This window comes from Castanea sativa, chromosome 11, assembly GCF_040712315.1.
Source record: "Castanea sativa cultivar Marrone di Chiusa Pesio chromosome 11, ASM4071231v1".
In the NCBI taxonomy this organism is placed as follows: Eukaryota; Viridiplantae; Streptophyta; class Magnoliopsida; order Fagales; family Fagaceae; genus Castanea; species Castanea sativa.
In genome coordinates, this window is record NC_134023.1 from 31,463,208 (window position 1) to 31,535,296 (window position 72,089).

Genomic DNA, 72,089 nt, shown 5'->3' on the forward strand with positions numbered 1-72,089 from the left:
GCAGGCTTGAAGGCCTTATACCTATCGAGCGAACTTGCTACTAGCTGGTGGGTGAGGATGCGCCTTAGGCTCCTATGGATCCTCCTGAGTTCATGCTTGCCCCACTCTCAATGATTGACGCTAAGTACCAAATGTGGAAGGACGGCATTGCCTATGCTAAGCGGCTTTTAGGTGATCTCGACTATGATGACTTCAATAAGGGTCGCCTCATGTCTCCTTTTCCCATTGGGGTATGTGTCTTCTCTTTTCTTTCTTCTCTTTCTCCTTATCTTACATATCCTATATACGGTGATATTTAAATGTGGTAATCATTTCAGGGTGCGGCTAGTCCAACCGCTGGTGGCCCTACTGATCTTCCTTGCTTGCCTTGGTCGGTCTACATCTATGGTCCTGACGGGTTTGCTCGGGAGCGCCCGTGGCGTAACTCAGGTTTCATGGGTTATCCTTTTCCTCAAGGCACATGAGCTATGAGTTCTCTTTATCCTTATCCTTAGGCTTGTAATAACATTATCTATTTTCAAATTCAGCCCACTATAGTGGAGCATGAGGAGTTGGTTTGGCTTGCTGGGAACCTCAAGTTGGAGGTGCTGAGTATTCTAGGCAGATCTATGGGCCTAATGGGTATGCTCAGCTTGATGATGATGATGATGATGATGATGATGATGATGATGACCTAGAGGCGACCCCGAGTTCTTGGCCGAGGAAGAGGCATTACTGGTGGTGATCCCTACAGTAGACAGACAGACATAGACATATAGCTAGTTTCTTTTCTTTTTCTTTTTCTTGTTTAGCATATCTTCTGCACTTTTATTTAAGACATTGTGTTGTATTTAAGAATATCTTTATTTTTCTACTTTTATTTTAGGACATGTACTTATTTACAACTCATGGGATATGTATGCATTTTATATTCCTTTTGTCTTGCTTTTCTTCTTTTGATGGATGAAATTCTAAGTTCAAATCTGTCTTAAGCAATCCCTAAGGCTATAGGAATCATGAGAGAAGCCTTGGTGTAGAAATCACAATCCAAATAGGAACGGGAATCTAAAACCCTAATGAGCATGCGGACGCATACACGAGTATGTGTGTGTGGGCTTTGACCGTGCGTACATGTAGATACCATATTTTGTTCGACCTCAAATTTGGTTGGGAACCCAAGTTTTAAATTAAGGATCTTGGGGGTTTATTTTGACGTGACACTAAGCATATTGGAATTCTCTTCATTTTAATATCCAAACGCAAAATCAAGCTTGAGTTGATTGAATTGTTGTGGAAATGAGAAATTCACCAATTAATGGTTTGCCATTAAAATGTGCTTTATATAAAGTTGTGATTTATAACTATGTTTTATGTTGACCTTTATCCTATGTCAATTTTGATTGTATTTTGTTCAATTATTTCCCTATATGTTTGTGGGATTTAATGTAAGGGTTAAGTGTGTGAGTTTGGTGAAGAATTGTGAAGACAATGAAGTTCGCGACTGGCTTGCAAGTGGACAACCCGCGAAAGGCCACGTGAGAAGCACATGCAAGAATCTGAATAGTCTTTTGCTAGGCTGTATTTTACGAGTCACTTCGCGACTCAGGCCAAGTCATGAGTGACTCGTGAAACTCTCTGCCTAAAACTTTTAAAAGTGTGCTTTTCTCATTTCTTTACAAACACTATATAAGCCCACATTACCCACAAAATTGTAAGGAGACTTTTAGAGAGAAAACCCTAGCAATACACTTGAAAGTTAGAGTTTGTAAACCCACAATCATCTACACACTATTTCTTAATTTTCCTCTACCCCTACCTCTCCAATTTCAAATTCTTGAGAGGTTCTTAGCCCAAACACTTATTGTCACCCAATCTGAGTGTTAAGTTACCTAATTAACTAAATTAATTTTTAAGGGTTTATTAATTAAGGTAAACCAAAAGTCAAGAACCAAAAATCTTGGATTCGGAATTTTGATTACATGTGGGAAAGGTGTGAAGTACCTGTAAGAGACCGTGAAACTTGAGTGCTCTCAAAAAAGAGATTTGAGTGCTTTTAAGGGCACCACTCTTTTTTGATAAGTGATGTAGAGTCGCCACTTATTTTTTATACAAAAAAATAAGAAAAAATAAATACAAAATACATATTCAGAATACTTTGAATGTCATTGATTGAATAGAGAAAAAAATACAATTTTGGTAAATTAAACCTTACAAGGCTTTGGGTCCTAGTTATAATCTACCAAAAAAAAAAAAAGACACTAATCTACCTATCCAAAAATCCTAAGCTCGGGAGCTAAATTACGGAATGGGAAGTAATTAGGCACCCATTCCGCCCAGAAAAAGTCTGGTCTTCTAGACTCTAATGACCAATATACCATTTTTTGCATGATGTTAAATGATACGTTGAATTCACATGACTGACACTTGACAAGAATTAATCTAAATTAAATTTGCCTCATTAATATGTCCTCTTTTTTAAAAAGAAAAATTCAGATCTGTTTTAAGGGTAAAAGAAATAAGACTTGGTTTGTAAAAAAAAAGATCTATTTTCGTAAAAGATAAAAAGAAATATTTTATTAAAAAAAATCAAATATATTTTTGTAAAGTAAAAAAAAAAAAAAGATTTTTGAAAGAGGATTCACATTCATGAGATAAATTCATTATGCATGCATCACACATTTTAAAAAAAAAATCAACCTAACTTTCAATCATTTCTTTTAAATTTCAAAATCTGAAATTTTGTAACAAAAAAAACCTTTTTCTAAAAAAAATCAAATATGTATTTAATGAAAATACAGATCAGTTTTGTGTCTTAAAAAAATCAGATTTGAAAATTTCAGATCAATTTTTGAATTTTTTTTTTTTAAATCTTTGGTATTCATTGGCAAATTTTGAAACTTTCAAAAAAAATAATCACAATAAACAATCATCTAAGAACATGTTAAAGAAAAGTCTAACAAAGCATAATAATGACATTAGGAACAAAACATAATAAATCATGTCAAAACACAATCATGCATCAAACAATAAAAACTAATGGAGAAAAGAAAGAAAGAAGAAAAATAATATAATACCTCTTACATGAGCGTGCTCTTGTAGTGAAAGAATATTATAGAATTCAAAGAAATTTGTTCACCTCTTTGAAGCCTAAAATACTTTACTTACAAAAAAAAATTCTTAAAGCAAAAGCTTCCAAAACGTCTTTAACGTAAGGGGAATTGAAAAGTCAGAAGAGAAGAGCCCGAAAGAGGGGGGGGGGGGGTCAGAAAAGTGTCTTGAATTTTGAGAGGCATCCCCTATTTATAGAGGTTGGAATGCTTCGAAAAATTAGCTAAATGATTAGATACGAATTGAGACGCGTCCTTATCTCTACAAAATCGAAAAAGATAGGCCTTATCTCAATCGAGGAGTCCTCGAGCGGAGCCTCGAGTTTGTGCCAATCGACACTTGAGAAGTGCTGACCAGCACTCCAAGGTGTCGAATGGCCCTCTTAGATGCCGAACCCACGTTTGAATTTGATCCAATTTGGACTCCTTTTTTGAGGTTTTTTGAGCTGGGAATTGCACTTAGACTCGTTTTTAATCTGTATTCTAAAAATCAATCCCATTTTCTAGATATTCAGGTAGTGATAATTATCTTGTACATAAACATTCCAAAAAGTCTTGATTATCCACAACTTATTTGTTATCTGATTATCCACTTTATTCCCATGCAAGCAAGTCTATTTTTGACACTAATTAACAACTAATCACAAAATTATTTAATTAATTTTAATTGTCTAACCAATTAAATTAATCATGTATGGTCGGATCCATCCAAACACAATGCATGCAGATCGTGCAAACTTGATCATGTGATATCTTTCAATCCGATGGTCCAATTTGGAAATCGGACATACCGTCGTGACTGCCAAAACCTCAAAATCAATTTTATAATATGCAATGAATGAATTGACGCAGGTAATGCAATTTTAAATTTTGGGTATATGAATGGTCATTCTAGTCATCTTCCAAGATTAAATTATGGGTGCAAAATCGAGTGTCTACAATACCCCACAATGTCTATTCAAAAGATAGTACGGCATTTTTATTTATTTCTAACATTATCCTTTTAGTGAAAAAATAAGATAGTTCGAATTTTGATTTTTTTAAAGCTTTGTGCAAACAATATACATATATAGCCTATCGAAAGAATAGTACCTCATTTTAATTTATTTCTAACATTATCTTTATATTGAAAAAATAAGATACTTGGAATTTTGATTTTTTTTAAAAGCTTTGTGCAAACAATTTATACATATACATATACATATACATACATACACACACACACACACACACACACACACACACACATGTGAGTATTTATTTATCTATAAATACCATGTGAATGTTTAAGTCAAAGAATATTTACAATCAAGAGAAAATTACAACTTACCCACCTATGGTTTAGCTGAAATTTAAATTGACTATCTGTGATTTAAAGTTTAACACTTTACTCACCTGAAGTTTGACCAAAATTTAAGTTACCTACCTATAGTTTGAAAGCCCATTATGCAAGTGTTATGCTGGATTCTTTTTTATCATACTTAATCTTGTATTTGTATGTTTTTTGTGTTTTTGGAGAAGAGAGACATAAAAGTAGAGCAAAATTATATATTTAGCATGTTTTTAATAAAGTTGGGTTAAAAAAATCTAACTGAGCTAACCTCGGATAGGTAAAGTGTTAAATTTCAAACTACGGGTAGACAACTTAAATTTTGGTCAAATCACAGATGGGTAAATGTCAAATTTCAAACTACAGGTAGACAACTTGAATTTTGGTCAAATCACAGGTGGGTAAGTTGTAATTTTCCCTACAATCAAAGTATATGAGATATTTACATAAATAACATGTGAAGGATATTTACTACGTAACTAGTATGTGAATATTAAATATTATACAAGAATAAATTACAGCGTAAAAATAAAAGAAGATGGTTGGAAGGAAAGCACCAACTCGTCATCCACCCTATTTCCTCATTTTTACCATGCAAAAAAAGATGACAATGGAAATATATTAGTTCCAACAAAGAAAAAAAAGGAAAAGTTTTAAATAACAATGCATGGGCAAGTTTTAAAATGTTAAATTTATTTTATTTTTGATAGGAAAGTTTTGGAAAAAAAACACATTATTTTTTGAAGAAGAATTTCATCATTTTCAAAAGAAAAAGAATTCTTTTGAACAGGAAAAGTTTGTAATGAGAAATAATTTTTCATTTTCTTTGAAAAGAAAATATTTTTAGAAAATGTCATATATATATTTATATAGGGGAACCTGAAAATTTAGAGGGGGGACTTGTAGTTTTAAAAAAAAAAAATCACTTTAGCAAAAACATTAGTATGAAAAAGTTTTGAAGAAAAGATGCATGGGTCCATTTTTTTAGCAAAAGAGGTTTGGATTTTTAAAAAGTCCCATGATTTTATTTGAGAAAACCATTTGAAGAAAAGAGCTTCATTTTGAAAAACACATTTTTTTATATGAAATAGTAGATAAGTCCTTAAAAGGAAGAAAAGCTTTTTTTTTTTTGAAAAGTTTCATGGGTTTTTCTTTTGAAAAGATTTGTACCAAAAAATAATTCCATGATTTCTGTAAAATACTTATGTTGAAAATATTTTTGGTAAGAAAAAGGATTTTGAAAGAAAAAGTTCATGGGTTTTATATATTTTAAAGTTTGGGTTCCAAAAATCCTATGTTTTTTAAGAAAATAAATATTCCTTTTGAAACTTTTCTCATTGAAAAGATTTCTTTTATTTTATTTTTTAAAAGAAAATCCAATGTGGTAAAAGAAAAAAAAATTTTAGAAAATACTTCATTTTTTGGATTTCTTAAAAAAAGAGAAAAAATATATTTTTTTTTTAAGAAAGAACATTTTGAAAGAAAAAGAAAGGATTTTTTTGAAAGAACACACATTTTTTTAGGGTAAAAGCGGAGGGTTCTTAAAGAAAAGGGTTTATTTTTTAAAAACAACTTTTGAAAAGGGGAATAAAACATTCTTCTTGAAAACCATTTCCTTGGAAAAACATACTAAGGAATTGTTTACCCAAGCAATCAATTTATGGAAACATTATTAATGAGAAAAATAAAGAGTAACAATAGTATATGAGTGCTATGAATTTAAAGACAAGTAATTAAGTACAAGAAATAAAGCAAGTAAATAAAATTGCTAGAAAACTAGATGACAAGAAACGTAAAGTGTTGAAATTTAAATGACAACAAAAGTAAAGGGTTTGAATTTAAATGACAATAAAAGTAAAGATTCATTAAAAAGGTTTTTTTAGAGATCCCTCGTAACTAAGCTTTAATATATTTCAAGCCTTATAGGTGCTTTGTCAAAAAGAAATGGGAGTTCTAAGCCATCAACCATTTTTAAGACAACATTATCATATTCTTAAGTGAGTAGATAATAATATAATATATATATATATATATATATATGTGTGTGTGTGTGTGTGTGTGTGTGTGTGTGTGTGTAACAAGATAAATAAAAAGTGCCATAAATAAAGGGGAGTGGGGATTAGCAAAAATTAAATGGGATGACATTTTTTTAATATATAAGATAGAATTTTTATTCTAGCATAATCTAAGTGTATATGTGTGTGAAGCTCCCTTATGGAGACTTGAACCCCGGCCCTTACCCCCCATACCCCACAAGCACTTATACTTATAGAGTGACCACCACACCAAGTATAACATTAAAGTAAAGGAGATGGGGGAATAACATTAAAATAAAATGGATATCATTAAAGTAAATAGGATGGAGGAATAACATTAAAATAAATAGGTGACAATATAGTAAAGAGGATGGGGGAATAGCATTAAAATAAATGGGTAACAAAATATGCGCAAGAATTTTAAAAAAAGAAAAAAAAAAGAGGGGGTTCCTAAATGCCTAAAAGAAATGGGATTTCTTCCCCCCTAAGGGTACTTCCCATATTTGGTCTAGGAGTGGTTCAATACCCATCTAGGAACATAGCCACAATATCACAATCAACAACAAATGATATGAGCATAAAGGAAAAGAGAGATAGATACACAATCACAAAAATAGTGCTAGGAAAGCAAAGAAACAAAGTAAATAAATAGAACTTCAAATATATATATATATATATATATATATATATATATATATATATATATATATATATAAATGGATGATGTTTACAAGAGATGAAGTAGAGAGAAATGGGATGGGTATAGTTATTAGGAAAACTATCCCTTCCCTACATCTTGCCCACAAAGATTACAAATAAAATGAGAGAGGCTGAATTTTTGTGGTGGGTTTCCTAAAGAGAGGAGAGAGGAAAAAATTTTCAGAATTTTTTAAGATTTTTTTCTAGTATTTTTTCTCTCCAATTTTCCTATCTTTTTCTCCCAATAACTTCATATTTTACAAAAAAAAAAAAAAAAAAAAAAAAAAAAAAAAAAAAAACGGGGGTTATTTATAGAGAAGCCAAAAAAGTGGGAGGCTATGTGATGGTGTACCAAACCACCATCACATAGCAACCCAACTCTAGTCCAATCTTTATGCGACTGTTTGGAGGCCTTTTCAAGATTCGTTTTCTTCAATATTTATATCCCTGGAAAGCTCTAGATGTCTAGTTTCCATAGATTCTGACTTTGTGAGATTTGGAACTACAGTTGTCAAGATATTGGGTCCATAAGGGAGGTAACGTAGTGTATGAAATTCTGTGACGTGTTTCCTTAAAAAATTTATTCCTTCCAATCTATGGCAGATATCATCGAGCCCTTTTCCTAGGGGTGGTTGAGACCTCATACTTCAAGCTAGTTTAGCTGGATCACTCCAATTATTGCCCAATCGGTATAGTTTTTTGCATTAAGCTGGTCAAAAAACGGCCTGTTTAAAATTTTTTTTATTTATTTAAAAAAGTGAAGTTTTTAATTAAGGTTTTGGTGTTTTATTGATATCTCATCCATTCTAACTTCGATTTTGGCTCGTGAACTATCATTTTGAAAGGAAAAATATGACATACGAGACAGTCTAAAATTCAACTCGATCGAATGGTCGGATCAAAAAATCAATTTTTTGATCATACCCAATTAGGGTTTTGATCTTAATTGCTTTCAAAGGGGCTTTTGGAATGTTGCAACCCTTTGATCCACTATCCGATCATGTTGCATTTATTTGTTGCCTTTTTTTGGCTTTAAGACTTGTAATTTGCACCTTTTTTGTATTTTTTCAGATTTTGGCATTTGTTTTGACGTTTGAATCAAGGTCAAACAAAATACAGTATCGACATCCATCATCTTCGTTAAGATCATTTTTCACATTTTTCTTAGTTGCCTCGACTGCACCATTCATCTAAGGATGTTAAGGAACTGAGTTTTAGTGCTCAATCTCGAATTGCTAGCAAATTTGGTTAATCATCTTCCCATTTAGATTCTTCGCATTATTGGTAACAAGTTCTCTTGGCAAGCCATAGCTGTAAATGATATTCTATTTCACAAACCGAGCTACTATAGCCTAGGTAACGCTCTTGTAGGAAGCGGCTTCCACCCATTTGGTAAAGTAGTCGATAGCCACTAAGATGTATTCATACTTGTTCGAACCTTTCGAAACTATAGGGTCAATGACGTCCATACCCCATGCAAAGAAAGGAAAAGGTTCCACTAGAGAGTGCAGAGGTTGAGGAAGATCATTCTTCCTGCCTTGATAAAAATTTAATACATATTTAGTTATACTTATTTGTAAATGTTTCTCAAGCATGTACATGGGATTACAAATATGCATTTATTTATACTTATTTATAAATGTATCATACGCATAGAGTTACAAGCTAATTTTTTATTAGGTTGGAGAACCACTGGACATTGATGACATAGTCCTCCAAGCACTCACTAATTTCTCAAAGAGAAGAAAGAGAGGGAATTTAATTTTGATGGTGCAATAAATAAAATAGTTTAACCATAGAATTAATGAAAAAAAATCATTCTATAAAGCTATGAGCACAACAAAAATTCACAATAATTTTACCACGCCCAATTTATATATCATCTCACACACGAACCAATAAAATAAAATAAATTGCAATAGTGGTGGGCATAGGAATGAGGTGATAGACAAATTAAGTAGTGCTATGAAATTATTATGAACTAGCATGAAACTCCTGCAAACGCATGGATATATTTAAAATTAAACACAATTTTTATCATAAAAATATAAATAATTAGTCAAATTATTTTTTATTAAAAGTAAACATAATTAGTCACATATTAAAACTATTATGTAAATTTAATACAACGTATGATCATTTTTTTTCTAATTTTTAATAAGATGGAATGTGTTGTGAGTTTTATTGTGTGGTGATTTTAATCGAGTATATGTGATTGTTTTTTTTTTTTTTAATTATAATTCATTAATATTAGATTCTTCGTATTTTGCTCTCATTAACTCACTTGACACAAAAATTAAAAAATTAAAGTGGATAATTATGGTGTGGTCCCCACATAAATTTAGACACATGGTGCAAAATTGGATTATAATTTCAAATTCTAATTGAAATTTCTCTAAACTTTATCTATAAATATATACTAGCATATAACTCCATGCAAACGCATGGATGTATTTAAAATTAAACAAAATTTTTATTATAAAAATATAAATAATTAGTCAAATTAATTTTTTTAAAAGCATGTAACACATGCATTTATGCATACATACAGATACATTTAAAATTAAACACAATTTCTATCATAAAATATAGATAATTAGTCAAATTATTATTTTTAAAGTAAACGTAATTAGTTACATATTAAAATTCTTACCTAAATTTAATACTATTTATGATAATTTCTTTTCTAATTTTTAATAAGATAGAACATGCAGTGATCATTGTTATGTGGTGATTTTTATTTTATTTATTTTTTGAGAAACATGTGGTGATTTTTATTGAGTATATGTGATTGTTTTTTTTAAAATTTTTATAGTTCATTAATATTAGATTCTTAGTTTTTTGTACTCATTAGACACAAAGATTAAAAACGCAAGTAGACACATGGCACAAGTTTAAGTGGATAATTATGGTGTAGTTCCCACATAAATTTAGATACATGGCGCAAAATTGAATTATAATTTCAAATTATAAATCAATTTTCTCTAAACTTTACCTATTAATATATATATATATATATATATATATATATATATATATATATAGATGACTTATAAATTTGATTTTTTTTTAGTTATATGATTATGTTTTTATGGTTTATTATATTGAACTCCTCATTTTCTACACTAAATTAACTAATTTAGCACAAAAAATTATAATTAAAATTAGATGGGACACGTAGCGCAAAATTAAACTCTAATTGAAATTCAATTTTTATACTAAATTAACCCACTTGGCACAAAATTTTAAAATTTAGATTTGATATGATACATAGCATAAAATTATACTTTAATTGAACTCCAATTTGAAATTTAATTGGATTTTTTCTCTCCTTTACCTATTACTAAAATACTATAGAAAATAACAACAAAATATGGAATAGAACATAGAACAAGATACAACAAACTGAAGGATATTATTAGATTGAACAAGTTTTTTACAGGACTGGAAGACATAAACTGGAAAATATTACACAAGTGGTTAACTCTCTATTTCTCTCTAATTTTCTAACTCTCGAATTTTTTCAAGTCTCTTAAGTCTGCCGAACTATGGAAACAAGAGGCCTATTTATAGGCAATATTTTACAAAAGACAAAAATATTTTACAGTCAGGAGATAAACTTGAAGATGTAAGTGCCGACTTTTTCTTGACAGTTGTCCAAAATGTGTGAGACTCCTGGAACCGGAGTGACATTTGTCTTCTGGATGTAAGGATTGTAGTGCAGAAAATATTCGCTTCCAGATTCATTGCTGACAAAAGATATAATGAAACTGAGAAAAAGAACGAAGCCATCATGCAATGCAATGCAATAGTTGGTAGCTTAAAAAAAGTGTGACGGCAATAGAGAAAGGAAAAAACAAAAGAGGAGCTTTGAAAAGTCAAAAGTGGCTCCTAGCAACTTTTTTTTTTGCATATATCTTTTATACATATCTATCTTTTAGTCATCCCATCTGTCTCTACCTTAAAACCATTCTTCATCAATATCTGCTTCTGGGTCATGGTTATGGTAGTAAGGATCATCAAAGCCAAATAAGGGATTAGACATTTCCCAATGGTCTTCATGTGGCCATTGCTGTCTGCAAACATCTAGGTCGGCTAGTACTATGTCTGGGAAGATTCCCTGATTGAGAGATTCTGTCATTGTGAGTGAATAGTGACAAGATATCCAAGACACGTCCATGTGTGTGTGAAAAGTACCATTAGCATTAGTTACCTAATGTATATCTGGAGGGTGAAAAATTCCTTCTGCGTGAACATTATTTTTGGAGTTTAGCTTAGCTACTATACATGCAGAAGTAATTTTGCGACCAAAACGGGGGTGATCTATTCTGAGATACTTAAACTATTGACCATCATCAGCATCATTTTTCAAAATTTCACGCCAGAATTTGTAAAAATACTTATTCTCTCGAGGAAAAATGTGCGAGTAGAATTCTGGTTCAAAATGGAGGCACAAGTAGTACTCATTGAGTAAGTACCACATGTAAAGGTAATGTACAACAGTCCAGTTTGATATCCAAAATGCAAATGGAGTTTTCCATGGTTGCTTAATTTCTGGGTAAAGGGCAAGGAAATGGCGTTGGTGTTGTTTAAGGTAATCATGGAGGACTCGAATGATTCTTTTGGATCTGGCTTGAAGGGTTAGGGTCTTTATTTGGTCTTTTATTTCTGGGAGAAGTGTTTCTATCATGTTCATGATATCATTAGGGGCTGAAGTAGAAGGGCCAAAGGATGAGGATGGATCTGTTATTGGGTATACACATAAGGGTGGAGGAATTATGCAGTATGAAGGACTAGAGGCTTTCTAGAAAGGTAATCAGTGATAAGGTTATATGTACCTTTGATGTGTCTAACTTGGAAGGACCATTGTGAAAACCAATTTGACCATTTGAGTAACTGAGGATGGGGGAGCATTTTTCTTTTGAATTGGAGCATTTTTGGAAAAGAAGACATGTCCATTTCGACAAGAAAATTGTGACCAAGGAGGTGAAATTGGAACTATTCAATGCCATGTTTGACTGCTAGGATTTCTTTGAAAGTAGAATGGTAATGGAGTTCTGAAGGCTTGAATGCACCACTTTTATATCCACAAATGTTTCTTTTGCTATCAATTTCTTCAAAGAGAGCTGCTGCTGCCCAATACTTATCACTTGCATCTGTCTGTAGAATTCTTTTGCCAGTTCCCGAAATCTGCAAGGGGGGAAGTTTTGCTGCTAATTTTTTCAATTGTTGAACTGCTTCTATATGAACTGAATTCCATTTTGGGGGAGATTTTTTCAACAATTTAGACAAACAATCCCTGTGTTTGGAGATTTTTGGGATGAAATCTGACATGTAGTTAACAATTCCAAGAAACTGTTGGATCTGTTTGGTGCTGGTGAGCGTATCTAGAAATTCACTAAGAGAGACTGCTATGTGAGGCTGCAGAGTATACTTTCCATCTGAAATGTTTACGCCCAAGAAGTTAATAGAAGATAATCCTATGACCATTTTCTTTTCTGAAAGTATTATCCCTTGAGCTTTTACTAAATTGTAGAATTCAGTAAGCAATTGTTCATGGGATTCTGCATCTTTTGAGAATAGGAGGATGTCATCTACATAAATCAATGCATTTGACAACAGTAGTTGGAACAGCATTACCATTGCCTTTTGGAATTGAGATGAAGCATTTTTTAGGCCAAAAGGCATTACAGTCCATTGATAATGGTGGTCTGGGATGCAAAATGCTGTCTTGTATCTTTCTTCTGGATGGATTCCTAATTGCCAGAATCTTGCTTTGAGATCAAACTTTGAAAATACTTTGGCATTGGAGAGATGTTGGAAAATGGCACTTTTATTTGGCAAAGGGAACTTGTCATCAGCAATGAAATGATTAAGATCTTGGTAATTGATTACCAATCTAAGCTTTCCTCGGACTTGTTCTGCATGCTTGTTAACATAGAAAGCTTCACACGCCCATGGAGAAGTTGTGGGTTCAATAAGGTTCTGGGTTAGCTAGGGACAAGTGTTTTGGGTTCATACCTCTATGACTAGCTTTTATGGGATTAACATCTTCATTCTTTTTTAAGGAAAGGGTTATGAAAAAGGCTGGGTTTTTCCACAAAGGATTTGGATTTTTAAGGAGGAATTCAGAGTGAGTGGTTGCACAACATTCATTGATGATCTGGAATCTCAAGGAGTCAAAAGGTTTTATTGAGAACAAATGTGGTACCTGGGTCCAGGTGAGAATGTGTTGTTTATGCAAAAGTCCTTTTGAGGACCATCTGAGGCTAGGTATCTGGTGAAGGAGGTCAAATTCTATGAGAAGGTCTCTGCCTGTGAGGGGGGATCCAAGGACTTGGTGTCTAATGGTAAGGGTTGGAAAGATTCGAATGTGAATGGGCTTACTTTTCTGGGTAATTAGAAATATTTCTCCATTGGCTGCTTTGAACATCTGATGATAAGGTAGCCAAAAGTATTCTGGTAAAATCTTAGGATGGAGGATTGTTGCTGCTGCTCTTGTGTCAAACAAGGCTATTACCGGGATGGGTCTGGAATAAGTATCAAGGACGATGTGAACTTGAGCTATTGGTATGGGGCCAGTTATTGGGGCTATAAGAGACTGAGATGTGTATATGGTTTGGATTTCTGGGTCTGAATCATCAGTATTGTTTGAATCTGACTCATCTTCTGAGGTTGAATAAGCCATGACTGCCAAGGCTTAGGGAGAATAATCGTCGTCCAAGGAAAAGAGTGATTCAACATCTGAAAATGGGGTGTCATCTGCTTGAATTTGGGCTTGTTCCAAAAGCTTTACTGCTTTTTCTCTTTTTGGACAATTTTTTGCAAAATGACCGGGCTTTCTGCATACAAAACAAACTTTTGAAGTTTTGCTTTTGAACTGCTTTCTTCTGAGAAACTTCCATTTCTTTTTTCTGAAAAACTTCTTCTTTGGATGAGAATGTTTCTTCTTCCAAGAGTACTTTTTGTAATGATCTCTTCTCTTGGTTGGACAAGCACAAGTTTTGTCATAACACTTAATCTGCAAATCTTTCCTTTTACAATTGTCTTTAAGCTTGCTGTGGAGCTTGTCAATCTCTGAAAGAAACTTTCTTTGATTGCAGAGTTTTTCCAAGGCAATGAGGACATGCTGATAAATCTCTCCTAAAGAGGCATGCTGCAGTGTGATTTTTTGAAGATTCATCATGCGAAGAGTCTCATCACCTAGTGGTTCGGGGAATGAATTCAGGAAAGTGTGCTTGGAATTGACATCATCCATTCCATTAAAGGCGTAGTACCTGCTTGACATTCAGTCAAAATGTTTTTCCAAATCTTTTCTTTTAAAAGAGCAACATTTCATCAGTAAGAATTCATCTTTCGCTACTTCAGTGTAATGGGCTAATGAACGAAGGAATTCATTTTGGAGGATTGTGAAAAAATCCTCTAGAGTGTTACACTGGGCTGCCTGTCTTTGCCTGTATTCTCCAAGGTTAATCCACTATTGTCGCAATCTTCCTGTAAGTCTTGCGACAAACTTTGCAATAATCTGGGCAACTGTATTGTTTGGGGCTTGAAGTTTAGCTGTACACCATGAATACATATTGAAAATCTCCTCATGCCATTTTGAAGGAGGACTGTTATCAATGGTAAACAAGTACTTTGAATCTGTGGTTGATGAGTAGGTTAATCTTGTGTGGTGATCAAGGATGAAAGGTGGTGTAGGAAATAATGGTAATGGTGGTGGTGGTGGAGGTTGTTTAGGGCGAAGGACTTCATCTTCCTCTTCTACTTTTAGATCTGTCATGAATACTTCATCTAAGTCAAGGCCAGACAAGTCTAGATCTGTGTGATCAATGACTGGGAAAACAAAAGGTTATGTTGGTTCTTGAAGAGTTAAAGTTCTCAGAAATGATGAAATCGGGTTTGGAGGATCAGAATTTATGGCCAACATGTTCAAATCTGGGGGTCTGGAAGAAGCACCAATAATTGGATCTTGTGGTTGGTATAATGGTTCTTTGTCTTTTTTGATGAAAGGAGGGTCATTTTGTGGTTTAGTTTGAGGGTCTGGCCTGGGTTGAGATTCTAGTTAGAATGGTGGTGTTGGGTTTGTTATGCTAGGAAAAATTCCACTTGGTTTAAAAGGATTTTGAGCAGGATGTGTCATGTTTAGTGGTTGGAGGTTCTGGTAAGGGGAAACTGGGGAGAATGGTGAGGGTACAGGTATGGACAGATCTTTATACAATGATTGACGAGGTTGATAAGGTATGTAGACTTGCATAGGAAAAGCTTGGGTAGCTGCCTTTTGTGAGTTCTCTATAGACTGGAGTTGCATTAATAACTGCTTTCTTTCTTTTTCTTTTTGCCCAATGAGGGGAAAGGAAACAGACAAATCTTTTACTGTGGAGGCAATCGTTTCTAATTCTTGTTCAACTGACTGTATTTTTTTCTTCAAATCTTCAATGAGAGAATTTGAAGATGAGAAGGTATGAGTTACTACTTCAGTTATTTTTTGTTGATTGTCAAGAATCTTTGAAAGGACCTGGTTTTGTGCAATAGCATTTTCTGCCTGCCAATTGAGAGCTGCTTCAATTGAGGAGACTTGTTTTTTGGTTCCATCTGGATTGGTTCCAACAGGGTTTTTAATTTTCCAAACATGTTTAACATTGGCTTGGGGATGGTCAAAACTTTCAAGAAGAGGAAAATTTTGTGAATAGGAGGGTGATGCATGGTCAAACATATAACAAGGTAAAGTCTTTTGTGTGTGGGTTTGACGAGGAGGCTTAGGTTGACATTTTTGTACTTGGGGAAGGACATTCTGGTAATATGGAATTAGTGGTGGTTTCTGGTTTTGTTGGTTTTGATCATGACTTTCTTTGCATGGGGAAAGGGATGGAGGTTTTTGCTTTCTGGATCTGGGATAGAGGACATATTAGTCAAACTTTCCAGAAGGTTCTCCAAGGAAGTCAACTTCTGGATCTCCTGCTTTATATCTTTCTTTAAGAAGCTACTGTGAAGACTTTTTCTTTCGTCTTTTCTGCTTCTCTTCAACAAATTCTTCTTCTTGGCAATCTGTACAGTCACAAACGTCCCACCATATATGGCCAGTGGATGATTTTCCTTCATAGCAAGGTTTTCCATCTTCTCAAAATGCTTTGATCTGAAGACCTTCAAGACCTTCATATGAGACTGGTTGGATCATAGCCATAGGAAAGACTGTCACTTCTTCCTTTTCTAGTGTGGCTGCCATAAATCTAACTTCAACGTCACTATTTTGGTTTCTGATGAAGAAAGGAGTGTTGGATTGGATTGGCTGGGCTGCCTGATGAAGAGTCTCATATTTTGTGATCCATGATTCTGGAAAGAATTTTGTCATCTGCTCTTTGTTCAACTGTCTTGGAACAAATGTGCACATAGGCGTCATGCCCGGGTCAACTTGAATTAAAAGAGCATCATTAGACTAGGTTATTTCTGGTATAGCTATATCAAAAGCATGATTTTGGAGTCTGTAGGCAAGCTGATAATGAAGTGTGGCTGCAAAAGTATCATGTACTTGAGAAGCTCCTGTGATCTGAACTTGGACTTTAAGAGCATCACAAAGGTGAGGGTCTTTGAGAGACATGTTGAAATTGGGGAAAAGGGTGACAAAGACTGTTCCCGCATTGAGGGTGGTTTGGACAGTTCCTATAACTACATTATGGTATTCCAAAAATCTGGAATCAAGAAGAGAAATTCTAGAAGTTATAGGGAGTCCTTTTCTGCCATGAAAAGTGAGTGCGAGTCTTACTGCACCAAATTGGAGGTGAGTGTAACCTCGTTTTTTCCATGGAATTACAAACTCTCTAGGAAGGGCAAGAGTGATAAAACTTTCTTTTTCACTAGCTGGAATATTGAACTGATCAAACTTAGAAGCTTGGACATATTCTTTGACACTAGAAGGATGAGAAGGATCTAAAAACTTTTTTATGGATTTTTTGAAGGTATTTTGAGGTTTATCAAAGACAGTATAAGGATTTACAATAGGAAAATCAGTAATAGAAATTTTACTATTTTCAAGGACATGGGATATTTCATACAAGTAGTCTAGTCTATTTGCAGTGGATTTAAGAAGGGAAAGATCACACGTAGTTGTAATTGGTATCAGAGCCTTGCAACTTGCTACACATAACTGCTAGTGCCTTGCAACCAGTTTCACTCTCCTTTGATTAGTATACTTTGATTATGGTCTTGATTAGTATGCTCTGTGATTTACAGTTGCCACAATAAGTGGATCCTCTGTATTTATCACATCAGAATACTGGATTTGATAATCAAGTAGAACACTAAGGGGTTGCTTTTAAAAGTGTCAAAGAACCTATTTTCCTAAGTCATCTTGTGGATATGAGCATAGGAGTGGTGTTTTAGTCCTGTCAGACCTTAGGAAAACAGTTCTTCATTTTAGAAACTATCATGGCTAGTTCATCATCCTCAGCAGTTACATCCTCAACAGTTACAGATACCATTACAGCTACGTGTGATCCTTCCCTTCATAAATCCACTGCAAATAGACTACACTACTTGTATGAAATATCCCATGTCCCTGAAGATAATAAAATTCCTATTACTGATTTTCCTATTGTAAATCCTTATACTATCTTTGATAAACCTCAAAATACCTTCAAAAAATCCATAAAAAAGTTTTTAGGTCCTTCTCATCCTTCTAGTGTCAAAGAATATGTCCAAGCTTCTAAGTTTGATCAGTTCAACATTCCAGCTAGTGAAAAAGAAAATTTTATCACTCTTACCCTTCCCAAAGAGTTTGTAATTCCATGACAAAAACAAGGTTACACTCACCTCCATTTTGGTGCAGTAAGACTCGCACTCACTTTTCATGGCAGAAAAGGACTCCCTATAACTTCTAGAATTACTCTTCTTGATTCCAGATTTTTGAAATACCATAATGCAGTTATAGGAATTGTCCAAACCACCCTCAATGTGGGAACAGTCTTTGTCACCCTTTTCCCCAATTTCAACATGTCTCTCAAAGACCTTCACCTTTGTGATGCTCTTAAAGTCCAAGTTCAGATCACAAGAGCTTCTTAAGTACATGATACTTTTGCAGCCACACTTCATTATCAGCTTGCCTACAGACTCCAAAACCATGCTTTTGACATAGCTATACCAGAAATAGCCCAGTTTAATGATGCTTTTTTAATTCAAGTCAACCTAGGCATGACGCCTATGTGCACATTTGTACCATGACAGTTGAACAAAGAGCAGATGACAAAACTCTTTCCAGAATCATAGATCACAAAATATGAGGCTCTTCATCAGGCAGCCTAGCCAATCCAGTCCAACACTCCTTTCTTCATCAGAAACCAAAATGGTGACGTTGAAGTTAGGTTTATGGCAGCCACACCAGAAAAGGAAGAAGTGACAGTCTTTCCTACAGCTATGATCCAACCAATCTCATATGAAGGTCTTAAAGGTCTTCAAATCAAAGCATTTCGAGAAGATAGAAAACCTTGCTATGAAGGAAAATCATCCACTGGCCATATATGGTGGGATGTTTGTGACTGTGCAGAATGCCAAGAAGAAGAAGTATTTGAAGAGAAGCAGAAAAGACGAAAGAAAAAGTCTTCACAGCAGCTTCTTAAAGAAAGATATGAAGCAGAAGATCCAGAAGTTAACCTCCTTGAATAACCCTCTGGAAAGTTTGACTACTATGTCCTCTATCCCAGATCCAGAAAGCAAAAACCTCCATCCCTTTCCCCATGCAAAGAAAGTCATGATCAAAACCAATAAAACCAGAAACCACCACTAATTCCATATTACCAGAAAGTCCTTCCCCAAGTACAAAAATGTCAACCCAAGCCTCCCAGTCAAACCCACACACAAAAGACCTTACCTTGTTATATGTTTGACCATGCATCACCCTCCTATTCACAAAATTTTCCTCCTCTTGAAAATTTTGACCATCCACAAGCCAACGTTAAACATGTTTGGAAAATCAAAAACCCTGTTAGAACCAATCCAGATGGAACCAAAAAACAAGTCTCCTCAGCTGAAGCAGCTCTCAGTTGGCAGGCAGAAAATGCTGTTGCACAAAACCAGGTCCTTTCAAAGATTCTTGACAATCAACAAAAAATGACTGAAGCAGTAACTCATACCTTGGCAACGAAAAAATCCTTTAGAGTGTTACACTGGGCTGCCTGTCTTTGCCTGTATTCTCCAAGGTTAATCCACCATTGTCGCAGTCTTCCTGTAAGTCTTGCGACAAACTTGGCAATAATCTAGGCAACTGTATTGTTTGGGGCTTGAAGTTCAGCTGTACACCATGAATACATATTGAAAATCTCTTCATGCCATTTTGAAGGAGGACTGTTATCAATGGTAAACAAGTGTTTTGAATCTGTGGTTGATGAGTAGGTTAATCTTGTGTGGTGATCAGGGATGAAAGGTGGTGTAGGAAATATTGGTGGTGGTGGTGGAGGTTGTTTAGGGTGGACATCATCTTCCTCTTCTACTTTTGGATCTGTCATGAATACTTCATCTAAGTCAAGGCCAGACAAGTTTAGATCTGTGTCATCAATGACTGGGAGAACAAAAGGTTCTGTTGGTTCTTGAAGAGTTAAAGTCCTCAAAAATGATGAAATCGGGTTTGGAGGATCAGAATTTATGGCCAACATGTTCATATCTGGGGGTCTGGAAGAAGCACCAATAATTGGATCTGGTGGTTGATATAATGGTTCTTTGTCTTTTTTGATGAGAGGAGGGTCATTTTGTGGTTTAGTTTGAGGGTCTAGTTTGGGTTGAGATTCTAGTTGGAGTGGTGGTGTTGGGTTTGTTATGTTAGGAAAAATTCCACTTGGTTTAAAAGGAGTTTGAGCAGGATATGTCATGTTTAGTGGTTGGAGGTTCTGGTAGGGGGAAACTAGGGAGAATGGTGAAGGTACAGGTATGGACAGATCTTTATACAATGATTGACGAGGTTGATAAGGCATGTAAACTTGCATAGGAAAAGCTTGGGTAGCTGCCTTTTGTGAGTTCTCCATAGACTGGAGTTGCATTAACAACTGCTTTCTTTCTTTTTCTTTTTGCCCAATGAGGGGAAAGGAGACAGACAAATCTTTTACTGTGGAGGCAATCGTTTCCAATTCTTGTTCAACTGACTGTATTTTTTTCTTCAAATCTTCAATGAGAGAATTTGAACATGAGAAGGTATGAGTTACTACTTCAATAATTTTTTGTTGATTGTCAAGAATCTTTGAAAGGACCTGGTTTTGTGCAACAGCATTTTCTGCCTGCCAATTGAGAGCTGCTTCAACTGAGGAGACTTGTTTTTTGGTTCCATCTAGATTGGTTCCAACACGGTTTTTGATTTTCCAAACATGTTTAACGTTGGCTTGTGGATGGTCAAAATTTTCAAGAGGAGGAAAATTTTGTGAATAGGAGGGTGAAGCATGGTCAAACATATAACAAGGTAAGGTCTTTTGTGTGTGGGTTTGACTGGGAAGCTTGGGTTGACATTTTTGTACTTGGGGAAGGACTTTCTGGTAATATGGAATTAGTGGTGGTTTCTGGTTTTGTTGGTTTTGATCATGACTTTCTTTGCATGGGGAAAGGGATGGAGTTTTTTGCTTTCTGGATCTGGGATAGAGGACATAGTAGTCAAACTTTTCAGAGGGTTTTCCAAGGAGGTTAACTTCTAGATCTCCTGCTTCATATCTTTCTTTAAGATGCTGCTGTGAAGACTTTTTCCTCGCGAGAATAAGTATTTTTACAAATTTTGGCGTGAAATTTTGAAAAATGATGCTTATGATGGTCAATGGTTCAAGTATCTCAGAATAGATCACCCCCGTTTTGGTCGCAAAATTACTTCTGCATGTATAGTAGCTAAGCTAAACTCCAAAAATAATGTTCACGCAGAAGGAATTTTTCACCCTTCAGATATACATTGGGTAACTAATACTGATGGTACTCTTCACACATACATGGACGTGTCTTGGATATCTTATCACTATTCACTCACAATGGCAGAATCTCTCAATTAGGGAATCTTCCCAGACATAGTACTAGCTGACCTAGATGTTTGCAGACAGCAATGGCTACATGAAGACCATTGGGAAATGCCTAATCCCTTATTTGGCTTTGATGATCCTTACTACCACAACCATGACTCAAATGCAGATATTGATGAAGAATGGTTTCAAGGTAGAGACAGATGGGATGACTAAAAGATAGATATGTATAAAAGATATATGCAAAAAAAAAAAAAAAAAAAGTTGCTAGGAGCCACTTTTGACTTTTCAAAGCTCCTCTTTTGTTTTTCCTTTCTCTATTGCCGTCATACTTTTTTTAAGCTACTAACTATTGCATTGCATGATGGCTTCGTCCTTTTCCTCAGTTTCATTATATCTATTGTCCACAATGAATCTGGAAGCGAATATTTTTCGCACTACAATCCTTACATCCAGAAGACAAATGTCACTCCGGTTCCAGGACTCTCACACATTTTGGACAACTGTCAAGAAAAAGTCGGCACTTATATCTTCAAGTTTATCTCCTGACTGTAAAATATTTTTGTCTTTTTGTAAAATATTGCCTATAAATAGGCCTCTTGTTTCCATAGTTCGGCAGACTTGAGAGACTTGAAAAAAATTCGAGAGTTAGAAAATTAGAGAGAAATAGAGAGTTAGCCACTTGTGTAATATTTCCCAGTTTATGTCTTTCAATCCTGTAAAAAACTTGTTCAATCTAATAATATCCCACAGTTTGTTGTATCTTATTCTATGTTCTATTCCATATTTTGCTGTTATTTTCTATAGTATTTTAGTAATATATGCCATTAATAAGCTTCCATGATCTTCTTACACTCCTATTGTCCAGACAATTTGTCCGTCTTTTAGTTATTACTAATAGTTTGCGTGTCTTCGTCCTTATTCTCTTTCATTTTCCCGTAGCTTCCTTCTTAGTCTTTTAGTTCTTGCTAGTCTTTTAGCTCCTTCTTTGTCCTTTAGTTTAGTTTGCTCTTCGTCCTTTAGTTTGTTCGTCACTTTCTCCCATATATATATATATATAGGAACTTGGGGTAGTTTTGGTTGTGTAGATGAGAGATAGTGGGAAGTTTTATAGAATAAGGGGTAGTTTTATAAACATGGATAGGTTTTAATTTTTAATTTTTGTCAATTCACGATTTTAACCTCATTTTTATGTTTAACGAAAAAAATAATTATATTAAAGGTATTTTTAGAAATAAAAAAATAATAATTAATTTTATGAATCTCTAACTTTTATAAAAATATATAGATATAATAATTAATTTTATAAATATATATATATAGATATATATATAAATTTTTGTAATGATCTCTAACTTTATTACTTTTAATATTTTAAATTTGAACTTCAAAGGGATTTGGTATTTTGTGTCGAATTTGCAATTACTTAGATTGTTCAACCACACAACTAATTTTAAATTGAAATCTCAAGTTTTCTCTTTGGATTTGGAAATTGTTAGGCACCAAAATCTGGCTCTTTAAATACTGAATTCCAACATGAGAAAGCTAGTAGCTCACTTGGCAATTTGAGTGCCACATGAACAAGTTGTGCCACGTAGAATTGAGCACTCTGAAAGAGATTCTTTTTCTTTGATATACTTATTAAGTTAACCATTTGGATTACTCAGTATATGGTTAAGTAATTATGTTAGTACCATAATTTTGTCATTATTTATTCAAGTGAAGAGTTGTGAATGACAGAATTATAAAACCATTATTATTAAGTACTCACTTATGAATAAGTTGTGACTTTAATTTTGATATTAGCACTTATTTTTTTGGATAGGGTATTAGCATTTTTGGTGGCGAAGACGTAGCAATTAGTTTAATCACCGAGTTGAACGTCACGCCCTTCTAAGCCAAGAAATAGCGCGTTCTCTTTGATTAATAATGAGCGTTTTTAAAACACTTGGCAAAATTCAATTTCACCCCTACGCTCTTCCTGTATTTACTGAACCTCACATTCCCCGAGTCCCGTAATTAAACCCGGAAACTAAACCATTTTAGTTAATCTCAAAACCCCGTAATGTAGTACCGTACCAAACAACAACGTTCCGTATTCCTAAATCTTAAGTAGTAAAACTCAACAACATAAAAACCTTAAGCTCCAAGAAACGTACATAGATACACACACTTTAGACTCAGAAAATAATGACTAGTGGTACACAAAGTGAGCCTCGCTTGACGTCGTCGTTTTTGGTAGATATGGTAGCTGACGCACTTCATTCTGGTCACCTCACTGACCCATCTGAACTCTCCGATCTTTGCTTCTCTCTGGCCAGGTTTCTTCGCCACCTTTTGTTTTTTTCACCTTCAAATCCCATAAATAAATTCTGGGTCTTGCCTATTTTTCATGTTTGAATATTATTCCTAGCTAAGCTAAGCTAAAGCTTATTTTATAGTTGATTAAGATTTTTTTTCTTTTTCTCTTTTTGGCCCAAACTAAATATATCAATAATTTATAATATCTTTATTCTTTAACCTATTTATTATAATACATATATATAATTTTAAAACAAATATTTTTTTTTGGATAAGTCATGTATCATGTATAATTATCCTTTGAATTATGTTATTTATTTTTCTTTAAACATGTTTTTTTAGATACAATTGTATTCCAAATGTAAATTGTTCTCTTCATGATAAGCGAAATATAATAATAACAATATTAAATTAAAGACTTTTTTTTTTTTTTAATGGACGACAAAGTAGTACATGTCCCAAACTTTTAGTCTTAAAAATTGTAGTATCTTTTCTTATACAGATGAGTTATGCCTATAATATTTTCAAAACAAATTATGAAATTATGAGAAATGATATGTCCATGAGATTTTCACAATATTTTTACAACAAATTTTAAGTTGCAGGTTGTTACTGGTTGTTATTGTTGAAGCAAAATAGTAATCTTAGTGTTAGATTCAAATTGAACCAATAACAATTAACTATTTATGATTTGTTGTGAAAATATTATAAAAATGTTGTAAACATTACACTTCTCACAAATTATAGGTGGATAGTTATTATTGGTTTTAATTTGAACCCACTATTGAAATTACTTTTTTGCCCTATTAATAATAACCTGTAATAACTTTTCACTTAGAATTTGTTGTAAAAGTGTTGCGAAGATATTGGGATATACCATTTCTCTTTCTTTTAAGGGAAAAACTATATCTATGCATTCATGTATCTTTATATCTCTAAATACAAAATGTAAAAGAGTTAATTTTTGGAAAATAAAAGGAGTTTTTATTAAAGAGATTTACTTATATATTTTTGGATATTATAATATTTGTCAATGATCATTCTCTAGAATCCTTCCCCCCCCCCCCCCCCCCCCAAAAAAAAGGACAAAAAATTGCCTACGTCAGTATATAGGGAAGCGTTTATATGTTTTGCATATCTTTTGATCAAGAATTTTACAATTAAATTGATAGTTGTCAAGTTTCATGCTGAAGTTGTATGTTATTGCCTGCGTCTGTGACCAAAATAAAAACTAAAAAAAGAAAAAAGAAAAAAAAAAGTAGTTTGCCATGCTAGGAACCTTGGCATCTTGACTTGAAGCAGAGTCAAGGGAATTATCAACTTGTTTTTGTAGTACATGCATATGAACTCTGGTTTTATTTTAATACACACTTTTGGTTACATTAATATTATGGAAATGTCAGATGACATTCTGGTTTTAGCTCTTTTATTCTAGTAACTGCTAATTGTCTCAATTTATGTTTATAAACATGGCTTTTGGTTAAGCTTTCTTGACTAATACAGAGGCATTGATCATGCAATTGCAAATAAGGAGGTTCTGCTAAAAGCAAAGGATTTGCCTGTGTTGGTTAAACAGGTAACTTGTTGCTTATGTGCATGTTTGTGCATGTGTCTGAGTTTGTGATGGCAACTCATTTCTATTCTTAATTGCATTGTATCATGTGAGATTATGACACATTTGCTTGAAAATGAGCTTTTGAGACTTGTTTTTAAGAGCTGACACACGTAATAACACCATATGATTCAGAAACATTCCCACAATCACATCAATGATGGTTTTAAATGTTTTCCTATGGTAAAGGGTTCACCACACAATTCAAAATCATAGCTCTATTAATTAATCGGATCAATCTGGCCCTAAATTATGGGTTTTTCTTCAATCACATGAACATTCCTGAAAATTGAACACAGTACTTTGAACCATTAATTTTATTTACAGTTAAACTGGTATTGGTTTCCTTTTCCATTCTATCCCATACCCTTATAATTTATCGCATGCAAATGCAGATCTTACAAGCATTTGCACATCATGTAATAATGATATTAATTCTTTTCGTTGACTGGTTCATCGTGATATATCAGATTCCTATATGTTAATGCACATAAATGCATATCTTCCCAATTTTCACACAGTTGCTTTTTTTTTTTTTTTTGTAACTTTTTCTTAATTCATCATGAGATATATTAAGTGAATATGAAAACCGTTTGCAAGTTTTGCTACTTAAATTATATTTTGAAAGGAGCTATATCCTTGAGTTCGTCTTATGCCATGTAGGTATATAAGTGCATTACTGATTGTTCACTTCAAGCAGCTGCAATGACGCTTATGATTTCGGTCAAGGTATACACAGTCACTTGTATTGTTTAACTGGATCTATTGTGGCTCTTAGCAATTATCATCTTAAATTAATTGCTAAAGATTGACTGTTGATAGTAACACAATAATTTCTTTCTTAGTATTGTCAAGAAAGCTAAACAAGTGCATTGCCAAGTGAAGTTATGAAAAATATATGTGCTCCTTCAGAGAAATGTTGAGTACCCCTTGAAATTTGTTAAGTTTGGTGCTTCGTGATGATCAATTAATCATGCATGCAACTTGTGTTGCTCCAAAAAAAACCTAATCATCAAAAGTGATAAGTACACTTACACAACTCACATCACAATAGTTGAATCCCCTTGTTTATCTTTTTTTCCCCTGGTTCTTCTGAAATAGGGGGTGGTGTAAACAATCGCATAGTGAACTTTTATCAACTCACCATGCGTGTCAGGCTCCTTTGGCCTTGTTTCAATATGAGCTTTCTACAAAGCCACATTTCACAAGAACAAGGGCCACCATCTTCCTGTTTCTGAACCAATATATTCAACAATCCTTATATACTTCAGTTACTTTACCATTCTATCCTGTTATGAGAGGATTTGAAACTATAGAGGGAACATGTGAGTTTTTATTGGTACCTGGTGGTTATAACAAAAATAATAGGTTATTCATAAAACATTGAGAAACCTCTTGGTGTATTCAAATACTCACTAGAGGTTCTGTCAAAAAAAAAAGGGTAATTTGTAGAAAGATTAATGCAAAAGGACAATTGACTCAGTGTTGGGTGTCTGATTGGTTGCTATAGCTTAGTCAAGAACCAAAGCGTGTAGTTAAGGACCTTGCCTTACCCACCTGTCAACTAGGATTGTCTCTTTGTTTTGTGAAAGCCCTAAGCTACTGCACAAACATATTTGAAGGACATGTTCTGAAACTGAGTTCAAGAATAGGTCAGAATGTTTGAGAGGAATCTGAAAATTATAACACTGTGGAGTTCTTATGATAATTTGGTTTTAAATAATCATCAATTATTCAAGGTAAAAAGTTATATATTGAGTTAGAATATTTGCGTTTAAGTCTATAATTCCTAGATGATATTTTTCCATTTTGCAAAGAATTTCCAACTAATGTTTGATTTGATATATTGATGTCTGAATTAGAATGCTTGTATGGTTGGATGGTTTCAAATTGAAGATATAGTTGATCTTCTTACTTTGGCTGAGGAGGTTAGTAAAATTTATCTTTATTATTTTTTTGGTCCTTTCTGGTTGATTTAATTGTTTTTCTTTTCCTTTTTTTTATCCATCTTCTTTTTGGCTTTAATTTTTTGGACCTATCACTTACACATGTTTTTGTGCATAATTAGATAGGTAAAAATTTCAGTAATACTGAGGATATTAACATTGAACCAAGCTATGCTCTCCCCAGTATTTCAAAAATCATTTCTAGGTATAAACTTCTCCATACTTTGCTCATCTGGCACAGTCTTCAGTGTTTAATTAATTCAGTTCTATGCAGGATCCAGAATGTTGATCTGCTTATAAGCTGCTATACATCTGTAGTTTTCGGGAAAGAAGTCAAATTCAATTCTACTCTAAATAGATACTATGTTTACATATGGATCCCTACGTCGTTACATTCCATTTAGGATTAGGAATAGGCGTAATCGGACCTGCTTTTTACATCTCTCTCGTTATTTGGGACCCTATTCATCTCTTTGGGCTTCTATTGAATCGATAAATAGGTTTGATTGTCTATCTTTTTGATATAAGGCATCCTCCGGATAATTCAAATCGAAGCAATTGGATGCCCAACTCGAGCCTATATGACTTATCTGAACTTGTTGACTTTTAGCCCAAGTAAATGACTTCCTCAGTCTGGCAGATTCCAAGTAATATATTATTTGAATATTTATGGACCTGTTTAAAATAGAATTCAGTTGTAATGAGCTGAAGCCTGGTTCACCATTGTTATCAGCCAACTTACACATGCCATGGTTATTGTCTAACTTGAAATTAAAGATTATTTAAGAATGAGGGTTCTTCACACCCCCCCCCCCCCCCCCCCACCCCCTCTCCCAACCAGAAGGACCTATAGAAGTTCAAGGTTTACTAAAATAAAAACAATGAGACTTTTTTCCCGAGAATAGGTAGTGAGATATGTGGCACTTATGAATTTCTTCTGGGAACTGAGATTTTATTCTTTCAGATCTTAGTAGTTTATTGATATATTCTTCTTTCTTCATGTATGTGTGTGCATATACAGATTCTATCCACGTATAAAGATGGGCCACATACTTGATTCACTTGAGGTTAAGGTAGGTTCTATATATCAAGTAACAAACATGCTCTTACTTATAAAAAAAAATAATAATAATAAAATAAAAAGTAACAACATGCTCTTAAGTCTAAAAAACTTTCTTTTTAAATCTCTGACTTTCTACTTTTCCAAAATCTTTTTGGTAGGCTGGGTACCGGACCATTTTCTCTGACTTCCATATCTTGAAGAGTATGGTGGTTCCTATGCAAAATCAGATAGTAAGCATGTCCTTAATTTATTGTATATAATATGTACTTTACTTACTGCCATAGCTCACCAGAAAAACATGGGATATTGCAATTTGAATCAAAATCTGTGCTTTTGTATTTTCTTGATGTACCAGTTGTCTGAATTAACTGGAATTTTATCGTTCATTCATTATTGAGATTGCATCTTGACCTCTATTTTGTAGCCATTTTTCATATCCATTTCAACACACTGCTCATGCTCTGCTCATTATGAGCTTCTTACCTTCTTCTGTGGCTTCCAGTATAATCCACTTTTACTTTAGCTTTACATTTAATTGTGGCATTTTCTTTTGTGTCATAGTCTATGTTCTGTATTACTTTCCATAGTTTTTTCATAATGGACAAATCTGTGTGACAATAGTTCCAGGTGGTTTGTACCAGGGTCAAATATAAATGCTTGCTTCTTTTAGGAGTTATGTATATTTATTTGGGAATATGCAATCAACCTCTGTTAAACATTCTGATCAATTTCTCTCTGCTTTTTATTTTTAATTATATATCCATGGAAGGTTCAACTACTGTTTTTTCAAATAAATATATTTCTTTCTTTACTTTCTTTAGGGTCTGTTTGTTGCTCAAATGGATAAGATGGACACGTCTTCTTGCATTATGACTCCACCTCAAGCAAAGTATGTGTGGTTTATCTTCTCCATTTTACTCCAAGGAATGAACTGATTAGGATATTTCTTGTCTTCTGTAGCTTTCTGTTAAATGGTCAAGGAGTACAAGGAAGAATTAACATTTCCATGGTTTGTTTAGTTATACTTAAACTTGCAGTGTTTTTTTTTTTTCTTTCAAATCTCATATTTAAAACGAAGATTGATGCTGTAAATTTTATTAATGGTGTAATGTCTTCCATGCCTGGATCAGGATACTGGACCACAGCTGCCAACAAATATTACTGCAATGGTCAAATATGGAATTAATCTTTTTCAAGCTGTTGGGCAGTTTAATGGTATGTCTGAATAAAAGATTCCATGTCCAAGCATACCTATTTGTTTGAAAATCTTCTGTTAACATAGTGATTATTTGAAATTTTATAGGTAATTATCTCATTGTTATAGCCTTCATGCATGTGATGTCATCAACTTCTGACATGCCAGTACTACAAGATTATGCTCAGCCTGTTCTTGCTTCACTTGATTCTGGTAAGACAAATGAAAGGGAAAAGGAGTATCCATATTGTTGGTTATCTTGTTTTGTGATGTTTGGAATTACTATATTTGTCTTTCTTTCTTGGATGTATGGACACAAACTAAGACGATATATTACTTATATTGAAAAATATTAGATTCTGAGATAATTGAGGGGCCATCGCGTGTTTCATTAAATTGCCCAATAAGGTACGACATTATACTGTTCTTGCCTTTTGTTATTATTAATAATCACACACTCACTCAATGAGTATTTAACTCATGACCTTACCCTCCACTTTGCTAGCTTTACTTAAGCATCACACCAAGGGTTTCCTCAATTTCAAAACTTGGGTAAAATTGCATGATTGCATCACACAAACGTTAATCGCATTTTGCTAAAAACTTCAATCAACTTGTTCTTCATTAAATTAATTTGATGAGTTACATCTTAGTTATTAAAATATAAAATCTAATAATGTGAAAATTGTATAATTTAATCTCTTGGTTTTTGGAACCCTTCCTTTTCCACCTTGTAAGCTTTTGAAAGATCACATTTTTCCACATTAACATTATAATATATATTTTTGAAATTTATTTATTATTTCAGAGTTAAAAAGAGTGCTAAATTTTTTATATTAATTTATATCAATTAGAACCCACCATTCTATTGGACTAACGCAACCCAACACTAACCAGTTCTGTTTAGTTTGGTTTTTAATTTTCATAATTATAAAGTGTTAAATTGTTATATCAGTGGAAACTAATTATATTCACTATTTTATTGGACTAAAGCAACCAAAGACTAAACAAATCTGATTGCCTTAAGTTTGATTTCTTTAAACAACTTCTGATTGAAATTCATTTGGTCCTTTGTAAAATTTCTCTGATTTGACTTTTTGTTTCTTGATACTTATTATTTATATATGTATCATGTATAAGTATTTCTCGTTGAATTTTTCAGTGCTTGACATAAGTTAATTAGTAGTATAATAGAAAAATGGAAGAGTGTGATTTTTCTTAGGACTTCCTCTTGTTCTCTCACATTATCTCCTATGCCCTAGCTGACTGCATCTAGCAGCTTGCTGCTCAATTTAAGGGGCCATCTGTTATTTGGATGAAAATGTCAATAATCACTTAGATAAGACTACTGCTTTTTTGCTCTGGATAAACTGGAACGTCCTTCTAATACTGCTATGTGAAATCAAGTCGAAGTTGCATTTTGTTGCATATGACATCCAGGGGATTGAGAAAGGGACTACTTGGTGGAGACACCATGTCCTGCTTGACATAAGGCACTCAATGTGCTGTTCCGTACTATTGATTGGGTCATAAATAAGTTATGTATCATCAACTGTTCCTTATTTCTGCTCTTCAATGTCTGTGACAATGAGCCTCAAGTCATTGAATTAGGATAAAAAAAAAATAAAAAAAATTGGACAATCATATAAATCATGTCAATTTTCATGGATCAAGTAGAAATTGGAGGCTTTTGAATACATGGTTTATTTTCTCATGACAAGCTTATTTATCAAATATATTTTCTGAACCCTGAAACCTCTTATATCCTTGGTAAACCTTAGAAAAATTAGCCTTAACATTGGCTTGTACAGACCCTGGCCTGATTGATTTCAGTTTTGTTTGGTTTGAACAGCCACAAGCGTATCAAGACTCCTGTGAAAGGACATCTCTGCAAGCATTATCAGGTGATGCTTCAATACATGAAATATTAGAAAAAATCTTGTTCTTGACATGTGCACTGGGACACAACCAGAAATAGGTTAGGTTTAAAACTTCTGGCTTAATTTTAATTTAAGATCAGGTTGAAGATGATACAACCTGAACCTGAATCTTCTTTTTATAAAGTCAACTAGATTGCTTTTTTCTTTTTTTCAGTGTGATAATCAAAATCTTCCTGAACCTGAATATTCTTTTTATAAAGTCAACTAGAACTGTTTTTTTCTTTTTTGCAGTGTGATAATCAAAACATCACCAGCAATAAGTTAAATAATTAATGAAATGATAATCAGTTGGATTTGGTTGATTAGGTGTAAATTCTAGCCCAAATTCAACCTGATCTGCTCAATGTGTTGACCAATAAAACTCCATGAGATTGCTTTGGCTGGAAAAAAGCCGGGAACTGGGGGGGGGGGGGTGGGGGAAGTGAGGAGTTAGAGAGAGAGAGCACAAGTTTGCTGGTCTGGTTCACAGTTTTGTAACTGAATCATCCTATACTTTTTTTTTCTTTGAGAATCAAATCATCCTATATTAGTTGTCACTTCAGTTCTCAATCCTGGAATTGGCAGATTGCAGATTTTTGTTGCAATCTTAGTATATAAAGCACAGGCTCTAGGCTCTCATCCACACTGTCACATCAAGACAATCATCCATGTCATATTAATAAAAGCAACAATTATCGCCATTTATTTTGAATGAGCTTTGGAGTTGTAGTACCTAACATACACTCTTTCAGCAAATTTCTCTTGTGCAACCCTAACATTCCATGCTCACCAATATAGCTAACTCGCATACATCATAATTTTGTGTCATCCGTGTTGGACTTTGCAGTAGTGGCAACTGCAATTCCACCTACAACTGTGTTTCCAACCAATCTATATAGCTTGTTTAATTTCTATCCCTTCATTACCGCCAAAGAACCTTCAGTAATCTTAATGATTCTACTGAATGGGAGGCTTTGCTGTATTTGTTGAACAGAATGGGCTTTGGGGCGAAGTGGTGTAAGTGGATCCGTACTTGTATATCCACAATTCAATTCTCTGTTTTGATTAATGGATCTCCACCTGATTTCTTTGGTAGCTCAAGGGGTTTAAGACAAGGAAATCCACTATCTCCTATGCTGTTTTTGATCATGATGGAGGTGTTTAGTAGGATGTTGAGAAGAGTGGAGGGAGCTGGTTTGATCCGTGGTTTTAAAGTTAAGGGTAGGAGTGGTGGTGGGGAATGTGTTTCACATCTATTGTTTGCAGATGATACTATCCTATTTTGTGATGCAGATGTGGAGCAAATTCTGCATATTCAATTGTTGTTACTTTGTTTTCAGGCGGTAACAGGTTTGAAGGTAAATGTGCATAAGAGTGAAATGGTTCCAATAGGGGAGGTTGTTGATGTGCATGTCCTGGCTAATATTTTGGGCTGCAGAGTTGGATCTTTGCCTATGTCTTATCTTGGCATACTGTTGGGGGCTTCACATTATTCCCCTTCTATTTGGAATCCAATTTTGGAAAAATTTGAGCAGAAATTAGCCGGGTGGAAGAAGTTGTACTTATCTAAGGGGAGTCGATTGATGTTACTCAAGAGTACGCTATCTAGTCTTCCTACTTATTTTCTATCGTTATTCACCATTCCTACTCATGTGGCCAATAAAATTGAAAAGTTGCAAAGGGACTTTCTATGGGGCAAGTCTCATCTGGTAGGGGATAAAGTTTGTGCGCCTATAGCCAATGGCGGCTTGGGGATAAGGAAACATACTACTTTCAATAAGACCTTACTGGGAAAATGGTTATGGCAGTTTGGAAAGAAGGAGGATCGGTTATGGAGGAGGTTGGTAGCTTCAAAATTTGGGGAAGATTGGGGGGGGGGGGGGGGGTTGGACCTCAAAGTTGGGTAAGGGAGTTCATGGGTGTGGTTTGTCGAGAGGTATTCGCATGGGATGGGAGGATTTCAGCAAATATTGTCAGTTTGATGTTGGATTGGGGAATAGAGTGAGGTTTTGGCAAGATGGGTGGTACGGGAATCAACCCTTTCAATTGGCCTTCCCAAGATTGTATGGTATTGCCATTGATAAGGAGAAATCTGTAGAAGCTTCTTTGTCTAGGCAGGGGGCGGAGGAGAGAATAATTTGGGATGTTCATTTTATTAGAGAATTTGAGGATTGGGAGATGGATGAAGGGCTGCATTTCCTTCGTTTATTGGGAGCTAATACTCCTTCGAGGGATGTTGGAGACCGGATGAGATGGAAGTTAAAGCCTAATGGGGAATTTGACATTCGGTCATTCTATAACAAATTAAGAGATTGTCCCTCAATTGTCTTTCCTTGGAAAGCTATATGGAGAGTAAAGGCCCCTAGACGAGTTTCTTTCTTTGTTTGGTGTGCTGCTTGGAATAAGATCCTAACGGGTGATAACTTGAGATTGAGGAGATTGGATTTTGTGGATTGGTGCATTATGTGCCGTCACTGTGGAAAGACGGTAGACCGCTTACTTCTTCATTGTGAGATGGCTTATCGGTTATGGAGTTTTGTCTTTAGAACTTTTGGCTTGTCTTGAATTATACCTAGATCGATCCCATATTTGCTTTTTGGCTGGTGGAATTGGTTGGGGAAGCTCTCAGATTTGGAATTTAGTTCCATTGGGCATCTTATGGTGTGTTTGGAAGGAGCGGAATTGGCGGACTTTTGAGGATTTGGATAGCACCAGTGATCAGTTGCTTGCTTCTTTTAGTGGGACTCTTTTTTATTGGTCTAGGGCTTGGGGACTCACGACTAGTGACTCTCTCCCTTCTTTTTTTAGCTACCTTTCTCTTTTGTAGTTTTTCTATTGTTTGGTTTTCTTTTTTATTTTTCTTCTGTTTTCTTCCTCTTGTTTTTTCTAGGTTTGCTCTATGTTCTTCATGCATAGAGTAGCCTTCGTGTATATATATATATATATATATATCACTCTTACTTATCAAAAAAAAAAAATTCTTAATGATTCTACCCTTTGATGCATTGGCTTAACCTAAATCATCTAGTTTTATCCAAAAAAAAAAAAACTAAGCTTTCCATTTTTTGATCAGTAAGAAAACAAAGCTCATTGTAAGATACAGAACATGTCTGATAACTCCAATAAATCTCACAACTCCATCAAACATCTTGATCTTCATAGTACTAATCCCAATGATTAGGCATGCAGTATCACTGCTCATAGGATCATACCTTCATTGCAAGGCCTATACATGTTAAACCATTCTTTTTTTTATCAGTAAAATATGGTAAGAGCATATAGAATCCAAAATCCATGACTCATATAGAATAACATTACCTTGTGAGACCGAAAGTAAATTTGCATCAACCTCATGGTTCTTTATTTTTTCTTCAGTGATATTAGCTAATTCTGAGGACTTATTTTCATACTTCCTCTCCTCTAGGTGCAGTTTCAACTCTTCGCACTAATATTTTTAGTATCCTTTCCTATTGGAGTCCTTCCTCTTAACTTGCTTGTATTGCGATTGTTCAACTTTGACTTTACAACAAGTCCATATGCCTGAGAATCATCACCATCTTTTTTCATCTTTACATGTGACAGCAAAGCACCAATCACCTCATTGAGTTCTAAAGTCCCCTTCCCCATATATCAACATAGTTACCAAAAGATGTAAGCAGCGATGATAATAGAAGTGTTAGTTTGTCTTCCTCTTCAAGATTTACCCTAAAATTTGGTTAGTTTAGTGTTCAACATGTTATACACGTTGAAATGCTCCAACAATTTTGTATCTTCCTTCATCAAAAAACAATAAAATTGCTTCTTCATATACAACTTGTTTATGTTTTTCTTTCTCATATGCAAACCTTATAATTTCTCTCACGGTTGTTTTTTTGTCTGTGTGTCTAGGATGTTGTGAATGACCTTATCACTTAAGTTAAGAGAAATTTCATTGACTGCGTTCTCATCCATGCCTTCCAGTCTTTGTCAACTTTTTTGTGTTTTTTTGCCTTCCCAAGTAAGGCCTTATGAACTCCATGTTGGATTAGGAGATCCTTCAATCCACATTTGCTGAAGACAAAATTTTCCCTTGCCACAAAACTTCTGTATCTCAGATTTAGTGCTTGTCATCTTTACTCTAACCAAGAGATTGAATCCTAAAATTGCTCTAATACCACATGTGCAATAGCACTCCCAAGATTCTAATCAATAATAGTAGAGACAAAGTAAATAAATAAGCACACACAAAGAAAAGGAGAATTCATGGGGTTTGACAATATGCCTACGTCATTAACAGGGAGAAGGTTCCAGTAAAAAAAAAAAAGAGATTACAATAGTGGCACAAGGATTCTCTCAAAAATCCAATTTCCAAATACGCCATAGGTTGTCTCTCACAAAGCAAATGCAGCTAGAGAACCCTTTTTTTCTTTTTTCCTTCTATGCATCTACACACATCTATCAAGACTAAAGCCAAGCATGAATATAAGTGACAATGTCAGTTAGGGTAAAACATAAATCTAGAAAAAAAGGTTTGATGGGGATTCCTTATTCTACACAAATTTGGTCAATATGACCAACCTTTATGTTGTGGCCATTCAAAACACACATCATATTAGCAGGAGATCTAGAGACCTCATGCATCTAAGGAAATGTTGATATTCTTTTCTAGCTCTCTTGCTTCATACTTGCTTACTTTGTACCCTAGGTTTGAAAGTTCCAAAAGCTCCTTGTGTATTCATATGGTTAGTGTGGGGAGACTGGTGCAATTGGTCAAAATGTTCAAAATTTGGAAAATGGCCTCCACTCTTTGCATCTGTAAATAGTCATTTGGGTTTCCATTTAATTGATGCAAATGCCTTAGTCCCTGATAAACTCGTAGTTAACTTTATTCCTTTTCTTTCTTTAAATTTGAGCCTTCCGGTTTTGTGCAAAATGCAGTGTTTCGATTATAATAATTTCATGGAGATGAACTCAAGAAGGCCGTCATGGCGTTGCCCTCATTGTAACCAGTCTGTATGTCACCCAGAGATACGCATATGCCAGGATATAGCTAAGGCAAGTTGTTTTTGTGTGTAATGTTTTCAATCAACAATATTATGACTTAAGTGAACCAATTGCTTCTCATTCAGATATTGCAAGAGGTTGCGGAGAATGTTGTTGATGTAATAATCTCGGCAGATGGATCCTGGATGGCTGTCTTGGAAAATGAGGACCATACTGAACAAACGGATCATGAGACACAGAGTTGTCAGCAAGAAAGACCTCAGCAGAGTGATTCTGATGGGATCTCATATGTTCCAGCTGAAGTTGCTGATCTTACCGTGGAAGGGCACAATGTTGGCAATGCCATGCATAAATCTGAAAGTATGAACAGGCAATATTTCGTGGATAATCCCCCATGTTCTTCTGTTTCTGGAAATATTGAGCACTCAGAAGTCAATGCTTCAGATAGAGTGAACCAAAATGGTTCTACTCAAATAGAGGAACATAGTTTCTGCTGCCCCATGTCCCACACTGTTCATGACAATTTGTCAAGAACAACAATCCCTGATTCACAATTATTGCCTCCTGGAAGCAATGAAGTTCTCACAGCTGCAAGTAATCAGCAAAATGATAGAAGGGGTATGATATTTAAAAAATATTTTCCTTTTAAAAAAATTTATTTCTTCTTATAACGCGTCACTCATAATTATTGTGTAACCTAGGCCAATCAAGAACAAGAGATGACGAACCGTTTGAAAGGAGTATTCGACGTAGACAATTTAACACTAATGATGAAAGTAGAAGTCCATTAGTGAATATCTTGGCAAAGACTACAGTCAATGAAGATGGTGCTGTTACCACCAATATAACTGAACAACACATGCCTCTACAAGAATGCAACCTTCCTTTGTCCAATCCTGCTGCCCCACATGTTTCAGTAGGTGGCACTTCACCTGTTGTAACAGACGTTGTATCTCCTCTTCTGAATCAACAATCTGTGCATGTACACAGTTTTCCTGTACCTCTCTCATCACCACAAAGCCAACTTTTAAGACCCAGTAACTTGCAGTCTGGGCAATTTGGCTTTGGAAGTCCAATTGTCAACAATGAATGTGGGAGGTTCCCATCTATGGCTATAAATGTAGGTGGAACTTCAACTTCAACTCAGGGCCTCACAGCCCAGGGTCAGGTGCCCACTTCATTTGAACAAAGAGCTTTAAATTCATTAACACCCAGTGGTACCATTTCTTCTAATTATCAGAGCACTCCTTTTATGGTACCTAATATGAGTGGATATTATGCATTTTGTGGGGGCAATGATAGAGGTCAGCAACTACTCAGGCCACTTGTGAATTCTATACCAGTCTCAGACATGGCTTCGTCTTCCATGCAAAATCATTCATTCACACAGGTTTATTTGATCTTACTTTGTTTTGTAGCTATAGCCTTTTTTTTTTCCTAGTAAGCTTGATGCATCCGTATCTAAATAGATATAATAATATTGTTTAACTTGATGCATAAGCTAGCTTAGATATGCTGCTCTAAGGTGTGTTCCTATTATATTGATTTTTGCGGATAGAAATATTTAATATGATTTTATCTATTATTTCAATTATAAGGATCATTTTTTGGGCTTATGATTTTCAATATGGGATTTAGATATTAAAGAAAAGAGGTTTTCATGTGCATAATTGAAACTGCTAAGGAGACCCTTTTCTTTCCCCTCATTCCATCTTGGAAATCAGTTGACCAAAGAGGAAGAGTGTATACGTCTATTTAATTATTTTTCTTCTGACATCATTTTTCGTCCTCTTCACTCTTTTTTTTTTTTTTAAATTACAGAACTGGAATGTTAATGGGAACCATTACATTTCTGGTCAAGCAGTCCAACAGGCTGGCAGCTTTCCTGCTCAAGGACTTGGTGCACATCACATTTCTTCCATATCCTCCTTTGGGCATCAAAATCCACCCCAATCAGGAGCTCCCTGCTTGAGGATGACTTCAGCTGTGACCCAGCCTCGAAATATTGTCCATCCATCTATTCAAGAACAAGCTGTTCAGTTTCAGCAAGGAGGTGTCAATAACACACAAACTCAGCTGAGGGCTGCTGCTCCACCAATGGCCCAGATGTCAAGAACAGCACTATTCATACCAGTTCAACTCCCGCCATCTAGAACAGGTTCATCATTGTCTCATTTTATGGCTTCTGGGCGGTTTAGGACAGCGAATGAGCAGAGAGGGAGAGTGGATGAGACAACACAGCCGGTCTTGTGTGGTGATGGCTCAACAACGGTGGCATCAGTAGATAACTGGCAGCCCTCAGGCAGAATGAGGGGAAGCCTCAGAGGTGATGCTTATGCTGCTGCTCTTAGACATTTCATGCTTAGTTCAACCCAGTGTGCTCAAGTTTCCCAAACCTCATCTGAGTTGATGACTACCCCTCATGGTCCATTGCCAATGCAAGACCTTGTCCCAAGTAGCTTCAATGCTCAAATTAACCCACCGGTACAAACTCACCTAAGGCCTGAAGGTGCAACTAGTTGGTCAAGCAGTTGATATGCTTTAAATAAAATCTCTAGGGATGCTAATCGTCATCATTTGAGTTGGGGTCACACTCTTCTCAATTTTTTTGGGATATGCATGATAACTTGCCGAGGTGCATCCTGTAACCATCTTGTGCAGTTACATGCTATTGTTTTGAGATGTTACAGAGAGTATATTTTGTGTAGTAGACTTACAGAATTCGAGGGTACTTTTAGTTGTATAGTGGTTATCCAATATGCATGAAGAGGGGAAAAAAATCATTGTTTTTTTTTCCTGGAATCATTGAACTAGATTTGAAAATTTTGAGGGGAAAAAAAAATCAAAGGTAAGAGTATTAAAAAGTTACTATAATGAAGCAACTATAATATGTCATGTTTGGATAGAATGGAATAGGGGGCTTGTTGAAAAGGTTTAGAAGAATGGTGGCATAAAACATGATTGTCTGGCATAAAGTTTACAAAAGGTATGTCCTAAAAAATATGGTCCTCTTACGAAATTTAATGAACAAAATTTTAATGGCTTTCCTAACTTAGCATTAATTGTATCTAAAAAATCAGTACCCCTATTTCATTAGAGTTTAAATAAAACTAGTATTATACACGTGCAATGCATGGTTTAAATAAAAATTATATATAAATAAATTGAAACTATACTAATAATTTGTGAGTCATTTTAAAATTAAAAAAATTATTTAATGTAAAATTAAATATCTTAATGAGCCACATGACTGAAAAAAAAAATTAAGAGGAGATATTAAGTTCCTTTCTTGAGTAACTTCGTTACCATCTCCACATATTTTAATTGGTAAAAACAAATAAATTTGAAATTTGAAATTTTAGTAAAAATGATTAAATCCACAAAATAATAACAACAACAACAATAATAATAGTTTAACCAAAATTATTTATATCACCCTGTTCTTGTTTAATATTTTCTTTTTCTTTTTTTGTTGAATTTGAATAAGATTTCTTACATGAGTTACATCTTTAGTTGATGTACTCAAAATTTTATCCTTTATCATCATACATAGAATTCCTCCATGTTTTTATATCATCCTCCTCACAAATCTTGCATAAGAGAAGGAATTTATTATTTTCCTTTGTGTGGGCATTTTTTGCAAATGTTGGGCTGGGCCACCTGATACTGCGCTAGGCCCAAAGTTTTCTAGATCAGGGAGTTGGGATCGGTCCAATAGCAACCCTCCTTAGTCCGGCTTGTGCGCAAACAATGCCCCTCTTAATCAGGCTTTGATCACATGCCCATGACAGACAAAGATGTTACATTAACTGCGGCACGCAGACATAATAAAGACAATAATGGAAATTCCTTTACGATTCAAACAAAAGTGAATAATGGGCTTTAATAAGGAATGCCAGTTTTATGAAACAGCAACAAAAAGGTAGGTATTGAATAAACAACAATAAGCTTATTAAAAGAAATAAATGTTAGTCTGCCGTATCAAGTTATGCTGCCAAGTCTAAGTCAAGAAGGGGAATCACCTCTTCAACGCGACTAATCTCTCTAAAGGAGAAATTAACTGTTTTGAAGGAGCGGGCCTAAATGACTTGTGTTTAGTGAGGTCATTCACTGTTACTAGAGAACATGGGTCGGAGAGGGAAAGGGAGATCGACCCATTCGATGCATGCCTACCACTCTGTTCTCTCTGTATTTTACTCTTCTCTCTATTTCTTCTTTCTTTCCTTTCTTTCTCTTTGTTTTTTTTTTATTTTTACTCTTCTTTCTATTCTCTCTAATTCTTTCTCTTTGTTCCCTTGGTTTTTTTACTTTTACACTCTTTTTAGTTCTAGCGACTATCCTGCCAGAGGTTCCTCCTTCTACCGTGCCCAGCAAAGGCTCCTTATATAATGCTAGTTGTGGCTGGTTTTTACCATTTTAGCTCTTAATCGTTTTTGTTTGGTGCGGGTGTCCTTGCCAACCATTACTAACTAGCCAATCACCCAGCTAACGCCACTTACCTGCACTGGCCGCGACACTCCACCTCACTAGACAAAGATGGCTCTTTTGTTTGTTTGCTTGCTTACTTGCCGTGGCATTCTTACCTGCCATGGTGTAAGTACTCTCCTTCTCTCCATCCCTCATAGCATGCACCTAGTGGTTCTAACTCAGTTTTTCCTCTTTTGAGTGGTATGTCATCCCAGCTGGACATTGCCTCCAAAAGAGGTTGAGCAAGAAACAAGAAAATGAGGTTTTCCCCTTCCCCACCGCCAGACCATGCCCTCTTACCTCTGACCCATAACCCACCACTTCCTGTATTGGCTGGGTATAGGCTGGTGGTGTTTGGGCCTTGCGCATGCCTTACTTCCATGCTCGTCCAAATTCTACTTGTTGCTCATGTGTTTGCCACAGTCTGAAGGTCCCTCTGCCTATGCTGCCATTCGTCTTTGACTTCTTATGGCGTGGACTGTTTTCCCTAACTTCTCATTTATGACTTGCTTCTTTAGGGGTTGGGTCTTGCCTAATCGTGGGCTTTTCGTGCTTTATTCTCAGCCTCGCTATTTGCTTCCTGCCACATCATTCTGTTATGCCTGTCGTGAAGTTTGCTTGATCTAGGGCTGCTAGGCCTCTTCGAGCTTTACTATTCATTCCTTCTACTCATTGGGCCCTTTACTACTTGCGGACTCCCTCATCTCGTCTACTTCCCTTTAAGCATCCTTGACTCGTTTACCTTCTTAGGGTATCCTTGGCCCTTTCCAATTCTATGCTTCCCATGGGCTTTTACTAACTCCTTAGGCTTCCTTGGCCCAAGTGCTTCATACTTCATCTTTGGGGCTCATGGATTCTCCATTACCCCTTACTTTTCTTACTTACGTTACTTCGGGCCTATTATGACAGCTGTGGCTCATTCTCGTTTTTCTACATCCATACTGCCCATGGGTTCACTATTTCTTTCTTCTGGGCCTTCTTAGGCCCATTTACTTCTTCAGGGTCCATTTTCTTACTTTACGGACCCATGACCCATTATTCCTGCCACTCGGGCTTGATGGTATTTCCATCCCACTCTCTTCTGCCCATGTCTTTGGGCTTTTCCTCCTGCTGGGTTTCTAAAAAATGAGCATCTACATCCACCAAATTAAAGTCACTCTATATGAGAATAACATAAAATTTTATAAATAGTGATATTACACTATTAAGAAAAAAAAATGTATAAATAGTGATGGTCACTTCTTTTTCTTTTTTTTTTTGGTAGAAAGGAATTTTCATTAAACAGCCAAACTAAGGGGGAAAGGGAGGATCAACAATGGTCCTGGAAACCAACAAACCACATATGTCCGAGCCTAACAGCTCTAAAAGATCCACAGGCAAATCTTGATACAAAATAAAAGGACTCTCTTGATCAGTCCCTATTCTAGCCAAACAATCAGCACACGAATTTGCTTCAAGATAACAATGCACGATCCGGACTTGGGCTATATGGGATAGCAGCTGCTTGCAGTCTTCAATAAGGGGCAAAACAAAGAGATTTGTACTAGCTGGGCTGGCGAGAAGCTGGACAACAGCTATGGCATCAAGTTGAACGATCAAAGCACTTAGGTTCATGTCTTTGCAGAGCATAAGACCATCTCTAAGGCCCCACAACTCCGTAAGAAAACTGTTTAAGTACCCAAGCCTCCTAGAGAATCCCCCGACCCACTCTTCTTGCTCATTCCTGATCAGTCCGCCACACCCAGCTCTGCCAAAGCTAGCTAATGCAAAACCATCAGTGTTGAGACAAAACCAACCGGCTTGAGGCTTCTCCCACCTAATATGCACCACCTTTCTACCACCTGCAACCTTCGGAGACAGCCCACAATGTTGGAACTCTAAGGCCTGAAACAATGCATCTTTATGGACAGAAGACTGAGCAAGTTGGTTATTAAAAACCACATTGTTCCTATGCTTCCATGCAAGCCAAATAACAAAAGGGAAAACAATACACCGGGGGGGTTGATTGCTCATTCTACTCCTATTATACTTGCAATTTTTCTCAAGCCAAGAACTCAAATTACCCTTATAGAAGTTGCTGGATTCATGGACTCCCAGCTGCCACCAAGTGAGTCCAACTGCCACCAAGTGAGTCTAGTTGCTTCACAGTCCCTCAATCTATGAAGAATGGATTCAGATTCCCTTTGACACAAAGGGCAGATAGTCGAGTCCCTCAAACACCTCCTAACAAGGCACTCACCCACTCCAATACTTGTGGGGTGTGGGTGGCAAGGGCCGGGGTTCAAGTCTCCAAGAGGGAGTTTCACACACGTATACACTTAGATTAGGCTAGAATAGAAATTCTATCTTGTATCAAAAAAAAATTGTAATTCCTTTCTCACTCAACTTTATTATCACCTCCACATATTATAATTGGCTAAAAAATAAATAAATTGAGATTTTAGTATGAATGATTAAGTCCACAAATTTATTATTTAAAGTTTAAACCACAAAATTAAAACAAATCCGTACAATGCATTTGCAATTGTTATTTAAATTTTCATTCACATACACCATAAAATAAAGATTGCCTATCGATATAACACAAAACAATTCAACTTGCCTTAATTAAAAATCCAAACTTTCGATATTTGATTTGAGTCTCAATCAATGAAATAGTTAGAAATTTAAAGGCTAAAATGCAAATCTAACCCTTTAACGTTAACTTTCTTTAGACTTTATTTCAGTTCTTTAACTTTTCTTTCGTTCATTTCAGTCCTCTAAGTTTCAAATTTATTCAATTAAGACATTTCCGTTAACTTTTGTTAAAGTTTTTTGAAAAAAAAATCTGAAAAATATTTTTCCGTCATTAATTGAATTTTATTAATTTTAAAAATCTAAAGAAAAATTTATAAAATTAAAAAATTAACCACAACATATAATAAAATTTTATGGAAAAGTCTTAATTGAATAAACTTGAAAGTTAGAGGGATGAAATAAACAAAAGCAAAGTTAAAGGTCTGAAATGAAATCTAAAGAAATTTAAAGGGTCAGTTTTGCATTTTACCCATCAATGAAAAAAGATTAGTTGTAGCTCCACACCTTCTTTCTTTACTCCTTTTAATTCATGCACTCTTCTCATAAAATTATAGGTCCTAAATCCATTGCACCGTTGGAAGTAATTTGAAAATGACATTTTGAATTTTTAGAATTACTACAACAAATGCAGCAACCAATTTATGTATTTTAGCATTTTTTATATAAAAAAAAATTGAAAGAAGCAAACTTTTTAGATGATAGCATTTTTTTTATAAATTAATATTTTGTGTCCATTTATTTTAAATTTGTCTAATCAGTTTTATTAACTATTCCTCTTTCAGAGAAAGAGGAATAGTTAATAAAACTGATTAGACAAATTTAAAATAAATGGTCACAAAATAATAATTTAAATAAATGCATTTATTTCGTACTACATGAGCTTTTCAACAAATTGAACGAAGCATTGTTATATGCTGATGGATGCTTTATGGAATCCAAACCAAATCATGTGGTTAAGTGGTTTGAGAGCAGTAAGGACTAAACATTATATATAGCAACTGAAATTATAAGGAAGAATCAAAGCCAGATTACCTCAAGTGATGCTCTACTTGGGGATTTGCGAGAATTACAAATTTGAGGAATGAAAAGTGCCAAGAAAGTGAAAGGGTTACGAAATTGGAGTCACCCAACCCAACAATGGAATAACGTGTGCTTTTTAGAGTTTGTGGGTATAACGGTTGGAAGCCTAAAAGCATTGCCAAAGCAAAATAGATATTGTAGGTGTAATTGTAATGGTGGGAATAATAAAAGGATAGTGGGAATGCTAATTAGGGTAGAGGAAATGCTGTATAGTATAATTAGATAATACACTGCTAAATGCTGGCCCTTTTTTTAATAGATATAAATATATAATAGGTAATAACTAAGCAATTGAATTGAAGGAAAGGCAAGCAGGATACTTTTTTATTTTATTTATTTTTTATATTTTATATGAAGGATCTTTAGTATAATAATAATAATAAATACAATATTTATGGGGGTTTCAAATGTAAGTGATTTTTTTTAAATAATTATTTTTTATTTTATGATTACGTTGTTCATTATCAAATGGTAATATATATATTAGTAAACAATATATACATGCACCATCACCTTTAAGAGCATAAAATACAAAAAATTTGTAACATACCATTAATTTAGGATTAATATATGCTGCCACATGTTAGATGCATGTGATGTGTTGTAGAGAAATTATTACTTACCATGTGACATCATGTGTCCACATCATTCTAAATAAATAGAAAATTACGTCACTTGTCATTATTGTGAGCATCCATCAATTATAGGATCCAACTTTTATATTATATTTTAAATAGGGTAATTTTAGAAACTTATAAATTTTTATTTAAAAGCCAGATGTTTTAAATAATATTGGCTTAAAAAGTTAGATTTTCTAAACATGGCGAAAATTGTAATTCAAACTGCACATCTTTAGTTTACATTTCCATCTTGGAAGAACATTTTTGCATTTAGAAAAACAAGTATTTTTAGTGTGGTTATGATGTTTTGGCACAATTAGAATTATCGAAAACGATAAAGATAAAGATGATGATTATAGAATACGCAAAGTAACATACCAATGCGATCTCGACGATGATATACAATGAGAATACGTACGGTTCATTTAAACAAATTAAGTCACAGATAAGATGCACTAGTATTTGGGGTTATGACCATGAAATAGCAAGAACGAAGACACTTGTGCTTGTTATGTTCTTGTACCATAGCACACAATGAGCTTAGAACCTAGATAGAAATTGCATTTGCTTCAAAAGAGGAGTCAAGGTTTCCATCAGTTTCTCACAGGGATGATTGTGAATGCCCTCATATGTTGTCACCACAATGCTCGTGTCTTTGGATAGCCTTTGGACTTGTTTCTTCACATTGCATGTGTGATGCGTGCACCGATAGTAGCTCCTTTGTCCAAGTTTAATAAAGAAAGTCAAAATTCATAGTTTCTTTTTTCAAATCAATTCAGTAAAATCAAAATTTCTGGATAACTATGATTTGATTACCACTATCACTAATCCATATGATTTCAGCGAATAAAACTATACATAATTATTAGGATATCCTACAATGATATTAATTTTACAAATCGTAATTATGAAAGTACTCTGGTAGCTCAACAAATTTAAGTGAGAATTAATTAAGGCCAAGGCTCTCTCTAATTCAGGAGTAATACTTAGATACTCTTGAAGCATAGAGAATAATGTTCATTCCTTTCACATTCATAATAGGGTCTACTTATTAAATTCAAGTAGACCCTACCATGAATTTAATGAGTAGACCTCATTATTTATCCATGTTTGAGAGGTGCTACGTCCACAATATTTTTACAACATTTTTACAACAAATCATAGGTGGTTAGTTGTTATTGGTTCAAATTTGAACCTAACACTAAGATTACTTTTTTGCCCCAACAATAACAACCAGTAACATCCTGCCACTTAGGATTTGTTGTAAAAATGTTGTAAAAATGTTGTGAACATATCATTTCTCATCCATGTTTCGAGAGTACTTAATAATTTTTCCTAATTAAGACAAAAAATAATAAATAATTGATGATATACAATTGATCTCCTAGTTTATAGTCTCATCTCCATAATTAAGAGTGAGCTAATATACTCAAGTTTTTTTTTATTTTTTTTTTATGTCTACTTTATTGTGATTGCTCTTTATCATCAGGTGAATATACTAATTATATTTTTTTAGCATAGGTAGGTTTATTTGAATCCATGCCCCTTGATGATAATAGACTTTAATTGTTAATCTAACTAAACTAAAATTCGTATACTCAATATTTCATTGGTATACTTTATTTAAAATTTAATAGTATTATTAATGTTAACATGGTGTGCTAAACATTAAACTTGATCACAATAATAACTCTAGCGTAATTTCTTTAATGATTGCATATGTATTTAGAAGTGAAGTCAGGATTTTATTTTTAGAAATTAAATAAGATTGAAATAAAAGGTTGAAAACAAAGTTAATTTAATTAAATATATAATGTATAATAAAATGCAAGTAAAATGTTAATTAAACATTGATTGACATTGAAAATTGGTTTAACAGGGAAAAGAAAACGATTGACAAAATTTAATGTAAATGTTACTTATAAATTATTTTTTCATGCTTAGCATGCATTTGGGATGCTTATTTCGTTGCTGCGTTTGCATTTTTTTTCCCCCTAGACCAGCGCCTCTTGCACTATTCATGGGACATGAACAGTACAAATAGAAAAATGAACAGTGATTTTATTAATGAGCAGTAACCAAAAAATCTTTTTTTTTTATTTATTGTTTTCAGTTTTCAATTTTCAGCAAAATAAGCAGATCCCAAACAAACCCTTAGTATTAGAGTTAAGAGTTAAGAGCTAAAATACTCATTGTTATTTTTAAGATAGGTGACTATAATTACATATTTCAAACAAATAAAATATATACATAAAAAGAATCAATATATTATTATAAATTAATTAATTAAAAAAATTAGCTATTAGTTATTCAAAAAATTCATTTAATTAATGAAAAGTAAAATAAAAAAATTAAGTTAGAATTATTACAAGTACGATAATATACTCAAGTTTTTAAAATGTTATATGTGTACCTTGATTTTAAAGAGATTGTACGCATTTTTTTATTAATTAAATTAAAATCATTAATGTTTAAAGAGATTGTATGACTTTGGTTTTTTTTTTTTTTTTTTTTTGAGATCACAATATTTATTCTTTCTATCTTAGCTTCCATGTCCAACTATCAACAGGTGGGTTTATTATTAAAAACAATTCTTAAAAATTATATATCAATATTGAAGAATTTAAAAAAAACAAATAATAGTAATAAAATTTTCGCACATTTATTAGGGGATGGAATGTCATTTTATAATAGTAAGATCTCATATAGATAGATTCTCAACAACAACAACAACAAAACAAAATAAAAGATCACATATGGACATATTTTCAATAATGAATTTTTGAATCCACATTACTATTAAAAAAATAAGGTCTAAAGTGACAACATTTTTCACAATTGTATGTTAAATAGATTGTGATGGATATACAATAAAAATGATATCATTGGAAATCTAAGTGAAAGTATCGTTACATAATCATAATTTGTTACATTAATAAGTTGCGAATTATATATTTTGTCCCTAAATTATTAAATTTTGGAATTTTTTTTTTAATTTTTAATTTTTAATGTAAGGCCCCCTTCCTCCTTGATCCCTGGTGCCGCTCATATTTGTACATCAGAGAAAGTAGGAACGGGCCATCCTTCAAGCATAAATCTATTAAATTCTAGTGCAAATTGATGAAATTGCTAAAACAACAAGGAGGAACGGGCCATCTTGAGTCTATTCAAGCATAAATCTATTAAATTCTAGTGCAAATTGATTTTGTTTTTACCTTAAAATAGCAAGTAGGAATAAGAAACATAGTTTGTTCAAGATTTAATTAACTATGTTTGGAATAGAAAGAAATGAGGTGAAAGGTGGCCAAAATATATTAATCTTACTATATTTTGATTGCCCTTCCCTTCTCCTCTCATCTTTATCTACCCAAACGCGCGATAAATGAATGAAGAAGAAGGAATGTGAACTATTATAAATAAATAACCCAAAAATAAAACAAATTACATTTTTTGTTAATATTCCTAATCCATTTTTTGGGCTCCAACCTTACTCCTCAAGCTATCTTGCCAGTCCACTGAACTTCTTGCACTTAAGACTTTTTGAATAGAGGGAGAACTAGACAAAGACTGGGATGAAATATGGGTACCCTTCTTCTATTTGGATGCCCTCGCAAGGTCCTAATCTCAATTTTCTCTCAAATTTAAAGATATTGAAAGGGAATCATACCAATTTAATGATTTTTTTTTTTTTTGTACTTCCCTTTTTTTATCATGGTCTATTATATTTACTAACATTCCAAGAAAACCCTAATCACTCATCACTCTATAATACTTCTTCTTTTTTTTTCTTCTTCTTCTTCTCCATTCTGCGGCCAAATTAATTAGGGAAGGGATACTTATATATTCCCCCTATCCTCTATCAAACATTCAAACATCCCAATAATAAATAAGGCACACTATTTGCTCCTCATATCTCTCTTCAAAAATCCAAACCTTGGAGGCCATTAAACTTAAAGGAGCAAAGTCATTGTGTAGTGAAAAATGGCAAGGATACAAATATATATATATATATATATATATTGCAACACCTTGCATTATTCTAACAATTATTTTTTTGGTTCATTGTTCAGATTAGTGACAGAATCTACCAATCTTGCTATATATATGTTAAATTTGTTCACTAGATTTTCTAGACGCGGACTAAAAGCAGATAGCTAGATTTGTGCTTCATTGAATGTGAAAATTAAAGTTTGAAGCTGGGATCAAGATTAACGACCTATAATTCTTAATTTGAGAAGATATATATGTTGGTTAAAAGTAGCTTAGTTAATAACAACCAAGAAACATGTAACAAAGCTTACATAGAACCACCGTGTATGTGTGTGTGTGTAAATAAAGCCATGCAACGTATACGTAAGAGATATGAGAAATTATAATATAATAAATGAGTAACCAGCACACCTGGGATAAACGCTGTTCTTCACAGCTTTCTGCCCATACTTTCTCCATCGATAGCCATCATCAAGTATATCATCCGCACTCCGAGTCTGAAATGCAAACCTAGGCCGTGTTGCTTTTTTGATCCTACCACCACTTTTCCTCTTATCCTTATTATTATTATTATTACCCTTTTCATGATCCAGCACAACCCCATTTGTGGAACCACTTAATTCCATGATAGGCTTAATATTATTCTCAGCTGATGGGAAGCCAGCTGGTTGAGCTGTAGAGAGAAGGCTGATCCAGTCAATTTCTGGGTCTAATGAGGGTGTGAAGAGGAAGGGAGGGGTCATGTTATTTGGTGGTAGTGATGATGTGGTTGGGGAGTTTTGGCCTTCCATTGATGTGTAATAATGGGCTAGCTCCGCTGAGAATATGTTGAGAGAGAAGATGAAAAGGTTGGAGAATGGAAGTATATAAAGAGAAAATTTTAAGATGGTGTGGAAGGTGAGAAGGGGTTGGACTGACATACGGAGAGAGATAAGTATAGATGCTTAATTATTAATTAGAAGCTTATTATAGGGGTTGAAATGAAAGGAGAGGTATATATGTCTTGCAACTAAGGTAAAGCCAACAACATTTCAACTACTTCTGTTCAACTGCCCCTGCAAGTAAAAGGAGACGTGCCCCAAGATCTATATCGTTATCATCTATGCATCATTACGCATATATATATATATATATATATATATATATATATTTGCATTAATGTCTTATCTTATATATATTCTCTCTCTCTCTCTCTCTCTCTCTCTCTCTCTCCACGTTTTATATTTACATCTAATGTACTATATGTTAATTGTGGAACTATAGAGGACACATGTTCCAAATGAAACAGATTTTAGCTTGATTTGCTAGATTCCGTTATCCAACAGATATCAGGACTATATAAAGGATATATAAATAGCCAGGTTATGACTTTATTTGATCATCTGCACGTACCACCTTTCTTTTTCTTTTTTTAATCTTTTTTTTTTTTTTTTTGTCTTCACAAACTTTCACATTTATTGAAAACATGCAAGAATCATATATATGCAAGGTGTTACATGTCATAGTAATTAATTTCACAGTTTTATTTTTTGTTCATCCAAGAAAAAAAAAAGGATTCCAACCCATCAAATTCGCATTTTTTAATAGAATAATTATTATTTTGCATTTTACATTATGTATTGTACATCTTTTGTAAAACATACATTTTGTGTGTTTACAATGAAAGTTTACTTTGTTAGTACAAAGTAAACCTATAAAAGTCATTTCTAATAATAATTCCAACTCCAACGTTAATAGCGTATTATTTTGCCCATTCGATCTTAAATATCTAATTAATGAGGTGATTGGATTTTTAAGAGGAGAAATTTGAACCTTTAAATTTAGGTCTAAACGTAAACGTTAGAAATAATATCATACGTACCAGCTGAGTATAATACTCTTAACCAATAGTATTCTATATTCTCTCAAAAAAAAAAAAATAGTATTCTATATTATGGACAATGATTTTGCGTTGGTACAGCTTCCCATTGCTCTCTAGAGATCTCCCCACCTCAACTCCAGTCTAGTTTCATCAAATTTTCGTGGCCTAATGTTCATTTCTTGGGACAGTATTATTCGGGCCGAAATAATTACTTTGCGTATCTCAAAAAAATAAAAAAGAAAAAAGAAATAATAGCTTGGTGAGTTCATTGAGACTAATACAGATGTTTCCTGTATAAAATAAACTAGACACGGTGAACTCCATAATACGGATGTTTAAACTAGACACACACACTTCATGTTTACTATATAAATCATTACAGTTAATCAAAAATTATATATATAAATCATTACGTGGGTTGTTGTTGTAAAGCTTTTTTGTCATCTAATAAAATACCTGAACTTCAATATTGTTATGAAAATGTTTTAAATGTAACATTACTCAATAAATAAATAAAAAATTATGATAGAGCAAGTTGAAAATTTAAGAGAATTTAAAAGAGCTACACTAGTTTGAACAAAATAACTATCCGGTGATGAAATTATGAAAAGGAATGAATGACACAGGGATCAATTTTCCAATATCTTAAAATGCTACTGACTGCGCGCAATAATCAAACTTTAAGTGACTTTATTATTATTATTTGGTCGGAGTGTAGGGAAGGCAAGCCTGTTTGGGCACCAGAATTGTATAATGAATGGCCGCAGTAGAACATAAATAAATATTCAAAGTCTCAGCATGTTTCAGCTATCAAAGGCTCCCAACCACTAGATGCTTGTGTGACTCTTGATTTGTGTTCTAAGAGGTAAAGAATTCTAAAAAAGTACTTCATCAGCAATAATTTTATATATATATATATATATATATATGTATAAGTATAATAAAAATAAAATAACAAAAATCCGAAACCTTTTTATCCCTCATCCGTCACAAAAAACTTTTGTGACGGAGAAGGGTCAGTCCTGATTAGTTCACCTACAGAGGACTTCCAGCTTACCCATCAAATTAGTTGACCCCAATATTCCACCCACACGCTGATGAAAATCCTACACAACTTGAGTTTTATTAAAACTTAATTTACCGATTGATATGCACATTACATTAGCAGTAGTGAAGGCTAAATTCCAAAAGAGATGAAAATTAAGGTTGAGCTAGGTTCCCCTAACAATCATCACCAGCTTTGTGTAATAGATACCACCCTTTTAGTGAAAGATGAGAGGACCATACATACAAAAAAAGTATATATAAATATCAGCAATCATCCCATAAAAAAAATAAATAAATAAACATCAGCAATCATAAATCCAACTTGAATCCACATCCTTATCTTATGTTTGAATGGAAGACAATGGAGCAACAAAGAGAATAAAATCTACTAAATTTTAGTGATCTACTCTTTTTCTTTTTCTTGCTTTTTTTTTTTTTTTCTTTTTGCCATTTATGATCTCCTAAAGAAATATTAAATGCCTATGGATTTTACCGTCATGAAAGAAAAAAAAAAAATTTAACCAGGGGAAAAAACTGCTGTACTTTCAACAAGTGCACGTGCGGCAAAGTGCAACAGCAAATTTTTAGGACCTGTTTGGTTTAGCATTTCAAACTCACATTTTTACATTTTAAACAACATCACACATTTTTTCACCCAAACGTATTTCAAAAAACTACAAAAATCTCATCTCAAACTACTCAACCAAACTCCCCTTAATTTACCTTCAAGTGTATCCCTATTACATGGTACAATGGTTTTCAATTTGATATCTTGAAGAGACAACGATCAAATTACACAAGCTTCATTTTTAAGCTCGAAGATTCTTAGACTGGCTCAAAGACATGATTCTTTCCAACAATTAAAACATGTTAATTTAATTTATTGAGGGAAATAAGGTTTTAAGCAAATTTAACTAGCACAAAAATAATCCTGTAGGAGTGAGAATGAAGATCAGAACAAAGGCTTCTTCCCATTTAACATTCCCATCAAGTGCTCAAAAACCTTCCCTCCTCCATCACGCAGACCAGAATGCATATACTCATTAGTGATCCACAGCCTAATCCCTGCAATCTGAGAAGCTGTTTCCATAGCTATCTTGAAGTTGACAAACAAATCATCATAATAAACAGCTGCTGCAACAGGCACCTGTCAGCATGGAAAGAAATAATTTGATAAAGCACCAGCCAAAGCCCAGTGAAATGCAAAAACCTATTCTCTCACTCATTAACAAAATTTCTATTACTACTACTGGTATTACTTATAAAAATAATATAATAATCAGATTTTGGACTGTTCGAAAGTTGAGATCTCCATTGGAAAATCTTACAGCCAATTACAATTCACAAAGATTGACAAATAACAACATCAAAGGTAACAAACCTTGTTATTATTCAGCATATTAGTGTCATATAGTGGAGGCCAATCCTGCTTCTCAGCCAATATATGAGCAGCATCTTTGAATTTCGTCAGTGCATGAATCTCATCAAACATCCATGGAAATATCATCTGCACAAGTAACAAATCAAGAATATATGAATTCAGTTCATAGTCAAACGCTACAAGCAACACATGGTAAAGACCGAGTCCAAGTGAACTGCAGAAATTGCACAGAAACTAACTTCAGCAATTTGGCTTCTACTCTTAGGCCATACTACTGACTGGAATCATTGAACACCTATACAATAGCGTGCCTCTTTGTAGCAACCATATTAAAAACCCACAATTTAGGTATTGAATGCAACAGAGTGTTAACATGATCAAAGCCTAAGTGCACAACAATGTCCATATTATGAATCAGGGAAAATTCCACAGATGCTCACAAGATAGACATGATTTAAATTTTAAAAAATAAAAAATCCCAGTGCCCTCGTGGTTCATAATATTAGAGGATGGGCCAAGCATCATACAAACAATTTTTCTTTGTGTACTCTGTACTTGAAGCATATTCTTTTCTTGTAAAAGAATTTTATACTAAGTATTGAATGAAATAAAAAGGGTAAAAGGCAGAAAGAAAGACGTCCGATATATTTGGTCATGGCCAGAACTACTACTAAACTACTGTCAGTCCACCCATAAACCAGTTATAGTCTCTACAGTTGCAAAAATATTGCATGCCTCAGGGCAATCCAATCTTAAATTGAAAAAAGTTTCAAAGCTAAAATATATTTTGCTGCTTCCAAGTTTAGGCTTGTTGGTTATTGTCAACATAGTTCTGCCCAACTCCATTAATCAAGTGCCATTGTCACATGAGCTGCATGTGACATAAAATAAACATTGTTTCAGTGTAAATTTCATAAACAATAAATAAATTTTGAGGAAAGAATAGATTTAAAGAAGAATAAGAAGAAGAAATGTTAAATTTGAATTCAAATTGTCCAAATTAAAATTTGAAAAATACAGAAGATTGACTGACTCCATTATAGGTACAATATACAATCAAGACAATTGCCTAATGCCACAAATTCAAGTCATTTGCACTTCGGCAGTCAAAAGTTCATCAAAGATTTGATTGGGTTTTATGCCCAGACCCTAAAAAGCAACCCTTTGAGCAAATTGAGCAACTGACGTATTTGGCAGAAGCAAAACAGCAAATGTTCGAAATCTACTAGCAATTTGGAGAGAAATTCAGGGCTATCACTTAAGAGGGTAACCCAATTCACTGGGGACTTACAGGGTTAGTCAAATCCCAAATCCCAACATGACCACTTTCAGATTCTCAGGCAGAACCTCAATTGCCTCCTCATTCAGTTGCAACATCATTGAGTCTGCCACCTTCCTCGCCCAATGGCACCTCATCAAAATCCTTATCTACTGACTCCTTCATTAGTCACCACACATCTTCAACTGTTGGCTCTTATTCTACATCAACCAAAAACCAGTATATAACTAAAACCATGACCATTCCAGTGACAAAACCAGTTTGTAGTTCATACTTCTCCTATCCGCACCCCCCCCCCCCTTCTGATTTTCGTTTTTTCCTTTACAGCAGTAACAGCACTTGGTCATCGGAGTTAGAGAAATGACCATCTTGAAATAATAAGAAACCTTTTTGAGATGAAATTGCTCAAATTGATACCTTTTTTTTTTTGATAGGTAATATGAGTACTATTATTGATGAAATAATAAAAAAAGAAACAAACAATGTGTTCATGAATATGAACAACAGCAAAGCACAAACAGAAAACAAATAGGAAAGCAATCAGGAGACTAAACTAAGAGGAGAAAAACTGTAGAAGAGAAGAACAATCTGTAAAACCCCAGCACCGATACCAATCAAAGAGGTGACACTGACACAAGCCTTTTAACTCAACCAAAGACTTCTCAGAATTGATACTATAGAGACCAAATTGACAAGTCTAACATGGAGGGACCAAAATTTATTTTAGTCAAGTCTTATATTAGGTTCTTTTAAAGAAACAGATTTATTATTGTTACATTCAAACTAACCTATCTTTTTTTTTCTTTTTCCTTTTTTTTAATCTTCCACAATACTGCAACATCCTTTTTAAGGGGTTTTTTTTTTTATTTTTTTAAATAGGATTCAATTCTGTAAGGAACCCCTATAGAAATTACTCTGCAACCTCTCCAATCTATTTGACACACGGGGTGAAATAAGTAAATAAAGAAAGGTAGCAAGTTGGAAGGTTTAAAAGCACACTCTTAATAACATTAAATTTCCCCCTTTCGACAAATATATAATTTTTTCTAACCTGAAAATCTTCGCTCCATTTTCTTTATAATGGGATCCCACACTGTTTATGCTTTGAAAGACAAATGCAAAGGCATGCCTAAATAGTTCATTGGAAAACTCCTAATTTTGCAACAGAGAATATCAACTAACTCCCAAAATCTCCTGCACTTTCCGGCTAATTCAGCTATTCCAACAAAATTCTGTTCTAATAGCTAAGTTGAAAAGATCCCCAGAATGGAATGCAAAACATTGGTGCCAAAGCCCCAATGGAGTTTTGAACCCAAGATATTGCTCCAGTTTTGCCAAGAGCCTTGTAACTCAATGACACTCCTTTATAAGGAGAACCATGGTTCAAGTTCCCCACAACTGAATTATAATGCGCAAAAGATCCCCTTTTTATTGGCATATTGAAACAAATAGGTGTGTAAATCCATTTATCGTATAACTTTAATAAGCTTGTTTGTGGTTTCCTGATAAGCTGTTGAGTTCATATTTTCATAAAATATCTTGCCTTAACTAGCCGATCTTTTCCATCTTACGTCTAACATTTACCAATCAGTTATTTTTCTATCCAACAAGACTCCAATAACTGGAAGGAAATTACAATTGATTGTGAATTATAAAGGAAAATATTATTGCCATGCGCACCTCTCCCATGAAAAGTACGGGGCGACCTTCTTTGGCAGCTTTGATTGCATCAAATTTTCCCTCATCTTCACTCCTTATTCTGTGAGCAGACCAACTTGATGAAGCACCCTGAGAGAGAGAGAGAGAGATTAGACTTATTTTTTTAAGTTACAATCAAATATGATTTGATTAGTAGAATTATAGACAATAAAAATTCTACCTGACAGTAGATTGACTCGTGCAGAAGCGCATAGAGTGGGTTTGTATCAAAAGCAATTGACCTTTCAAACTGCATAAATGGAATGACTTGAGGTCAATTCTAAGAATGAGATCCATAACATTGGGTTCAAGATCAATAAGAAATTAGTAATTCTCTTACAGCATTCAAAAAGTAGTAACTGATTTGCTTTGGTGCTCCTGGAACTAGTACAGGATCCCAAACCCCCTCAAACCTACAGGCCATAGTAAAAATAAACTTGAATTAAAGAATAACAAATTTTAAATCATAATAATTATTTTGGTATTCATGGTGACTTACATGTAGTGTAACCGCTCAAAACCAGCAGAAGTTCCTAAATAAGAAAGGCCAAGAGTTTGAAGTCCCCTTGGGGTTAAGATGCCTCCAGATGGAAGAAGCACCTATACCAAAATAGAAGAGAGAAGAGGGGGCAGGGGGGTTTGAGGGATTCAAAAGATTCAGCTTGAGCTTTCAGCATTAGGAATAATAACAAAATCATATGTGGCAGATCCTCACCCCACCTCCCTCAGACGCTGCTAAATAATTAACAACTTCTCTAACAATTTCAATGTCTTGAGGATACCTCTTGTAGTACTTTTCATTTTGGAGTATAATCTGTTCAGAGCATACTCTATACACGGTATCTGCAGTGCATCCATTTCCAATTGGAGGGGTTCCACCAGTTAGAAGGACTTGTCTCAGTCCTTGTGGTGCAAAACTCAAATAGGTTACTGCACAAAATCCACCATAACTCTACACAAGAAGGAGAACAAGCTGTCATTTAGATAAACAGTTGGCTTCAATGAACTAGAAGCAAAATAGTAACAATGACTAAATGCTAGGAATGGACAAATGGTGAGAAGGCACAAGATGAGAGCAACAGGAATGCAACAAAAGGAGAGAAGCTAATGCATACATATATGCATATGTGAGTGAGTGCATGTGTGTGTGCGTGCGTGCACGTGTGGGTGTGGGTGTGGGTGTGGGTGAGGGCATGTGTAAAATGGAATAAATTTTGACAGGGAGGCATCCCATGAAGATTGATTGGGCAGTGCATTTTTACAAGCTTTGATCGGATTTAGAATAATTTAAACTATTCAAAAGATGGAGGAGAACATATATGAGAGGAATTAAGCATTGACATTGTAATCTTAAAGCTTTTCTTCAGGAAAAAAAAAAGGTCCTTTCCATATATTAAATGTTATAGGTTATTCAAATACATGCAATGGTTTTAATCATATGACTCTAATAATTTATGCAAAGTGTAAAGAATTTCAATACAATTATTTATATATTATGTAACAGTTTACATAAAAAAGAAAAACGATGAAAACAAGTAAAAATGGGTGATGCTCTAGCAATTTTGATGCGATGCTCCCTAGCAATTTTGATGTGATGCTCCCCTACCATACTTTGTGTGTGTGTGAAATATACATATAATAAAAAATTCTTGCAACTTGCTTGTGGAAATTGTTTTTTGCATGGTCTAACCCTTGTATGTAGATTGAAGCCTCAGCAGAGGGCAGGCCCATGACTATGTACTGAAAGATCACATGCACTCACAAATATCAAAAGGAAATGGTAATCTTTATACCTGACCCAAAACTGTCCAAGGTCCAGCATCAGGAACAAGACGTACTCGCATAAACTCAGCATCATTTACTATATTGTCAGCTCGAAAATGTTTTAGGTAGTCAACCAAATCCTCTGCAGACTTAAATTGTGACATAGATGATGCCGTCAAAGGAGTTGATAACCCTGTTCCTCGCTGCAAGAAAATTTCAGCAGTAGGATAAATTGAAATATATATATATATAGATATGGATATCAAATATCAATAAAAGCTTTTTACTAAGAGCATCCAGAAACCATGCCTGATCCATCAATATGAGACGAAATTCTTCACAAGCTTTGTGTATCCATCCACTAGCTTCTGTTGGTCTAGGGCACTCAAACCCAGGTCCACCTTGTAGGAATAATAGGTATGGCAGCAGTTGATCTTCTTTCCCAACTGCAACACGGATATGCAATTAAATAAGAATTTTAAAACTAGTGTCCATGAAGAAATAACCTAATAATAATCCATATAAGCATTTTACAGAACAATAAACTACATCAAACACAGTTTGCTTGTCAATCACATATCTATATCGACTTTTCAACATGAAGCGGATAAGATAATTAAAACAAAGACAATATTTCACTTTAGTTAATAAAATGGAAACTTTTCATGGGTGTAATCTGTACGCGGTGACTGCTTGCATGCATATTCAAAAAATATCAATTCATCCTGAAAGTCAGACATAAGTAAGCTGTGTACACAATGATGCAACAACATTGAACTTGCCACTAATATGCTTAGCATTGCCATTATCTACAAGTCCACGCTTTCAACAAACAATAACCTGCTAATAACACAAATTATCACTTTTATGAAGAGTTACCATAGTCAATATTCTCAGTGGAAATTGGTGGTTCTACACATTTTGGATTTTGGTCCATGGTCCAACCAATAGAGAAATAAAGCAAGCACTTTGTGAAAACAGCAAATCACATTGCTTCGCATCAAGAACAAGTAAGAGTTTGAAAAACGGGAGAAATGGACTTCCATTCCCATATATATATGTGGGGTCTACACTCATTTGATTGAAAACCTCACTACTTGACCTCAAATTTCATGCACATTTTATTGCTGAAACAAAACAAAGACATCAACAACAACAACAACAACAACAACAAAAATCCTATATCATACATGTACAATCTTTAAGAGCAACTAATTAAACCTTTTTAGTCAACTATTTATATAATTGAACTTTTTCTCTATACGCAATTCTCTTTTGCATTTACATTAATCTATATTCTGAGCAATCACACAAAGTTTTCATCTCAATCTTATAATTCAAATTCAAACACAATGATCAAATAATAATAATAATAATAATAATAATAATAATAATACAAATTAGACTTTGATTTAGCCATTGACAACCTCACTATTAACCTCAAAATTCATGCACATTTGATTTTTCACCTAAATGTTTTTTTTTTCTTCTTCTCTACGCGCAACTCTTGTTTGCTTCTACATTCCACTATTTTCTCAGCAATTAAACAAGTAAGCCACATAAATTCAAATTCAAACACATTGATCAAACAATAAGGACAAAGATAACACGAATTAAGGCTTTGTTTTAACGAAATAAATGAGTTTTCCAGTACCGGCAACGACTTCACGAGCGAAAACGGAGATCTTAGGAGAAGAGCGAGGTTCGAGGGAGTAATCGAGAGGGACAACGAATCGATGGTTTCGGAGCCGGAGCTCCGGCACCGAGTACCAGGTTCCGGCGACGTGGTCCGGCGAGGCCATTGAAGCGACCGTGCGGACGAAGAGAGATCTTGTGGCCGAAAATGGCGAAATGGCGCGAGAGAATAGAGAATGAGAGCGAAAGAGTTGGAGTGGGTTTATGAGTGAGGGTGGCGCGTGCGTCGCCAACATTTTTGATAGCGAGTGTGAGAGAGGGACACGTGGAGTGAATCTGAGGGTTTTAAGTTTGGATAAGATTTATGTGAACCGTTGGATATTGATTGAAGCCTTTTTTGACGGTCAAAATTGGTGGTCGGTTTCAGAATGTGTAATTTGCTGGTCAAATTTTGATGAGTGCTATTTTTATTTTTAAGCAGGGAAAAGATAGCGTGTGCGTCACTGTATACACAAGCAAAACTAGCGGCAGTGTTTAAGATTCATGATTGCGTGGAAAAAACGCATAATAATTTCTTTAATAATTTCTTTCATAGTTCCATAAATCCTTGTCCTTCCAATAATGAGAAACGAGGATTCAAATAATAATTCTATAAATTTCTATTCGTAAAAGAAATTCTGTTATTAAATTATAAGATTCTTAACTCATAATCATTAGCAAACATGAAAAATAAACAATTTTATTCTAAATAATTTGATATTAATGGCTTTAGGAAGGAAAACTAAAGGAATAAAATGAGATTAACTAATTTAATTTTGTTTAAATATTTTAAAATGAAAGAAATGAATGTAAGTTATATTGTTAGGGAGTAACATTAGATGGAATAGAACGTAATCATTTATAACAACATAATTATTATGCTCCTATTTTAAAATAAATAGCTGAATATATATATATATATATATATGAATATTTTGAGGGTTTCAGTGAAATTTTTTTAAACCAAATTGCATTCTCTTATATTATTTTCAATTTTGGACGGAATGAAATTTTGAGGTTTTCAAGGAATTGAGAGAAATAGGTATTTTCTCTTCTTTTTTCTTTTTTTTTTTACTTCCTTCCACTTAAACTCCTAAATAATTGGATGCTCTTTTCACTCCCTTTATTAAAACTGTCAAACAAGGATCAATGCTATATATATATATATATATAAACACATCTTAAGGGATGAGATTTAAACATTGGATATCTCTATTAGAAATACCGAGATTTTGGGAAGTGTCAATTAACATAAAGTTCATTCTTATGGACACCAATGAACAAGGATTTACTTATGGGAGAAGTAAACTATCTATATGAGATAAAATATGACTAAGAGCATCCACATTGACGGTGCTAAAATTGCTAAAAAGCTATTTTAGCACCTCAAATATAGAAAAACTTCCTACATCAATGGTGTTATAGCTAAATTTCTTTGCCTCACTGCTACAGTAAACTGTTACTTGTAGCAATTACTATAGCTAGCTGCCAAAATTGAAAAACTAATCTTTTTAATAACCCCAAAGCCCAACGTCTTTTCTCTCTCTTTCTTTGTTCTCAAACTCCACAGTCCTCATCCTCATTCTCTCTCTCTCTCTCTCTCTCTCTCTCTCTCTCTCTCTTCGTTCTTTGCCCCTTTATCTCTCTTCTATCTCATGCCTCACTCACTTGCAAACTTCATCGTGGGTCACTATGGCATGGCTAGTCGCTATGGCATGGTTGGTGGTTGTGCTATAGCTGTGACGATGGGTTTCATTGATTAAGGTGGTGGGTTGAGTTTGGTGGCTATGTATCATGGGTTAAGGACATGCAACGTCGATGGGCTATGGTTGTGATAGTGGGTTATCGTGGGTTGAGGTGCGATCGACCTATCATGGCTGTGATGGTGAGCTGTCGTGCATTGTGGTTGATTTGGTGGCTCATGTCGTGGGTTGCCATGGATATGGTTTTGGTTGGGTTTGTGGCTTTTGGCTGATTTGGATTGTGTTCACAACCCATTTTGTAACCCACATTTAACCTCACATGGAGGGTAAAAATGTAATTTTACCTTGAAAATAGGCATCTTAATTGTGGCCACTAGATCCTTAATTTCATTTCAACAAAATGATCTTGATATCATAACGATCAAATTGACTAGTCATAAGCCTTAGTCGGACCATTAAATTGAAAGTTATCATCAAATCAAGTTTTAATGGTGGAGATGCACTACAAAAATTGAGTTCGACTATATGTGATTATGAACAATTAATTTCAATTGGTTATAATTATAATCAATTTGAAATTAATGACGTGTCATAATTTGAAATTAATGGTGTGTCATGTTATGGTAAGGTTGCACACACTTGATTAATTAGATAATTAAACATTAATTATTCAATAAGTAATTTGTGTAATTATCTTTTTAATTGGAGTAAATTTGGAACTACTTAAGTATGAAATGGAAGTGATTGAAGCCTATTAATGTTATTTGGAAACTAATTTGAGGTCTATTAATGTTAACTATCTTGTAACTCCATACATATGCATGGATACACTTAAAGATATACAATAAGATGCATAGTACAATTCCTATATATATAATTTAAATACTATTGATATTCATTTTTATATTTTGTTAACTCTTTAAAAAATTTTGTATAGATATTATTAGGTATAAAATGTAAATTGTTTTTTTTTTAATTATTGTGAATCACTTTTTTTTTAAGATTCATTTGTTCTAGACTCTTTGGTTTTTGTACTTAATAACTCATTTGGATGAATATTTATGATGTGGTCCCATATTTGATTCTAAAATTAAGAAATAAAACTCTTTAAGAATAAATAATTTAGGACACATGGCGCAAAATTGGAACTCTAAAATATGAAAGACATGTTAGTTTCATAAATCTCTCAAATCATTGAATCTAGGATATCACCATCCATACACATTCACTACAATTTATTTATTTTTAATCGAAGTGCAATGATTAATAAATGGAATTAGGGTTTATCACATGCACACACATTAAATTCAACATGCAAATTGATTGATAAAATATTGGATAATATGATATTGGATAATATGATATGAATGTTGGTCACCATAGCTTAGAAGACCGGTTCCACTAGGCAAGGTGGGTGCCTAACACCTTCCCATCTTATAACATAGCTTCCGAGCTTAAATCAAGGGTTGATAGGTCAATGCTTATCCACGTAATTTTCAATCTCTAGATTGTAACTAGGAAACAAAATCATTTACTTTATCTTAGATTATATCTAAGACCAAAGCTATGTAATTTCCTATGATCAATGTACATTTCTTCTCAAATCCATAAAATGAGGAATTTTTCAATTTGGTTTTCTTATTTTTTCTAATAATTAAATCAATGGAGACTCCATTGTAAAACTCTTAATCTAAAGAGGAAAATATAATTAGTCGAACCTTCATTTTGAGAGGCAATAGCATAACTCCACCCATTCACGTGGGTTTGGCCCAGCACCAAAACGAGCCAGAAGTGTGGTCTCTCACAGTGGTGACTCCACTAGGGAATATTGAGGGCTAAACTTCAATTAGGTTATAGTGGCCAACCATGTTTTTTTTTTTTTTTTTTTTTTTAGAAACACACACACACACACACACACACACACACACACACACATACACATATATTGGGGAAGGGGTATGAGAAAAGGAAATACACTCATATGCCAACACCAAAATTACATTTGTTTATTTACTGTTTTTTTTTTGTATATAATATGTCTAATATGTCATTATATTGTATTTCATGCATCATTTGCTTGAATGAAATTTATTTTATTTGTGTGCTAGATTGGAAGTAGTTATGGATTGTGGTCTTCCTAAAACTCACATACCCTGCAATGAACCTACCACCCACCGTGACAAGGATCATCATGGTTATGTCTTGTTGGTTCATACGAACAAACTATACCATTCAAACCAATGCGGCGCTCCTGGCGTCACAAGTTGGGAGGTACGACGCCCTAACTTATGGGGACCTTTAACCTACCTTCTACCCATGTTGTAAAAGCCCATAAAATCTATCCTTAGGTCAGTCTTGGTAAATTGCATTGCATTATGCATGTGTTTGGCCGTTGTTTAAACCATGATAAGCTCAAGTTCAAAGCTTAGGCCTATCATAATTGTTTGAAGCATGTGTACTATGAATAAACTTAAGCCCAAAAGCCTATGATTGAACTCTACTTGGCATGGAAGCCCATATTGTTTCTCAAATGAGTCTAAGCCCAACACTTGAGCCCATCGAAGGCTTATAGACATGATCAACATCAAAGGTCAAAAGCTCACAAGATGCATACCTTTCAAGTGCAAGCCCAAGCCATTTCAAGCAATGACCAAAAGATCATAATCAAGGTTCAAGCCTACCAAGTCCCAAGAATCCTCAATGGACCAAGAAGAAGCAAGTGGCCTAACTTTGCCTCACTCCACATTAGGTTTGCAATATCATGGTTAAGCTTAAAGTTTGTTTATTCCATATTTCTCTGTTTCTTTGATTCTAAAGTTTCATGGAGGCAGCAACAAATCCCTTAATGGTGTCCCAGCTTATAGACCAAGAGCTACTCACATGGAAAGCAAGCCTAGTGCAAGAAATCTATGATGCAATATCTTCAAATGCAATTCTCGCCATCCCTATCCCTTTCAGACCCAAGGCTGACAAGCTAATATGGGTGCACAATCCTAAGGGTAACTTCACAGTTAGGTCAGCCTATCACATAAAAGCCAAGCAAAGATACAACCCCTCAAGCTCCGATCTATCATGGAAAAAGCTTTGGAAAACCTATGCCCTCGAAAAATCAAAATGCTTCTTTGGAGAATTGGCTCTAACTCCTTACCGACCAATGAAAACATCCAAAAGAGAATTGCTTTGCATGACCCAATATGTGCGCTGTGCCAACAAGAAGCAGAATCACCCACCCATCTATCGTTGAATTGCCTTATAGTAAAAGCTCTGTGGTACGCCTATTGCTAGGGTTTTAGACCTGAGTCTCACTCAATAACAACCAGTGAGGAGATTATCAAAATCATCATCGATCCCCCCAAGTCTCCTTACTCCCCTGAAGATGGTTGGTTGGTCACTCTGAACATGGCCTTAATCCTCGCAAATTTTGGAAAGCCAGGAATCAAGTTGTGCATAACAATAGAACAGTAGACATACATGAAGCCATTAAGCATATCCATCGAAGCTTTGCCAAGTACTCTATAATTTTGCCTTCTAAGGACCCCCCGCCAATCAGACAGCCATTCCTAAGAGCAATTGGCATCCTCCACTATAAGGATGGGTGAAGATCAACACTGATGCTGCATCTGCCACTAACAGCAACGCAATAGTTGCCGTCGCTCAAAACCACAATGGCGAAGTTTTGAAGGTATGGGCCAAAATAATCCCCCTTTGCTCCCCTTTCCAATCCGAAGCATTTGCCATTCTCTGGGCAACCCAATTAGCTAAGGAAAAAAATTGGTGCTAGATAGTCATTAAAAAGGATGCAAAGAGCTACTATGATTCTCCAGCAACCCCACCAGCAACTTCTGATTGGTCCATTAGTAGCATTATTTGCAATACATTATCTATTAAAGAGTCTTTTCTTAGTTGTTACTTCTGTTGGGTCAAGAGAGAGTGCAATATTGCAGCCCACACTGTTGTCAAACTCTCTCTTCAGTCGTCTAAGTCCTTTTGTTATAATAAACTCAATTTGCCAGTTGTATTGAGATTTGTTTGTGAGGCTGACTATAGTTCCCTTGTATTTCCAGTTTCTGTTTGATCAATAGCATTGAAGGTTATCAAAAAAAAAAAAAAGATATACTTTGTTCATGTATATATATCCAAAAAAATCTTAAAAAAAAAATTAAAAGTTTAAAAAAAATCAAGATTTCCAAATCTTTCCCAAAAAAAAAAGAGAAATTTTTTCAAATAAAAAAAAGTCTTCAAGCTCGCATTGGGCCCTAGAGTCATTTCCAAAAAAAAAAAATCTTTGAACTAGGGGCATTGAACTTCCTAGTGACTTTTTCAAAAATGCCCAATTTTTTTCTTTCAAGGATTTCAAGATTTATAAAAAAAAAAAAAAAAAAAAAAAAAAAAAAAAGATTTCTCCTTTTTCAAAATGGTACATGAGGATTCCTTGGACAAAACTTTTTCTAAATCTTGATGTTTAAAGGCTTGAGCAATCAACTTGTACCAAGGAATGATTAATTTCATTTGATCCATGTAAAGACTTTTGCTACTTGATGTGAAAGACCACGCCCTCGGCCCATTTTTTAGGATGTTGGGTCAAACTCACGTGAATGGGTAGAGTCGTGTTATTGCCTCTCAAATTGAAGGTTCGACTGATTATATTTTCCCCTTTAGTTTAAGGGTTTTACAATGGAGTTGTCACTTATTTAGTTATTTGAATAAATAAGAAAACCAAAATTGAAAAATTCCTCATTTTATTAATTTAAAATTAAATTTACATTAATCATAGGAAATTATATGACTTTGGTCCTAAATAAAATCTAAGATAAAGTACATGGCTTTATTTCCTAGTTACAATCTAGAAATTGAAAAATTACACTGATAAGGATTGATCTATCAACCCTTGATCTAAGCTTGGAGGTTATGTTACAAGGTGGGAAGGTGTTAGGCACCCACCTTGCCCAATGAAACCGGTCTTCTAGACTATGGTGACAAAACATTCATATCATATCATCCAATATGTCAATCAATTTGCATGTTGAATTTAATGTATACGCATATGATAAACCCTAATTCAATTTATTTAAGCATTGCATTTGGATTGAAAAATAAATTCTAGTGAATGTGTTTTTGGTGTGGATTTAAGAGCAAAGCTAGTGTTATGCATAAACATATGATAAACAACTAAGAACATGTTGAAAACACATAAGAACATTTAAGAACATTCAAACATATTCAAGGAATGTAAATAAACACTAACATGCTCTAATCTTAAATTAACATTATAGCAACATGAAAAACAAGTTAAGGATAGAGATTAAACTTGCATGCAAAATCCACATGGTGGAGGAGGAGGCCCTTGGTTGAAGTTCTAAGGGTGGAGTAAAAAAGAAGAACTAAAAGAGGGAGAGTAAATCGCACTCAATACCTTGAGTCTCAAGAAGACCAAGATATGACAAGACTACTCAACTTCACTAGAACTCAAGAGAGGAGAAGAGATGGTGTTTCTATGTCCTTTGGAATGGAGGAGATGGTGGTTTATATAGTAGTGATGGAGAAAATATGAATGGAATGTCATTTAATGAGAGTTGACAAATGATCAAAAAGAATCATGAACCTAGACCTTATATTAGACTTTGGGGAAATTTGGTGCATTAAATGTAGAGATTGGTGGGAGTGATGAGCAAGCAAAATTCGGTTTTCCAGTAGTTACTATAACAGCCTACAGAGCCAAATTCAAAAAATCATATCTTACTCAATTCTGATCGGAATTGTCTTGTTCTTGTTAAAGCCCCGGATGTCTAATTTCTGAAAAAATTAACATCATTCACAAATTCAAAATATTATGAGAGATATCAATGATGTGGGGAGCAGAGGTCACTTGTTAGAAAATAATTTCAACACAATTAACATTAATAGGTCCCAAATTAGTTTCCAATTAATATTAATAGGCTCCAATCACTCCCATTTCAGACTTAATTAATTCCAAATTTACCCTAATTAAAAAGATAATTGCACAAATTACTCATTGAATAATTAATGTTTGATTATCTAATTAATTAAGTGTGTACAACCTTATTATAAAATGTAGTCCTATCCAATCTAATTATGACACGTCATTAATCTCAAATTGATTATAATTATAACCAATTGGAATCATTTGTTCATAATCACATATGGTTGGACTCGATTTGTGATAGTGCATCCCGACCATTAAAACTTGATTTGATAATAACTTTTAATCTGATGGTCCGATTAGGGCTTATGACAAGTCAATTTGATCGTTACAACATCAAGATCATTTTGGTGAAATGAGATTAAGGATCTAATGACTAGAATTAAGATGCATATTTCCAAGGTGAAATTTCCCTTTTACCCTCCATGTGAGGTTAAATGCGGGTTGCAAAATGGGGTGTCAACACTTGACTTAGAATATAAGAAGAAATGGTCTTGAAAGGCAATTAAAAAGAATCCATCAATTGGAAAATTTCAAGAATCCATGCACTCGATCCAATTTTTAAAAGTCTTTTGTTTCACAATATTAGAGTATTCATACTTTTTCTTTTAAGATGAATTTATTAAAAGAGCTTGAGTAACTATGCCTACAAGCAAGCATTGCTAGGGATATGAGGCTATCTTTGGTTAAACCAAATTATTTTCTATTACCTAGAATGTTCAATATCCATTGCTAGACCATTTGAGCCTTCAAACATTTAGCATTTTTTTGCATGAACCCACTAAAATATAAACTTGGGGTAGGAAAAATCAAGTTATGTATACTTAAATCTCATGTTGAGAAGGACACAACCTTGTAGCTTTGAAGCTAATTGATAAAGCTCTCCAAGAAGATATGAAAAAAAAAAGGTAGAGAATTCATTAAGTTAAAGATAAGAGACCATCAAAGAAAAATGAGGTTCCATTCAATCAAGGAAAGAGAAATGAAATTTCATCAATGTGAGAAAAAAAAAAGTGTGTATTAAGTTTGAAGAGTCTAAAATTCATCATGACAAGAGGAATACAAAATTGATCTAAAAAAGAGTTAATCAAAAAAGGAAAAGATTCATCAAGCACAGAAAGGTGCAAGTGCATCGAGGCAAGAAAGAAGTCTAGAGAGTGCATCAAAATGACTTAAGCTGAGAAAAACAAGGAAGGCTAAAGATCCCCAAAATTTTATTCAATCAAGAGATGAAAGACATAGAAAAGAATAAAAAGAAGAAAAAAACTCCACTAGGTTGGGTAGTCTAGGCAAAATCTAAGGCCAAAAAGAGAGAGAGAGAGATAGCTCACTAGGCTGAAAACCCAAAAGGGCAGTCTAGGCAAAAGTTAGGACCAAAGAAAAGGAGAAAAAGAAAAGAAAAAATGGGAAAATTCTAGAAAATTTAAAACTGGAAAATGTAACCTAAAAAGAAGGACTTTAGTCTAGAGTTATGATTCAAGTGGAATAAGCATAAAAGCAATTGTTGATACAAGTGACCAATGAAGATTAGTGAGAAGATGACAAAGAAGAAATGGGAAAACTCCTCCAATACTTGATTTTTGAGTAATGCATACTTGGGGAGAACATCATAGGGAATTTGAGCCTTTTTATATTATTTATTTCATAACCTAAACCCAGTCTATATAACAACCCATGAGTAAAGACCTTGAAGTCTTGCTAGTTATAGGCACATCATAAACACTGATATTATTTTCTCTTAATTAAAAGGGAAAAATGGTTAAAATTGCCACGCCCCATTGGATGATATGTTTAAGGACAAAATTTCTCAAATCCTCAAATGACTCAAAAGAACTTTCAAACTTGGAGCACTCTCCTTTTGCACCAAACAATGTGATTCCTAAATATTATCACATTTCATTTCTTGATTTCCTTTGGAGACTTAATCAAGAAGTGTTCAAAAGAAATAAGAAAATTTGATTACATGAGTTTAATGATCTTGATCCTTCCTAATCAAAGAGATTTTTTTTGATTCTTAAACACTATGACTTTGCAAAATGGTTGTTCAAAGGATCACCTCCTCTTCATTAAAAAAGAAGAAGAAGAAGACGAAAGAAAGAAAGAGAAAACTTATTTTCATAAAAAATAAATAATAAAAATCAGTATTTTCCAAAATCTAGTTCTCCTGAACTACGCCAAGACCTGATTCTCTATGACAGAGGTACGTAAGTAGCCTTTCAAAAGCCCGGTCCCAAACACCCAAACAACCTTGGGGAACAGAGTAAAACAATATGACAAAGTTTTTTTGTTGCATGTTAGGCTAAGTGTGGGCGCAAGTGCTAGCGAACATGGTTTCATCCTTGCGATTAGGAAGTATGCCTTGGCCTAGGGTAGACCGTGACAGAGGGTGTAAATGGAATCGCCACCTAGTTTAGGTCTAGGAACCATAAATATAGTGCCCATCATGGAAGGACTGATCTTTTACCAGAGCACATGTCTAGAGTTTAGGTATGGGGATGGGAAGGTGTTAGGCACCCAACCCCACCTAACCCATGGGTTGGCTTCCATTCATTGTGTTCTGAATCTTAATCTTACTAAAGGCAAATTTAATAAGTTATTCTAACCCACACACACACTAGCATGCATGTAAGACACACAACATGGCAAAATCATCCCAAACCTAATCATTCATCTATCATGACATTTAAACACAAAACTCCAAAGGTAGAAACATCACATGGCAGAATAAATAAAAAACATGTTAAAGCATCTAAACATTATAGACATGGCATTCAACCAAACACATTCATGTTATTTAGACATATCAAGCTCATATTCCAAGCAATGCATGTTCATGTGAGTGCATGACTTATCTCATTGTATCACAGTATCTATGCATCAATGCATGTTCTTATTCATATGCATGTTCATGGTATTTAAACAAATCAAAACCCTAATAGACATAAAAGGTATAAAATAAACAAAACAAAACATAGAAACAGATACTCAAGGACAGATAAAACACGTTAAACAGAGGCTAGACCATGTAAATAAAATATAAGGAAAACATGTAAAAATGGATTAGGGTTTTTGGGTAGAGACATGCGTGCACATAAATAGGGCATGCATACACAGCCCAGTTGTACATGTATGCATATCATGAGTATGTGTGCATGCATAAAGCATGCATACACATATACACCTAGAACACAGAACCCAAAAAATGCAGAACAGAAACTTAGACAACAAGAACCTAATAACCTAACATGATTCAAACACAAACACAAAGTAAACCTAAACTAAACAAACATATTACAAACGTATAAAAAGATATACAACATAAAGAAACAAAGAAAAAAACAAAGAAAAGTGAAGAGCCAAAGATAGAACGTTTACCTCAACACAAGAACTCTTTAGAGATGATTTTAACTGTTCCCCTCAATCAATCTAGTCGCAACCAATTCAAAATAAATTAGTAAACTTCATAACTCAAAGATCAAGACCAGATAGGACTCAATCACATAAAACTTGATTTGATGATGTTTTGAGAAAAAACTCTCTTCAAATCACTATTTTCTAGAGAAGCTTATGTGTTTTTACCACTAGAATTAGCCCTCCCTGAAAATGTACCATTTATGGCTTTATAGAGTAAAAAAATACGAGTGTGGGGCGGCTCCCAAACGATGTGGGATTCATTCCAAACCAAGTTTTAATGTAGAAAACCTTTCCTTTTCGATTTCTGGAACGTGTATGCGTATGCATGCATGAAGCATATGCACGCAAATCTTAAGCATGCATGCTCATACGCTTGTATGCGTACGCATGACCTAGTGTTTTCATGGCCTTTATTTTCTAAAAATAGTTTTTTTGGTCCAAAAATAAGTTATATTTTCCGTAAACACTTTCTTTAAGTCGATTTTCATCTGATTAGGCCCAACCTTAGGCTTTAGAATTCTTACATCATTGGAGAATGGGGGCCCAAGTCGTAAGGGATATAAAATGCAATGTCTACAGATGCTCTTTTTTTGATTTAGGAGCTCCATTAATAGAATAAGAGACAAAATATTTTGTTTCAATGTACAACTCGAGCCCAACCCATGCACACAGTAAACAACACGAATACATGGGGTGGGGTGCAACTCTGTAGAGTTGCGAGGGATTCATATGTCCAAATTCCCACCTTTGTTACTCGAGAAATTAGCAACGACAGGTTCACTATCCTAGAACTTGTTTTGCCAATTGTAAGCAAAAGGCGGATGACTCACTATCTCAATCTCTTCTAATCTGGTGAGGCTTTTGCTCTATGTGACTTTTATCTCTATCTCAATCTCTTCTATTTTAGGTGGCTTTTTTCTCGATTCTGATGTACATGTTCAATTCCAAAAAGGATATGTACTCAAGTTCTATATTCTTCTTTTCTTGACTTGTCTAGGGTTTGTGCCTTCATATTCAATTCCCATGAGATATGTGCACAAATATGGTAGCGATCTTGGTATTTTTGACTTACTAGGAAGTCTTTGGTGATGTATGATCCATCATGGAAAATGAGTCGATGAGGAGTGTGTGTTATTGACTCACGAAGGAGCCTTCTTGGTGATTTTAACTTACAAGGAAGTCTCTTAATGGTGTGAATCTCACTAGGGAAAATTGTTCTTCCCTTTTATGACTCATTGGGGAGCTTGTCGTAGTTCTACTCACAGGGTAGTTTTCTTGGTAATTCTCAGCTCCTTGGGAAAAACTCTTTCCCTCATGACCCTCGAAGGAGTTGCCTTGGTGTTTTGGACCCATGAGGAGCCCTTGATGATTCTTGGGGAAAACTTGTCTATTTTGTGACTCACTGGGGAGTTGGCTAATGATCTTAACTCATGGGGGAGTTTCCTTT

At 34.3% G+C, this 72,089-nt stretch overlaps 3 protein-coding genes across 4 annotated transcripts; 1 reads left to right on the top strand and 2 right to left on the bottom strand.

Annotated features, from left to right (window-relative positions):
- Nucleotides 1–23,295: 23,295 nt before the first annotated feature.
- LOC142614882 (uncharacterized) lies at nucleotides 23,296–38,974 on the top strand. 2 transcript variants are annotated; one of them, XM_075787527.1, is made up of 17 exons: nucleotides 23,296–23,448; nucleotides 24,932–25,004; nucleotides 25,704–25,769; nucleotides 26,903–26,968; nucleotides 27,109–27,191; nucleotides 28,008–28,059; nucleotides 28,208–28,279; nucleotides 28,871–28,938; nucleotides 29,010–29,058; nucleotides 29,180–29,264; nucleotides 29,353–29,457; nucleotides 29,601–29,652; nucleotides 31,097–31,148; nucleotides 36,081–36,197; nucleotides 36,272–36,764; nucleotides 36,848–37,536; nucleotides 37,968–38,974. In XM_075787527.1, the coding sequence occupies exons 1-17, from the start codon at nucleotides 23,318–23,320 to the stop codon at nucleotides 38,679–38,681; spliced, it is 2,967 nt and encodes a 988-aa protein (XP_075643642.1). In that variant the 5' UTR covers nucleotides 23,296–23,317; the 3' UTR covers nucleotides 38,682–38,974. The 2 variants fall into 2 exon arrangements, with proteins under 2 accessions (XP_075643642.1, XP_075643643.1); XM_075787528.1 differs by having other exon boundaries at nucleotides 38,011–38,263.
- A 6,248-nt stretch (nucleotides 38,975–45,222) lies between these two features.
- Nucleotides 45,223–49,783, bottom strand: LOC142617427 (putative WRKY transcription factor 43). Its single transcript, XM_075790300.1, has 2 exons — nucleotides 49,292–49,783; nucleotides 45,223–45,608 (listed from the first exon to the last, which is right to left on the bottom strand). The coding sequence occupies exons 1-2, from the start codon at nucleotides 49,669–49,671 to the stop codon at nucleotides 45,431–45,433; spliced, it is 558 nt and encodes a 185-aa protein (XP_075646415.1). The 5' UTR covers nucleotides 49,672–49,783; the 3' UTR covers nucleotides 45,223–45,430.
- Nucleotides 49,784–52,473: 2,690 nt separating this feature from the next.
- On the bottom strand, nucleotides 52,474–60,050 carry LOC142617277 (uncharacterized). The gene is made up of 10 exons (XM_075790059.1): nucleotides 59,565–60,050; nucleotides 58,220–58,356; nucleotides 57,940–58,113; nucleotides 56,862–57,098; nucleotides 56,646–56,746; nucleotides 56,487–56,559; nucleotides 56,328–56,396; nucleotides 56,129–56,236; nucleotides 53,170–53,295; nucleotides 52,474–52,935 (listed from the first exon to the last, which is right to left on the bottom strand). The coding sequence occupies exons 1-10, from the start codon at nucleotides 59,839–59,841 to the stop codon at nucleotides 52,741–52,743; spliced, it is 1,497 nt and encodes a 498-aa protein (XP_075646174.1). The 5' UTR covers nucleotides 59,842–60,050; the 3' UTR covers nucleotides 52,474–52,740.
- Between the last annotated feature and the right edge of the window lie 12,039 nt (nucleotides 60,051–72,089).

Coding starts and splice junctions, on each gene's coding strand:
- LOC142614882 (XM_075787527.1), top strand. CDS start 23,318: ATGACTAGTGGTACACAAAGTGAGCCTCGCTTGACGTCGTCGTTTTTG. Junction 25,005..25,703: donor TGCCTGTGTTGGTTAAACAG/GTAACTTGTTGC, acceptor TATGCCATGTAG/GTATATAAGTGCATTACTGA. Junction 26,969..27,108: donor TTCTTACTTTGGCTGAGGAG/GTTAGTAAAATT, acceptor GTGCATAATTAG/ATAGGTAAAAATTTCAGTAA.
- LOC142617427 (XM_075790300.1), bottom strand. CDS start 49,671: ATGGAAGGCCAAAACTCCCCAACCACATCATCACTACCACCAAATAAC. Junction 45,609..49,291: donor AAGAACAGCGTTTATCCCAG/GTGTGCTGGTTA, acceptor ACTTGGACAAAG/GAGCTACTATCGGTGCACGC.
- LOC142617277 (XM_075790059.1), bottom strand. CDS start 59,841: ATGTTGGCGACGCACGCGCCACCCTCACTCATAAACCCACTCCAACTC. Junction 57,099..57,939: donor CTTGGACAGTTTTGGGTCAG/GTATAAAGATTA, acceptor CTTCTTGTGTAG/AGTTATGGTGGATTTTGTGC. Junction 56,747..56,861: donor CAGCGTCTGAGGGAGGTGGG/GTGAGGATCTGC, acceptor ATTTTGGTATAG/GTGCTTCTTCCATCTGGAGG.